The 71,510-nt window shown below is 42.8% G+C and overlaps 4 protein-coding genes across 5 annotated transcripts; 3 read left to right on the top strand and 1 right to left on the bottom strand.

Annotated features, from left to right (window-relative positions):
• Positions 1 to 1,678: 1,678 nt before the first annotated feature.
• Positions 1,679 to 13,084, top strand: LOC126041010 (arylamine N-acetyltransferase, liver isozyme-like). Of its 2 annotated transcripts, none has more exons than XM_049806192.1 (2): positions 1,679 to 1,771; positions 12,189 to 13,084. In XM_049806192.1, the coding sequence occupies exon 2, from the start codon at positions 12,194 to 12,196 to the stop codon at positions 13,082 to 13,084; it is 891 nt and encodes a 296-aa protein (XP_049662149.1). In that variant the 5' UTR covers positions 1,679 to 1,771; positions 12,189 to 12,193. The 2 variants fall into 2 exon arrangements, with proteins under 2 accessions (XP_049662149.1, XP_049662147.1); XM_049806190.1 differs by lacking the exon at positions 1,679 to 1,771 and adding an exon at positions 8,671 to 8,723.
• Positions 1,684 to 6,859, top strand: LOC126041009 (arylamine N-acetyltransferase, pineal gland isozyme NAT-3-like). Its single transcript, XM_049806189.1, has 2 exons — positions 1,684 to 1,771; positions 4,839 to 6,859. The coding sequence occupies exon 2, from the start codon at positions 4,846 to 4,848 to the stop codon at positions 5,728 to 5,730; it is 885 nt and encodes a 294-aa protein (XP_049662146.1). The 5' UTR covers positions 1,684 to 1,771; positions 4,839 to 4,845; the 3' UTR covers positions 5,731 to 6,859.
• Positions 13,085 to 14,930: 1,846 nt separating the features above from the next.
• Positions 14,931 to 19,801, top strand: LOC126041011 (arylamine N-acetyltransferase, pineal gland isozyme NAT-10). The gene is made up of 2 exons (XM_049806193.1): positions 14,931 to 15,011; positions 17,497 to 19,801. Exon 2 carries the CDS (start codon positions 17,502 to 17,504, stop codon positions 18,372 to 18,374), a length of 873 nt encoding a protein of 290 aa, XP_049662150.1. The 5' UTR covers positions 14,931 to 15,011; positions 17,497 to 17,501; the 3' UTR covers positions 18,375 to 19,801.
• Positions 19,802 to 23,796: 3,995 nt separating this feature from the next.
• MPHOSPH6 (M-phase phosphoprotein 6) lies at positions 23,797 to 32,735 on the bottom strand. Its single transcript, XM_049806253.1, has 5 exons — positions 32,576 to 32,735; positions 28,003 to 28,115; positions 26,338 to 26,428; positions 25,209 to 25,306; positions 23,797 to 24,753 (listed from the first exon to the last, which is right to left on the bottom strand). Exons 1-5 carry the CDS (start codon positions 32,624 to 32,626, stop codon positions 24,609 to 24,611), a joined length of 498 nt encoding a protein of 165 aa, XP_049662210.1. The 5' UTR covers positions 32,627 to 32,735; the 3' UTR covers positions 23,797 to 24,608.
• Positions 32,736 to 71,510: the final 38,775 nt, after the last annotated feature.

Raw genomic sequence — 71,510 nt, forward strand, 5'->3', positions numbered from 1 at the left:
CGGGAGAATGACACCTCATGGTTTTAATGGCTTGAGGAGGAAAACGTGCAGGATGGGAAGAAAAAGGAGAGTGATGCAGGAATGATGGCATAGGATAGTGAGTTGGGATGAGAGTTTGAAAGACACGGGAAGAAAATGTTCAATATCAGAGCTACGTTATAGGGAGAGGAGTTGAGAAAAGCTGAGTATCAAAGGAGCAGGAGAAATGGGTTTTGCTTCTACTTGGTTAGAAAACACTTGTGTCTTAACGGGACCCCAAAGTTAGCTGGAACAGATGCCCAACCACTTCACATGTTAGCCCCAGGGAGCATGGCCAGTGTCCACTTCTGGCACCATCTCTGGTTCCAATTGACTCTGGGCAAGGAGCAGGGCTGGGTCTGCTCACACATCGCACAGTGACGGGCCCTTGGGCTTCTTTTCAGTACAGTTCACACCAGGACTGTGGGTCTGCCTGCTCAGCTTTTGGCTTCTCTTTGTCAAAGAGAAAACACAGCTTCCCTGTGGGAAGAGAAGGGATTATTCCATGTAGAGCAAGATCCACCCAGGAATATGAGCTTTCTCTTTGTACCAAATTGGGTCTGCCCAGAGGAGCCTGATGAGGACAGGTAATCCATTCCAGCGCCTCTTGGCTTGGGCATCGGTTCTCACTTGTGGGGTCAAACATTGGCGACTGATGGGATGATAAAGAGCCAAATTTTGATACAGGAGTGGAGCTGTGTAATGGGCTGCCACAGACATCTCTGTCTGGTCTGATTTATTGTCTTTGCTAATTATTCCAATAAATCAGTGTTCGAATGAAACTTGCGGCTGACACTAAATGTGAAGGACTGGAACTACTCTTGGGGAACTAGCAGGAAAGAATCCAGCTGTATATATGAGAGAATTAATAAGACATAGCTTGGCAAAATGCAAGTGAAATTTGTATATAAAAAAGCAGTATGAAACACACTGGAAGCTCCCTATGTGTTAGCACTCCATAGTCATCACTTTGCCAATATCATCTTCACCACCAAAACATCCTCAGGTGATACTTGTAGGCAAAGACCAAAGAAGACACACTGCTGTCCTAGTGCTTTCTTACATTCTATGAAATTTACTGTAATAAAAAAAAAAGCACATAAATCAGAGAGAGCAAATTAAGCAAAGGCAGCACTGAAGTTCTTGTGTGCGCTGATTGTGGCAAGGGGTTGCAGGTGCAAATAACTGTGCCGAAATCTTGGTGCTTTTCAGAAACAGTGCAAAAACCTTCTCAGATTGAATGCATGCAAGACTTCTTCCACACATTTCCAAACAAATACTTACCTAATACCTAGGAAAAATAAATATATATTACCCGAGTGCATTCAGCTAGCTACAGAAATAAAAAAAATACCCTTTTTGTCAGAGCCCAAGCTAGCCCTTGCAAAAGGCATGAAACAAATGCAAATGAGAAGCAGCCTCTGCTCTAATAACGACCAGGTTTTGCATGCGTGTTGAATCAGTATTGTTGGATTTGCTTGCTCACTACAGCTCTCGTGCTCCACCCTTCTGGTTTATTTGTGTTGGTTTTTTTTTTTTTTTTTTTTTTTTCTTCCAGCTTTTGCAATCTGACAGACGCGGGTGAAAGCAAGTCAAGAGAAAAGACGTTCCCCTGAAAAGGAGCTGGAGAGCAGCCCTCAAGCCCTGTCTGCACTAGGTGAAGGAGAGCCAGCCAGCCACACCACTGGCTTTAGCCTAAACCCACCCCCACCCAAGACGCTGAGATATACTAGTGGTTGAACTGATTTTCCAGGTAAGCCTTTTTTTTTAAACCCTGAATCTTGGTGGCGGAGCGCACCCTAACCAGGAAGTTAAATCTCTTTGAACACAAAACACGGCAAAAAAATGGTGCAATGACAGAGAGGGGAATGAATGCTCAGCTGCTCAGTGTAATAGATACACTGGTTTATTTACTCAGCAGTCTCGAGCAGATGGGGCATTCATGCTGTCTGACTTATTTCAGATACCACACTTGAAAGAGCCTTATAAACTCCTGCAAGAGATGGACAGACAGACAGGAAAACCCCACACCAAGGTTTTCCCTTTAAGTAAAAGTTACTGTAAGTGTTTTGCCTGCTGTGATAAAGTGAAAGAAAGGGAGAAAGAAAGGGAAAACCAGCTGGTGACGCTGGTTTAAAGTTCACACGGCAAGAACTATGTTTCTGCCAAGTTTTCAAAAATGAATAGAGTTGTAGTTCTGGGGCTCTGGGGAAAAGCTTGGGAATGAGCCGAAAGCTGAACAAATAGAATCTCCCAAATAATCATCTGATGCTCTTAACCTGATGGTGGATCATTCAAGCCTGCTTGTTGGATGTCAGAGATGTGGCAGTGGCCATGATGCAATAGTTACAGATTTCTGTTACGCTTCTAACCTAGGAAATGTGAGTAGGCAAACCGGGTGTATCGGGCTTGTGTGGCAAGGTTTCGGGGCGGGGGCTACAGGGGTGGCTTCTGCAAGAAACTGCTAGAAGCTTCCCCTATATCCGACAGAGCCAATGCCAGCCGGCTCCAAGACGGTCCCACCGCTGGCCAAGGCTGAGCCCATCAGCGACGGTGGTAGCGCCTCTGTGAGAACAGATTTAAGAAGGGAAAAATGTTGCTGGGGCACAGAAACTGCAGCCAGAGAGAGGAGTGAGAAGATGTAAGAGAAACAACTTTGCAGGCTCCCAGGTCAGTGAAGAAGGAGGAGGAGGAGGTGCTCCAGGCGCCGGAGCAGAGATTCCCCTGCAACCCTTGGAGGTCCACGGTGGAGCAGATATCTACCTGCAGCCTGGGGAGGACCCCACAGTGGAGCGGGTGGATGTCCAAAGGAGGCTGTGACCCCGTGGGAAGCCCACGCTGGAGCTGGCTCTCGGCAGGACCTGCAGCCCCTATGGAGAGAGGAGCCCACGCTGGAGCAGGTTTTCTGGCAGGACTTGTGACCCCATGGAGGACCCACGCTGGAGCAGTGTGCTCCTGAAGGACTGCACCCTGTGGAAGGGACCCACGCTGGAGCAGTTGGATGCCCCCAAAGACGGCCGTGACTCCATGGGAATGCCTGCGCTGGAGCAGTCTGTTCCTGAATGACTGCAGCCCGTGGGAAGGACTCACGCTGGAGAAGTTCGTGGAGGACTGTCTCCCACGGGAGGGACCCCACGGTGGAGCAGGGGAAGAGTGAGGAGTCCTCTCCCTGAGGAGGAAGGAGCAGCAGAGACAACGTGTGATGAACTGATCGTAACCCCTATTCCCCGTCCCCCTGCGGTGCTGGAGGGGGAGGAGGGAGAGAAAATCGGGAGTAAAGTTGAACCCAGGAAGAAGGGAGGGGTGGAGGGAAGGTGTTTTAAGATTTGGTTTTATTTCTCATTACCCTGCTCTGGTCTGATTGGTAATAAAGTAAGTTAATCTTCCCCAAGTCGAGTCTGTTTTGCCCGTGACGGTAAATGGTTGAGTGATGTCTCCTTCTCCTTATCTCGGCCCACAAGGCTTTTGTTATATTTTCTCTCCCATGTCCAGTTGAGGAGGGGGAGTGACAGAGCGGCTGCGTGGTGCTTAGTTGCTAGCTGGGGTTAAACCATGACACTGGGTCACCCTCTGCTTCTGCCAGGATATTGTGCCAGATGGAAATTTTTCATTTTCATTCCTTTGTTTATATACTGAAAGTATCTTTCCAAAGTTCCCATACAATTGAGAATTTAACCCTGTACGAACAGTTAGGACTTTTCTTATGATTTTACCTTAAGAATCATATACAGGAACTTAGAACATTTTGGGATCTCTCTGGTCAGTAATCTGAACAACATTGCTCTGTACTCAAGAGATGTTTGAAATTCCACAGTGCCTGCGCAGGAATAACAAAAGTACTTGGCTACATCAAAATCCCTTTCTTGTTTCCTTACCATCAAGGGCTGGGAGGGCTCGAGCTGCTTTCCACCCCCGTGTTTGTGAAACACAGCCTCCAGCTGAGCCCTTCTGCCATGGATGGGGGGTGATGCCCGGTCCCTTACCCACGGGCAGGCACCCGCTGCTGGGGAGACTGAGTTGAAGAAGCAAATGCATCCCCCAAAATGATGCCAGAAAATGTGAAATCTCCTGAAACTTGTAGTTTTGGCCCAAACCTTAGTTTTCTCCTGCTGCTGGCGTAGGGCTGTGATCAGCAGAGCTGGAAAGCCAAGCTGTGCTGCGGGGAGGCAGCTCACAGCAGCTGCAGCAAAAAAACTCCCACGGCCTTTTCTGCCCTAAAAAAAAAAATCTTTCTGCGCTCCAGGTCACATCTGCTACTGCCAGCATGGAGAGCAGGAGCAGGTGAGGCCAGCTCGTGCCAGGCTGCCTAAATAATAGAGGAAATACCATGGCAGGGCATATTTATTTCAGATTTGGTTTCAGAGGAGGCTCTGGATTGCTCCGCAAGAGTGGGAGGTTTGTTTTCTGCTTCCGCTTTGCTGAGTCAAACCGCAAGTAATGTGGTTCAGATCTGGAGAGTCTCAGTTCCTATAATTTCTAACAGGGAAACAGCGCTGGTACTGTTTTTCTTCCTTCCTATGGAGATTTGTAGCTTTGCCGGGCAGGAACTCTCTACTGAAATGTGCTTAGCACGGCTGGAGCCTCTCATCACAGCTGTAAAGAAACAATTAAAAATAACATTTGTGCTCATCAGCAGTGTCCCATTGGCTTCCCTTGGTGCTAATACTCACGCTCAGCTGCCTTTGGTAGGGCCGTTAGTCAAATCCTGCTCCTCTTCTGAGCAGGCTGCCCATACTGATGAGCACCCTGTTATAAGGGATGGGGAAGATCCTTCTGTCACTTCTTACACAACCTATTATTTTTCTCCACCCTTCTCTCAGAGGCGGCATGGACATCAAGGAATATTTTGCCAGAACTTCTTACCAGGGCTCCTACGATAAGCTGGACCTGGCTACCTTGACGGATATATTGCAGCACCACATCCGAGCAGTCCCTTTCGAAAATCTCAGCATCCACTGCGGGGAGTGCGTTGAGCTAGACCTGGAAGCGGCTTACAACAAGATAGTGAGGAAGAAACGTGGGGGCTGGTGCATGGAAAACAACCAACTTTTATCTTGGGCCCTGAAAACTGTTGGCTACGATGTCACCCTTCTGGGAGCAAAAGTTTATGTCCCGGAGTATGACGTGTATGCACCTGAAATGGATCATCTGCTGCTGAAAGTGGTGCTTGGCGACAAATCCTACATCGTGGATGGCGCGTTTGGGATGGCCTACCAGATGTGGCAGCCGATGGAGCTGATTTCTGGGACAGACCAGCCGCAGGCTCCCGGGGTCTTTCGCTTCCTGGAGAAGAGCGGGGTCTGGTACCTCGAGAAGGTGAAAAGGAAGCAGTACACTCCTGACCAAAGCGTCTCCACTTCCCATAACTTGGAAGAAGAAGGTTGCCGTCCAGTTTATCTCTTTACCCTTCAGCCACGAGACATCGAAGAGTTCCGAGCCTGCAACGTGCGTCTGCAGACAAAGGAGGCCTCGCTCTTCGTGTCCAAGTCTATCTGCAGCCTGCAGACCACCAACGGCATCCGGGCTCTGGTGGGGTGGAAATTCACCGAGATGAAGTACAATTATAAGGATAATATGGATCTGGTGGAAATCAGAATCCTTGCAGATGAAGAAATAGAGAAAACACTGAGAGAGAAATTCAGTATAACACTAGACAACAAACTTGTACCCATCAATAGAAGCAGGCCGCATCCATCTGAACTCTTTGCCTGAATTATGTATAATTCAATCCAGTGCAATCCTTCCCCCTATTTCTGACAAGCACCTGAAGGTTAAGCTTTCTCTTGCCGTCTATACCAGTGTAAGGCAGAACATATTAGTATGAATCTGGAAAAAGAAATTGATTTTCACAACTGCCTCTGCATCTCTCTTTGGTTTGGGTACAAATAATTTCTTCCTAGCTCAATCAAATCACTACCCTTCTCTTTGTGCTTAGCTGGAAGCAGACTCTGCCCATTCCCTACTCCTATCATCTCTTAAAAGCTTTTCTAAATACACCCAGAGTAGCAGGGTAGAGCGATGGAGCTGTATGTCTCTTTATTACTTTGTGCTGCCACCTGGGGAAAATCGTACCCACCTCTTAAATGAATTCCGTATTATTTTTGGACTTTAATAGCCAGAAAAACAAAGACATCCATTGCTGAGTTTGCTCCAGTTAAGCCATAAGCCTGTCCTTTTTGCTCTTGCATTCACAAAACCCTCCGTGCAACAGTCGGACAGTCCCATGCCTATGCCGCACCGTGAGAATACTTATGGATGGGCTATTTATGGCCTAAAACTGATGATGAGAAATATTAGTGGACAATTCTTTCTTGGTCCAGAGTTTACATGACTCCTGTTCTCTCAGTGCCATAATCAAAAAGCAGGATTTCTTTGAACTGAAAGCATCTCCTGTGCATTTTGTTTGCTACCACCCAGAAGCAGACTGCTGGGAATACATGCTCCTCTCGTAAGACTCTACTCTGAGTGTTATTGCACATTAATTATTGTGGCTGAACTCAAACACATGCGCAGAATCATTTTTCTGAAACATTTCTGTTCTACTGAGGATGTGTTTGCAGTGATACTAATTATATTGATATAAGGAGAAACGATGAATCTTAATCAGATACCTAAAGGCTAAGAACCTTAGTATGAGAAATTACTCAAATGTGATCACTTTGCCCTCTGAGAAGATGCTTGATGTTCCTTTATGTACAAATCTTGGAAGCATTACAACTATGCACTCACAATTAAGTAAATTATATAAGTGAATAACAATTAAATAAAAAAAAATCAAGAATTGTGAAGTAAAACTATTCAGCTGTTTTTTTTCCCCCAATTACAATGTGTAACCCCAAAGTAAAACATTTCATTAATCACTGCAGTTGTCCTGATTATTTATATGTGCTAGCATTTTGCAGCTAAGGCTTTTAAAAATACAGTAACTCACTGACCCCTTTTTATTTGTTATGTGATATGTGCAGCTTTCTATAACTAGAAGTTTAGAGTTAATAAAAGCTATTCTGCACACTCACAACGTATTTCATAAAGACACTGAGTTCCCCAAATGCCCATCTTCCCATTGTCAAATGCATCCATATGTGCTCGGCTGCATGTGTGTAATAGTCCCTTCTAGCGCATGAGGCTCCCCCACCCTATAGAGAAGTGAAATGTTAATCACTGACCCTGTAGTGGATTGCAGAAGGAAAAGGGGCTTCTTCCAGCATGGACCAGCAGCTTGCAACACAGATTGTCAGAAGAAACTGTCCCAGGATCTGGCTCGTTTGCAAGCTGTATCCTTCTTTCGTTCCCCACGTTAGTGAAAGAGCTAAAGGAGCAAAACTCGGTGGGTTTATCCTTGCAGCAGCCTGGCAGCTGGGGCAAAGCATTGGGATGGAGGTAAAAGCCCAGCCAGATCTCACAGAGGTGTGGGGCAGGACAAGGTCCATGCAGAGCCAAGAAGCTCCATCATTTGTGGGAAGAGAAATGGGAAACACCTAGAAAAGTCTGCGCCCGTTCCTCTCCCCGAGCATGAATGTTTCTTGTGCTTTGGGCTGTTTCATAGGCTCAGGGGAAGGAGTAGGGTGCTACGTCCATTGCCCCACAGATTCAGCATGTGAAGGGCAAACAATAATAGGAAAAGCCACTTTCCTTTCAGCTGATTCATCTCCTCGAGCGTGTGCCCCGTCCGTCGCTCTGGCTGCTGCCCGCTTTGTGGCACAGCTCAGCGCTTCTGGACCTCCCGCTCAGCCCACCCACGAAAGCAGGTTTTATTGCTGAGCAATCGAATGAAGCTCTCTGTTGGAAGGGGGGAAAAAAAAAAAAAAAAAAAAAAAAAAGAGGCTCTTCATCTCAGCTTGCACTAGTTTGCTTTTTCCTTATCACTAACTTTGGAGGCAAATCCTTAAAGGCATAGCAGGCTCGGGGAGCGCAGCTCTCTCTGGGAGCAGCAACCTCACTGCCAAAGGACAGGGCTTCTTTTTGAACCTAAGGGGATTTAAACAGCTAAATGACTTGGCAAATCTGACCTTGTTGCTTTGGGGGTCTGGTATCAGCCACAAAGAATAGCTCAGCGCAGTGTGATTCATTCAACAGTTGTCATCCCCCACCAATAAATCAGTGGCTTCTTGGCTTGGATTACTATCTACCATAAGTCACTTCCTACAGGGATCCAGGCCACACGAGTGTCAAGAATGTAAAATCTGTATCAAAATTTGCACTATTGCTTTGCTGCTTCAGCATGGGTGCAGCCGTGAAGGTGTTCCAGAGACTGAAGCGCCTGGGTGACCTGCGAGGTTGAGGATGGGGTTATAACCACTTATAAAAGTTGCTCAAGATACCCGTACTGTATTTCTCCTTTGCACTCCTGGAGGGCTTCAGTTCTCAATCAGTAACGCAGGAGGTTAAAATCTACTCAATATGGTAAGAAATTTGAGGAACTGGAACATTTTCAGGCTCTCTGTACAGCACCTAACACAATGAATTGCATGAAAGGGCTTTCTATGCATATGTCAGTACAAATAAAGCAATAAAACCATCAGAATATAAAATATTATAAAAGAAGAAATCCTCTCCCCTCTTTTCCTGTTCTGCTGGAGGATAACACTGTCCCTGCCAGGCAGTAAAGGCAGCCTGGACCTTTAAGAGCAGCAGTTCCCAGTACAACGCTTGCTGGGAACTTGGGAGCGAACTAGGGCGGAAAGCCTGAGCTCGCTGGCTGAGAGGTAAGCAAGCACCCAAGTGTCTGACCTTTAAATTCATCCTGCAGCTGTGGGCCAGCCTATTTGGAAAAGCCCACCCCTGTGGGTCCGCATACCATGTGCTTAGCACTGTAGGCATATTAGCAAAGTATAAATTACAGCGACCCTGGGGCCAACAGCACACGTTGCATTGCAAGGACGTTGTCCAAGTACAAAGATCAAGCGCTCGAGATTTAAACTAACCCTTTTATGCTGAGCCAGAGTGTATGAAAACCCCAGCTACTGACTCACAGTGTAGCTTAAAATCAAATGGTGTAGGCACGTGCAAGAGGATCCAACCTTGGAAGCCTCTCATGAATTTTAGCAGAGAAGAACGGTTCCTAATATTCAGCCTAATTATGAAAGGACACAGTGATCCCCAGGGATGCTTGCAGACAGGCAGAACCAACATCTGAATTTCACTACTGTCCTTGTTTCAGCTGGGATAGAGTTAATCTTCTTTCTAGTAGCTGGTATACTGTTATGGTTTGGATTCAGTATGAGAAGAATGTTGACAACAGACTGATGTTTTCAGTTGTTGCCAAGTAGTGTTTATACTAAGTCAAGGATTTTTCAGCTTCTCATGCCCAGCCAGCAAGAAGGCTGGAGGGGCACAAGAAGCTGGGAGGGGACACAGCCGGGACAGCTGACCCAAACTGGCCGAAGGGGTATTCCATACCGTGTGATGTCATGCCCAGTATATTATTGCGGGGGAGTTGGTCTGGGGGGATTGCTGCTCGGGAGCTAACTGGGCATCGGTCGGTGAGTGGTGAGCAATTGGATTGTGCATCACTTGTTTTGTATATTCCAATCCTTTTATTATTATTGTCATTTTATTATTGTTATTACTATTATTATTAACTTCTTCCTTTCTGTTCTGCTAAACTGTTCTGACCTCAACCCATGAGTTTTACCTTTTCCCTTCCAATTCTCTCTCCCATCCCACTGGATGGGGGGGAGTGTGGTGCCTAGCTGCTGGCTGGGGTTAAACCACGACAACTACCCACCAAGCTGCATGAATGCTGAATGAAGCTCGGCTGCTGCAGGAGCAAAAGTAAACAAGGCTGAGATCCCGACTGAGGCTTGAGATACTTGGCAACTCAGTTTTAGAATGCAAACTGTCCCCTGGGGTGAGGGCTTGCTTGCTGCTGCAGCCCTGTCGCTAGCATGGTGGGAATGGTTGTGCCAAGAAGCAAAGCTGCCTCTGGGAAGGCGAGGGAGTAAACACCGGTTTACATGAACGCTCCCTAACGCCAATGATTTTGTACCGCAGCTTTGTTATACTTAAACCTCTCTAAGTATTCATTGAGATCAGAGCACATTTTGTCAGCCACCACGAGGCTGTCTTTACTATACAGATTTTAAATTGATGAGGGCAGAGAACGCGCAGCTGGGGAAACTGAGGCACGGGCTTCGAATTTCCAAAAACATGTTTTCCTGAAGCCTCCTTGCCAGCATCCCATGGAAGCTCTCGATGGGGAGGTTGCTCATGGCTGGAAGAGGGGAGCTGGGTATATGCTGCAGTCTTGCCAGGGCGAAGGGGACACCCAGACCCAGGAGACAGGTTACAGGGAGGGCATCAGGCCTTCTGCTGCTGACCCAGAGCAGGGAATGATTATTTTTTTTTCTTGAAAGCAAATTTCAAGCATATCAGATCCACCAGGCTAATTAATGGACTCACTTGGGCCTCTCCTGGTCACAGAGATTCAGCTTGACACCGTCACAGGGAAAAGGTGCTGCTTTGATCTGGCTACGCAAAATGGCTAAAAGTGGGAATAGAAAGAAAAAATGAGGCAGAAGACCACAGGATGAGCTTGCCAGTGTACACGCGTGCTGTCTGTTGGGTAGGGAATGGCTTTCTACAACCAGTGTTTCCAAGGAGATCCTGCCAGACATGAGTGCCCTTGTCTTAAAAAAGGGATGGAAAAAAACCATAAAATGCAGTATCAAAGACACATTACTGTTTTTTTCATGTAGCCTCTTTGGGTCCTTTTGAAGTGAAAATGTTTATTTCTTATTCCCTTATTGTGATAGCCCTCTATTTTATTATATTTTCCTGTGTTTTTGCATCAGCCAGTCTGAATCCTGGTACCAGTGCAGATCAGGAGCAACACAACTAAGTCAAGTGAGTTGTGGGGCTGGCATCAAAATTGGGGATAAAGGCTAGAGATTGGGTCATCTGATGTGCTCACCTGCTGGGGTGGGGCTATTTCCATCTATGTATTTTAGGTGGGATTTTCAAAAGCTCCCAGCATTCACTTGAGTGCTGCCATGGATATCGGGTCAAACTGCTGGTTGCTCCTAGGGGAGCAGTTGGACCAAAGCTGAGAATAGTCACGGGAAGGTAATGTCTCCCATCTCATCTACAACAAATTATTTTTGGAAAAATCCTCCCAGGGAATGTGGGACTGATTTCAAGGAGCAAGAAATCCTGAGACCTTTTGGAAATTAATACAGTCCTTAGCAGATTGTGAATTGTTCTGGAAAACAAACATCCTTGGAAAAAAGCCAAATTAAATCTAAATTAAAGGCAAAAGAAATCCTTGCAGATACCAGATGAGTCAGTGGATTAGAAGTGTTACAGGGAACCTTTTGCATCTTGGCCACACAGCCAGTACCAATGACGGTCTCTTTCAGCTAATGAAAGGAAAAGGGATCAGAGACATGAAAACACGAAATATATCCAATAATTTGAGCTGAAACTAAGGCCTTTGTTTTGTAAAAGATGGTAAAAGAAACCAAAAGCCGCTGAATATGCCGTGAATGTATCCTTAGTAATTATCAATTTCTCTGACCTTTAGGTTAGAAAAATTAAGTTCCTTCCTTTTAACAGCCAGGGTCAAAGCTCTGTCTGAAGTCCACAGGGAAACTAAAGTGATGAAGAAAACAACAATCTACTTCACGTAGATGCTTGTCTAAAATGGTGACACACTGGGATGTTAATCCCAGTTAACTAAAGCCATGAATGTAAAACCTTCCAGTTAAATTACCCGTGGGATAAATAAAGAATTGCTTACCTGTTACGGTAAAAGAAACAGTAAGAAATTGCTTTGAATTTTATGCCGGTGTAGTGTAGCAGCTTTTCTGCAAACCTGTTTGTCAGTTTTATAATTTTTTTGTCATGTGGGACCCTCATCCAGGGCCAGAGACTGTTGTGCCACGTGCCGTGTCTTCCCATAGGAAAGACATCCACCTGGCTTGAAGGCAACATCTGAGAGAGAGAAAGCATTACTGTCACCTGCTCCTATCCTCATCTCTTTTTTAAGAAATAGAGATGACACAGGCAGGTCTAGCCTGCATTCATCTCCTATCAAGGGCACAGGTTTCTTTCAAATCCTCAATGAAATGGCCTAGGCTACATTTGCAGGCTGGTTAACCTGTGCTACAGAAATAGGAGTAAACCCCTTGAGAGCCGCACAACAGTAACTGGCTATTCTTCTGCTCACACAGGCAAAATGAACATTCAAGAGTATTTAGCAAGAATTTCTTACAATGAGTCCCATCAGGATGCAGACTTGCAAACCTTAACAGTCATCTTCCAGCATCACATCCAGACAATTCCTTTTGAAAACCTCAGCATGCATTGTGGGGAGACCATCGAACTGGATTTACAATCTATTTACAATAAGATTGTGAGAAAGAAACGTGGTGGATGGTGCCTGGAAAGCAACTACCTTCTGTTTTGGGCCTTGCAAGAATTAGGGTATGACATCTGTATTCTTGGAGGAAACAGCTATGAACCTGCCACGAAGACATACACTTCTGAGATAAATCATATCCTACTGAAGGTGGTGATCAAGGGAAATTCCTACATAGTAGATGCGGCTTTTGGCGGTGCCTACCAGGCGTGGCAGCCATTGATGTTGATTTCTGGGAAGGATCAAGCCCAGACCCCTGGCATCTTCCGCTTCATGGAAGACAATGGCACCTGGTACTTTGAGAAAGTGAAAAGGAAGCATTATATTCCCGAGCAGCAAAGTGTCCCTTTCACTGATACTCCAGAACTGGGGAATATCAGAAAAATATATACGTTCACTCTCAAGCCGCGACATATAAATGACTTCCAGGAGCTAAACGCATACCTACAACTGTCTCCAGATAACATACTTAGGAAGAAGTCGATCTGCACTCTCCAAACCACTGAAGGGCTTTATGCCTTAGTTGGATGGACCTTCACTGAGATGAAGTATAACTACATGGAGGACATGGACCTGGTGCAGATCACAACTCTTACAGATGAAGAGGTTGAGAAAACACTGAAAGACAGATTCAATATAGTGCTGGAGAACAAACTCGTACCAGTAAACGTTCGTGGCTTGCCACCTAATTTAGTGGATACAATCTAATTCTAACGCTGTGCTAGATGGTCTTTAAATATCCAATATAAAAAGTTCTAAGATTAACATTAATAACCTTAATCTGATTCTAAAGCTGAGCTAGTCAGATGAACTAAGCTTGGTAAATTCAGGTTCATTGCCAATTAACTGCACATATCAATTGCATATTTTTTCTTGAGCTTCTCCTTCTTTAGATACTGAGACATCTTACTACCTCTAATTTGCTCATATGGAAATTGCTTTTTGACTCCATAACATTTTGTTCCACCTCTCTGGATCTGATTTTATTTCAGATGTATTTTGTGGCAAAGGAGACCAAAATGATACAGAAGGAGAAGCTGTGTTACCATTTTACCCAAAAGACCCCTAACCTTTTTAGGTATTATTTTCAGCCTTCTCAACAGAGTTTGAAAAATTATTCACTTCCTTTAACAGTCTGAAATAGAAAGTTGAGCTGAATTTGGCTTTCAAAGACCTCATAAAAAAAGAGAAAGGTTAAGGCTTTCTCAAATCAAGCCACTGTTAGGTGCTGATTAGCTTATGATAAAATAAGTTGAAAGACTTGAGTCCGATTTCCTTACCAGAAATTGACTTAAAGTGAGCTCTTTATGCAAGGGCACTTAAAAAGCCCAAAAGCTCTCTAATTTTGAGTGTCCAATTTTTCTGAGTCTGATTTTTCTGTGTCTTTGAAATCAAACAAAATCAATAGAAGCTGAGACAATTCAACAGTTCTTAAAAATCTGGCTTTTGGTATTAAAAAATGGAAACAATCAAAGTTAGATCAACCTTTGCAAACTGTAATCTAAACTTCTGGGACCTAACCTTCCCATGATGTCAAGTGGACACGACAGTATTATAGATAAAACTCTTCATATTAATTACAAACAGTATTCTGCACAACAGCTACCTTAAATAAGTAAAACTGCAGATGCGAAAGAAAACGCTGGGAAGTTGGGACATGCCACTGGTGTGGTTTCACATCGTTACACGTAACTCAACAGCCTTTTCACTTTATGATACCCGTGGCAGGTACTGTACAGGGTGTGTCATGAAGGAGGGTGACAGGAGAGCACCCGTCCTCGCCCAAGGAAAAGACTTTGACCCTTGTATTCGTCAACCACAGACTCACTGGGTACCTGAAGTGCTTAAAACTCATGTGCTTTCCCAGATGCAGTCTAATGGCTCTTTGCCTTCTCGAAAGGGACCTCCAAGTTTTCACCTCTGTCAAATGAAGAGGAGACATGCTCGACAGGGACAGAATTTAATAAACAGCCCTGCAACACTGTGAAGATGCAGAAGGCCAAGTTTTAGAGAGGAAATGCATTACTTTGTTCTCACACACAACATTGTGCCAATAAATATTTGTCATTGTATTCGTTAGGTGTGGCACCTCCAGAATAACTACCTGCTGCAGTCGAAGCCTCAAACAGATTGAAAAAGTTACTCTGTGGGCAAAGAAAGGTCATTTTGTGCTTCTGTGGAGCACGGGAACACGCAGCCTGCAATACCTTGGCAATTTGATGTACCCACAAGGAAACAGATGACTATCCTCCATCGCAAAGTGCTGGCTTGCAAGATAACAATAATTTCATTTTAAAAAAGTTACGGAGCTGTTTGCAACTGTCTACTGTAATTATTTGACATGGAAAACAAGTTCAGTCTGGTCTTAACCAGGGGAAAACATAAACATCTACTAATAGAGAAGAAACAAAGTTTAATTTGCTCATGGATCAGTGAAGTCCAAAAATGTGCATTCATTTTGAGTGGACTCTGCCCTTTCTTGGCATTTAAGATTCAGGAGTGAGGGCCAGTGGAGCTTAGAGAGGAAGACAGCCCTCACAATTTGTATCCACTCCTGGCTTTACTGACTGCTGCCCCAGTAATAAAAAACCCAGAAGCTGAATACATCAATAAATAAATAAGGCTTTTTTAAGAGGTAAGTCTATTTTCTCAAAACCCCCCTCCAAACAAAGAAACAAAACCCCTGGTTTCTTTATGATGGTAAAGGTCATGGCAATAACATAAGGAATATTCTCTTTAAGAAAGATGTTATAAAAATGTATGGATATAGAGCTAAAATATCACCTGCTAAATATGGGCTCTTAAAGAGGGCAAAACAGTGATAATGCTATTTCAATTCTTCTATCTTTAGCTCTTCAGGAGAAGATCCACTTGACTATGAGAGAGATGCTTTTGTTTAGATACAATAGTAGATAAAAATTTAGAACTACAACCTTGCGTTGGAAGTTATTCTGTTAGATTTTTAACTTTATTTAAATATATTGCTGTCGTGGTTTAGCAAATGTAAAGGAAGCAAAAGAGCAATCTAATAATCAATAGATTCTGCTTTATGGGAATAAAATTACAGTCCTTTAAAAAAAAAAAAAATAAAAAATTACAAACTGTGGTTTGCATATCTCAGAAAGTCCGTGTGCTGATGTATTAAGATAAAGGTAGACAGATAATGTATTTTAACAGTGGAATTTCTGGTAGTGTGTATAGTCCTGATAAAGAATATTTTTTGTATGAGCACCTTCATTTGTGCATTTAGAAATAGTTCTTTAAAGTTCTTCTGCTGATATTTTTCTCTGCATAAATCATAGCCACATTCATGGGACTACCTGTTCAGTATCTAGCTTTTCATCTCATCTGCTTACAATTCAAAAGAACGGTAGCTTTCATCTCCTACAGTCGAGATGTAACGCTGATCAATCATATTATGGAGCTGCAGAGAGAAACTACAAATAATATAAACTCGAGAACCAGCTTTATGCTGGTGTGATCTATTTAGCATTTACAATTTGAGTGGGTAGGATCGGATTCTGCAAATCAAAAGTCCCATAAGTCTTATGTTATACTTAACAAATATTACATTGAGAATATCCTCCAACAATACGCCTAGATATCACTGGAAGTTAAATTTCTTTCTGTATAAGATAACACGCAGTTTTTGACGGGGCTCTCTATTCACTTTGGACAGCTGCTTCTATACCATGCATATGCACATCACGAATCTGTCACTGAAAATCATCCTGAGAAATTCTAGTTTGCAGTAAACATTCAACGGTTCACCACTGAATTTATCTGAATGCAATAGTCTTCCTGAGTCGCTAATATTAAGTGTCTAAACCTCAGCTTACTGTATGCACAAAAGATTTCCGAGTAGCTTTGTGGGTTGTCAAGAAGCTAAATATTTGTAGTAACTCTAGACTGCTCAAACCCTTAATGCTTTCTTTGCAAAGGTTCAAGCCTTCAAAACATTTTGTGCCCAGCTCCATACCCAAGCAGATGATCTACAGTGTATTTTACAAACAGTATCTATTGGATACCTATGAGCATCCAGCTCGTAACGGTGGCCAGCAGACTGTGATGGGCCATTGCGAAAGCCAGATGACTGTGCGTGGCTTTCCACGGTATTAGAAGGCAGAAAATAAGTCGAGTAGTTCCTCATCCAGCAATCTTGTTCATGAGAAGTCCTACCAAGGCGGGCCAGGAGGTGGGCACTGTTGGCAGCCAGACAGACCAAGGATGCATTGCCGGAGGCTTCAGTAATTCTCAGTTATGCCTCCTCTGGAAGGAATAAAGTGAGTTTTGAGAAAGGCCAGGACTAGAGAGATGTAAAGCAGCCCCTGTCCATTTTCAGGGCACCCTGCGAGATGCAGGGTACAGCAGGGAGTAGAGATCTGCTCTTTGTCTTTTAGGTCACTCGCCTCCATTCAGATTCATTATTCCAACACCAAAATGAGTTTGTGCAACACTCAGAGCAGACAAGAGACTCAGTGGTCTGCAACTCTTGCAAAGGTCAGAGGGTTTTTTCAGTCATAATTATCTGAATAAAACTTGACACTTAACAAAATGTGCAGGGAGTATCATTTTCACTTTTTCTAAGTGGCGAAAGAGCGACATGTACTGCATGAGCAATTCATTTACCGTCACGTAGATCGGTGGCAGACTCATGAAAAGAACATGTGAATCCTGGCTCAAATTATCCTCCTTCCAACTGGCAGATGACATTGCTTCCCCCACTGACACTCCTTTCGCTGAACAGTGGATTTAGACTGGTTTTCACGAATGCTCCTGAACACTCCCTAGCGTGATCTTACATTTCTACTTAACCCCACTGTTACAATGCAAATACAGCAAATCCCCGTTTCCCAGCCACCGCATATCAAGCTGAAATTGCATCAGCTGTTTGCCATAGGGATCACTCTAAGACAAAAAGCAAACCCTCACGTGCACTGCTCTTCTTTGCTCGGGGAACCATTTGATATTAATACTTGTTACCTTCAAAAACTGTTCTGATGAGGTTCAGTAGATTAAAGCATCTTTGCTAGCAGCAGCCTGGGCAGTTTTTCACAGCATCATAAATCATTGATGTAAAGAAACAAAACAAAACCCAAATGCAATTCCTTCCTTTACAGGTGACATGAACCTTGAAGAGTATTTTGCAAGAACTGGCTATAAAGGTTCCCTTGAAAAACAAGATCTGGAAACCTTAACCGATATATTCCAGCACCACATCCGCGCTGTTCCCTTCGAAAACCTCAGCATCCATTGTGGGGAGAAAATTACTTTGGAGTTTGAGCACGTTTACAACAAAATCGTGCGGAGGAAGCGGGGTGGCTGGTGCATGGAAAACAACCAGCTGTTGGGTTGGGTCCTGAAACGCCTGGGGTATGACACCAGCTTTCTGGGAGCGTATGTGTTCAATCCACATCAAAACGCGTATGCTACCATCATGACCCACCTCCTTGTAAAGGTAGTTATTGATGGCAAAGCCTATATTGTTGATGGAGGCTTTGGTGTATCCTATCAGATGTGGCAACCGATGGAGCTTGTGTCGGGGAAAGACCAGCCCCAGGCTCCCGGTGTCTTTCGCTTCACGGAAAAAAATGCCATCTGGTACCTTGAGAAAATGAGACGGAAACAATACATTCCCAATCAAAATTTCTCTAATTCTGATCTTCTGGAGAAAAAAGAGTGTCGGAAAGTTTATATGTTCAATCTTGAGCCACGGACAGTGGAAGAGTTCCGTTTCCAGTGCACGTACCTTCAGACATCTCCAGATTCCCTCTTTACAAAGAAGTCCATCTGTACCCTCCAGACCACCGATGGCTTTCGAGCGCTAATTGGGTGGACACTCACTGAGACCACATACAACTACAAGGAAAATATGGATTTGGTGGAATTCATAACTCTCGAAGATGAAGAGGTAGAAAAAACACTCAAAGAGAAATTCAACGTAACCCTAGATAGAAAACTTGTCCCAATTAACGTCAAAGGATTTTATACAATCTAGATGACCAGAAAAACCTACAATAATGTACAGTACCTTCCACTGTCTGCACAATCACTACTGTAAGATTATGGGATTCTCTTGCAGGCGATTGAAGGAAAAGTACATTAATACCAGATTAAAGTGAAATTCACTCTGGGAAAATTCAGGAATTTAAGACTCTTCTGTCAGGTAGAATTATTTGCTGTGAGATGACTGCAGTTCAATTTTTGGCACAAATGTAGGATCTGATTTGAATCTGGTTATAAACTTGGGTAATAAATATGTCTGGGAAATTTTGGAGTGCCTATTGCACATAAATAGGAGTATGGATTATTAATTGTGATATGCTGCCAACACATTTTCTATGGTTATTATAGGGAGAAAAGTCACATATGAGCATTTAGACAATGAAGTGAACATTTAGAACTTCATTTTTCACAAGATCTAGCCACTTGCAGCTCATCTCATTTCTCTACCTTTAATGTAAGTAAAACAATGTCACCTTTGAAAGGAGCATTAGGAGGCATAATTCTCCCACTGTCATCCTTAGACAAAACATAGTACAAAATGAAAATGATCATCATGTGCATCCCTTTTGTCATTGCTGCAGTAAACTGCCCAAAGTAATTTTTGGTATGTACGTTATTTTCTGGTGAAGCAAGTTGTATATATTGCAGCATTACTGTGGCTGATGGGCTTTAAGGAGATACCTATAAGCTTTGCTTCTGATAAGTAATCATCCCATAAAGGGTGAATGGTGCTTAAATGTCACAACTGGCTTAGATTTACTTCTCTCTCAAAAGGGGTGGAAATTTTATATTTTTAGCATTGCAAGTATAACAAAGGTAGAACAATGAAGCTAATCCCACTATACCCTTAATATTGCCCTCTTTGTATATAGCAAATACGGGAGTCCATATGGCTGTCCTGAACGAGTACCACTTAGTACAGGAGCTTTAGTGTCACAAGTGAGTTCATTCATCTGTATCAAAGTGAAAAAAATCAAGTAGCCAGTCAAATCTGAAGGAAACCCTTTCTTTAGAATTATTTCGCTATCACATTTCCCCATATTTTTATTTTTTTTTCCCAAAAAGCCCAGACAAGGAAACTACTGAGAAAGGGGAAACATTCTCAAATGCATTGAAAAAATAGCAGTAACACTGAAAAACACCCTTTCTCCCCAATCCTGAGTATTGGGGAAATGTTGATTCCTCTCACTGATAGTGTGTCTTTTTGCTCAGAGACATCATCTGACCATAAATCTCATAAATGCTGTAAATGTATACCTGAAAATAAATAAAGGAAAATAAAAACATAAAGAGTTGCTGTAAATACAGCCTCCACCCCAAATGCATGACTCTTGCACGCACCATTTGCAAGGTAAATGAGGTCTGTTCAATCATGCTATCGATCTGCTGGCCAACCCTCCCCACCACAAACATTTTGAACGAAACCGGGCAATATCGAACAAATTCGACAGCAGCGTTGGAGACGGTAAGTTCCTACAGGTTCCTGGACAAAGAGCTTGTAGGCTGAGGAAGAAGACGATCACCAAAGAGGAGGCCCAGTAGTCACCTCCTCTGCTGGGCTCAGCAGCCAACAGCTCTAGGCTGGCCACGGTGCGAGCCGGCTCTTCCCTGCCAACCAGCTGTGGTGGCAGCTGGTGACTGGGATGCAGGTGTACCTGCACAGGGACAAGGAAGCAAGGGCCAAGCAGGAGGCTTGAAAGATCTTACTGAGGTGGGAACAGTTTTTTTCTATAAATAATGGAACTAAGGACTATTGTTCTCTAATTTGTGTTCATATTATTCACTCACACTAAGGTCCCATTAAGGTTTTTTACTCCTTTCTAAATGATTGATCAAACTAGAGGTGTTCCCCGAGACCCCAAGGAACATTATGAGCTTTAAAACGCCCGCCACCTCCATTCTAGCTGACAGAAATTCCCATCTGCATTCACCCAGGTCACCAAACCATATTTCTCTATGCAATGAACTAGTTGTTTTCTGGTGCTGCTGCCTCTTGTCTAGAGGACAGCTATTAACAGACTGGTGATTTTGCCTCCATACTTCTCTAGAGATGTTCCTGCTGTTGCTCCCAGGTAATTACTCAGGTTATGGTATGCAAGGGTTTCTTGGGCAGAAGTCTACAGACTCATATTGGTATTTTTAACTGTGCCTGCAATGATGGGACCCAACCCAGATACCCCCTTCCAGTTCTTACTAAAGATCTATGGGGCTGCCAATGACTAAAGCTTCAACCCTCTCTCTGACTCCATCTGCTGATAACCACTCTCTGAGTGGGACTTTTCCTCTCAATGTGACAATTATAACCAGGTCCTCACTGTGCAACATCAGATCACGCGAAGAAATGTCAACACGTACAGCTGAGGAACAGTTTCACAGTTTAGCTGAAGCTCCCCAAAAGCTGACGAGAGCAGGTTATTGAGGTGTGAATGCCAGACCCAAAACGTCTCAAAGGTTTGAGGCGAGAATGGTGTAAAAACAAACAAACAAACCCAGAGGTCTCATGCTGGGGTTCCATTAGCAAGGCATTATTGTACCAGGCAGATGCTCTCCCAGACGCAAAAGAAAAGAAAACTGAGTCCTTAAAGCATCAGCTCTCAGAGAAAACTGGATTCACATGCAGAAGAGAAACGGGATGTTTGACATCCTTCACCCACCACTATGCTTTATTAACACTCTCTCAGAAAAGTTTAATGAGAGCCTAAGCTGTTGTGCAGCTTTCGTTGTTGACTGTTGTTGAAATGAAGCAGAAAAAATGCATATAACCCCCCACCCAGGACTTGTCTAATTCCATATACAATTTAGAAGTATGGTATTCCAATTAACAGAAAGACGAGAGAATTTCTTTTTAAGTCTGAATGCTGGATTAAGTCCCAGAATCCCAGCCCAGCTGCCCATTATACACACACTCAATGCCCAATGGCAACGACAGCCATCCGCGACTGTAGAATTGTATAATGGAGTGTCTTATTAGAAAACAAGACACATAACAGAAGAAACACAGTTCAAACTCCATGGCACCACTGAACATCCTCCGCCCTCCCCAAAGAATCAAAGTTTAATCAGCTCATGCATTACTAAAGAGAGGATACGGGATGGCTCACTTCAGTTGGACTCTGGTCCTGGACATTTTAAGATCCAATACTAAGCAGAATAAAAATAACAAAACAAGAAACATCAGCAAGAAAGATATTAAATACTTACATGTTTCCAACATCAGCAGTTATTACAGAAATAAACAGCCTGTCAAAGGGAGGGACAAAACTTCACCTGACAAGGGACTTGCTTAAACTTAACACTGTGAGCTGTCAGTGAGCACAAACTACAACGTACACTTTGCTTTGTTCGCTTTAATAGGTACCTTAGCATAACAGGCACAAACACTTCTGGTGTCTGGTAACTCTTTACCAATCACATTCTGCAAGTAGCCATTTTCTTGAACAGAAATGCTTACTATCTATCCCAACTTGCTTTTGTTCTCAAAGAAATGCTTTTAATTTAGAAACGCGACCACGTGGGAAAGTTCTACAGCTTAGGAAGTTGCACATGAAAATGTATCTGCATTTGAGACTGTCAGAGCCAAGAAAACTTGAATTAATATAGGTTCACATTATGAATATTTCACTGCTACACTTGCATCTCTGTCAAAGAGTAGTTCAAGCACAGATTTTTTATACAGCAGAATGTTTCTACCCTGGCTAGGAAGCTAGAGCCAGACTTAAAATACATACATGCATCTCTCTCTCTCTCTTTTATATATATACATATGTATTTATAAGGCTGGAAATATAGATCCTATCATAAAATGCCTGCTTGTAATTCTGGGCACTTAAAGTGCATTTAAAAAGTCATGTAGGGCTAATTTTTAGTTTTGTCTTGCTCATGATAATGCACTACAAATGGTGCTTTTAAAAGTGCATTTTACAAACTCCCCATGAATAAGAGATTGTGCCAAAATTTAGTAGCTGGTCTTACTACAGCATTTCAATAGCTCACCTAGCCACCACCTAACATGAACAGCAGAGCCACCAGCTTTGAAGATAATAAACCAAAATCTATCATTTCTTCACAGGTGGTGTTGGGCATGTATAGCAAATAGAAGAACCACCCCTTCCCCTCTCCTCCCCCCTCCCAGATTCCAGAATCATGGATTTTCTAGGAAGGTGTTAGAGTTCACTCACGCTCTTACCCACATTTCCAGCCATCCATGAGGAAATGACATAAAATTAAGGACCAGTGTATGGCAGAACACCCTTTAACTACCCAAAATTACCCCCCATTGGACTGAAGAGAACTCTGCAATGCAAGAGAGCTCTCTGCATAGAGCATTGGCAAAGAAAGACTTCACGCAGAGTTCATCTGAGCCACTAACTGTTATTAAAATTACCCAAAAGCTCCTTTACATGACACCACCGGAACCTTCTCCAATTTACCGTCTCTCAGGGTATGCAATTGCAGTGACATCTCCTGGTTGCTGGTGGTTCACTAGAACACACTTTCCCCCCTCAACTATCCAGCATAGCCATGCAGAAATTCTCTCTCCATTGACAAAATGTGTTCAGATAGAGGAGAATCATTTTCCTACTAATAAGCAAGAAAGAATAATGGGATATATTCTGAGTTTTTCTTGTGATGACCAACAATAAATCATTTCTTAACTCAGGTCACATCTTCCATGGGAAGAAAAATGTCTTGCCATCATTAACTTCTTTTCAGCTAGCAATAATATGTGATCAGGTTTTAAGTAATTGAACCAGTAGCATTTAATTAGCTCTGAAAAACTATCTCAGATCATGAATCACTGACTTTCCACCTGTATGAGGTCCCCTTACTAGCTTAGAAGTATATTTCTCTTTCCATGTGTGATCCATCTTGAATATCTAATGAGGTGCTCTTGATATATGGATTATAGTTCATATATCACACGCAAAATACAGCAGACGCACAGTCTCTTTCTTTATATAATTGAGTTTCATGTCTTGCTTCACCCAGTTGTTAAAGAAAAAAAATAATAAAGCCTCTTGTGTCCATGACAGAGCGGCCACTACTTGCTTAAATTTAACAAATTCCTCTTTCTCCAGAAAGTCAGCATTAAGGATGAATAACTTAGACATCTAGCTGGGGTCATGAAGTAATAGAAAGAAATATTTCTTGTTGAAAGACAGGATACAGAGAACTGCTACGGTTTTAGACATGACAACTGACATTTTTCAATGGGCCCAGAGCAATGACTGACCAAAGAGCATGTGTCTGTCCTAACATTACTTCAGATGCCTTCACTGCACACTGCACAGAAAAAAATCAGTGCAGTCAACTAATATCTGGGGACATCTGTGGCCAGCACAAACCAGGATCACTTCTTGTATCACATTGTAGTAAGCAACATTTTTTACATCAAATTAGCTAAACCGCAATCATTAACCACACAAGAAAATCAGTTTTTATTCAGTGTTCAAATAGGTTTCTGAAGCCGTTATTATACTTCTATGACAAGACCTAGATAACTGTAAGATTGGATTGGGGTTTTTTTCTGAAAAAGAGGCAAGATTAGCAAACTTCTTTCAGAAGACAGAAATTAAGACTCACAATCTGCTCAAGTGTCAAACTGTAAACGTTGCCAAATATTTGGCTTGCTCTATAAAAAAAAAAGTTTTACTACAAACCCCTCTATTTTTAAATGAGCTTTATAAAAAATAAAATTCAACAAAATAGATTTTATCTATTCTTTTCCCATCTTATTTTTAGCACAGTAAAAAAAATACCCGAAGAACCCCAAACATGTTTCTGCCGACTTTTTTCAATTTGAAGATAGTAAAGGTTTTCACTTTCATAATAAAAAAAAATCAGTGAAAGTGGAACTGCCTTACTGGATTGGACAAAGTTCGTTTCTACTCCAAATACTTTTTTCAGATGTTATCATAAATTGTAAACAATGTTGCTCTCAATTGCATATGACAATCTATTTATGCACAACATTTAAAAAGACTGATGGGATTAGTGCCCCACACATTAAAAGCTGCTGAGAGGGGAAAGGATGTATGACATCCATTATATACACATCCACTTTGAAAAATGTTTGTCACGTGGATGGTAGAAATTTCAGTGAGAACAGACTCAGATTTACAAATCTGTTCTTTGCATTAAACAGCAAGAACTCCAAACAATCTCCAGTTCATGATACTATATTTGGTAGATAACATTTCTATTAGCTCCAGTTGTATAGCTGACATTAATCCTGAGGTTTTAAGAACTTTTTCTTAGCTTTTTTGCTAGGTCTTGTGTTACTATTCCCATCTTCATCTTCATCCTGGAGTACACGCTGGTCTCTCTTTCTCAAGAATTTCTTCCCTATTGTTCCCACTAATGTTTCATATCTGTAAAGACAGCAAAAAATTTACAGCTTTTACTAAAATCAGAGAAAACTTCAATGGAGCAAATCATAAATCTAATTAACAACTTAAGTGGTGTAAAAAAGCTGGTCATCAGAAGCTTAAGAAGCACAAGTACTACATGATCACTCATTACAATATTATTTATTCTGATAGTTTGGGTTTGTCAGCAATCTGGAACAAGGAGGGAATTAGCATGGAATACTGGGATATCAAAGGGCAGAAAACCCTTAAAGATATTTTATGTCAAAAAGTGATGGAGATTCCACTGAATACACACCAGAATTCCTGGAAAATCAGTTCAGTAAAGTACCGTATCTGTTGGGGTTTTTTCTTCATTTATTTTGTTTGTTTGCTTTTTGTGTTTACTTTCCCACACATAATGCAGTAACATACCATATTGCTAGCTAATATTGATCATGTTGTAAAATATAACTCACCTTCTGGCCATTTCTTCATCTGACACATCAGCCTCCATTTTATCATCCACTTCAATTTCTTCTTCCTTGCACCTAGAGTTCATTTGGATCATTAACTTCTGAAAATGAAATAAGAAGTAGCTTAAACATGTAAACCTGCCACAATGGCAACTATGCTGAAATTCACTGGTAGGAGAAACACATAAAAGGTAAGAACCAAATTTAATAATTATTTGCTGTTCCTGGTCAGGCTAGAGTATATTGTCACAAAAACTCATGAAGAAAAGGCAACATGCCTGCCTGTTGCTAAGCTGAGCTTAGAGATTGCCTTTGGGAAAAGGGGCAACACAGAGACAGGGTTTTCAGTGAATTGTACTATTCAAACATCCTCAAGAGCACGCCAGACATCTTCAGGAGATGAGAGAATTAGATCATAATTAATTTTTCATTGTGATGTTAGCACATAGTCCTTGAAATGGTTTTGTTAAGAAGGAAAAGTATCTGCAAGGATTTACAATAAACTACTAGCAAAAAACATGAAGGAATAATATGCCAAGTCACAGTGAGAGCAAGTTCAAAATAACTAGAAGAATCCCCTAGTAAATCACCTTGCATAGCCTTTTGCATATCTCTTAGTCTTTACACCTTCATCCTCCTGCTTCAGTTCAGTGGTAACATTTGTATTACTATCTCAGTGTAGTTCTATCAGCATGAAACATGCCAGAAGGAAATTAGACTCTCTTGCCCAGAATTTTTACTTTGGAACTTGAAGCCCTTACTTACCCAAGTAAGTGTTGAATAAATAGGGTTGAATGTTTATAGGATTGGACTCTAAATTAAATGGCAGGAGGAAAAGTGAGCTATCATTTTGGTGAGCAGCATGTGGGACAGTTTCCGCACTTCAGCAAGGGACAACCTGCAGGAGTTGTGCAATTACTGACCATCAACACAACATGATGAAAAACTTCTATTGACCAGATGCTGCACTGACCAACATTTTGGTTTGAATCACAGACTTCCTATACACGGGAGGATTTATGGAAGGTGCTGCAAAGGCCAAACAGCATACAGTGTCAACACTCAAATCCCCATCCTCAAGGGCTTCAATCCTAATGTGAGACCACCTCGAAACAGAACATTTAAACGGTACCTCAATTTCTGGATTGAATCCTTTGAAGGACATTCTGCCATACAGTAGATCCTCACATGGCATAAAGCTCCTCTCTTCTATTATAAAGCTCCTGCATGAGACCCAAACCCAGCATTTTGTCAAACAGTGCACTATAAAATAATCAAATTAAACAAATGCAAAAAGCATCTGCTGCCTTCCCCCCACACAAATAAACAAAACCACAGTGTATTTTAAACCATCAACTACTTTCTGAAGCTTAATTGCTCTGATAAATCTTTCAATACAAGGAGCTTGGAGTGCAAAGGAATACTTTTTGCCAGTAAAGCTGTGCCAGTTCCACAAGCAAAATTAACTCTCCTGACAAAAAGCCCTCTTTACTGGTATGATTCCACCTACATTAATGCTTTTGCCAGAATAAAAATACCACATAAATATCACTCTCCAGGTGGCATTACTATACCAGCAAAAACTTCTAATTAATTTTTCATTGTGATGTTACACCTGGCATTAGTTGAGTCTGTCAGGATACAAAACACTGCCTAATTCTCTGTTCAGCAGAGAAAGATTTCCACCTTCTCCCTCCTTTTTTCCTCTTTTAATGAGCATGGAGCGAGAAAAGAAACATGACCCTGAGGTGTTCATAAGACACGCGTTAGATAAAAGTACTTCCGCGAATTGTTCCATCTTTTTCCTCACACACATATGCACCTCTTCCCTCATCCTCTTCATCTTCCACATAAAACAAACTCCTACAGTCATAGGAAGTCAGTCTGAAGAGATCAGGCTCATTTTCCTACCTCAAGGCAGGATCAATTAAGCATGTACCATGAACAGCAGCGGTCCATCTAACCTGTCCTGAAAAGACTTCCAATGATGAAGAATCTAGTGTCTCCTTAGGCAATCTATTCCAGTGCTTCAATAGCCTTATTGTTAGAAAAATTCTCCTAATGTCCACCTTGAACCTTCCTTGCTGCAACTGAAGCTCAAATACCTTTTTGTCATACCCAACAACAGTAATGGAAAATAGTTTATCAATGACTTTATTCGACTACAGCTAATTCCTTGGATCCCAGCTTTTTAAAAACTATGTATGTTCTCCCTCAATGAAATTTTCATCCTCTTTTGAAAGGACAAAAATAAAAAAATTTTAAAAGTAGTTCTCCTGCTATTTAAAGCACCTTTCTAAATAGCAGGAACGGACATTTTATTTCTTATTAGCTAAGCCTTCCTTTATTTTTGCCGTTCTCTCTCCTACTTCAAAAACAGGATTTGAAGCGAACTGGACTAAAAAAGACAGAGCTGTCCTGAGTGGACCTAACTGTGTGACTGAAGGTGAATTTACCAACACAAGGTTTCAAACTTCTTTTTTCAAATGAAGGGAAAAACCAGCAATGAATGAACTGGTCCCTGCCTGAAAAACTAATTACATGCATCTAGAAGAATGTGTGAGTGAAAGAAAACAACACACACAAGAAATGAAAGTAGGTTAAACTGCACTAGGCACCCTTGACAATGTCCCTGAAAATAAAAAATAAAAAAGCTGTAATGCCACTCTGTCATTATTTTTGCGTCTGTTAATTGGTTATTAGTAATACTTCTTCTATAGGAAAAAAATACGTACATTCTATTCCCACTCCGCAACAATCCACTGATGATAAAAAGTACAAAAGGGTACAAGCTTACTCTTTCTCCTTTAGATCTGGTAAATCAAGATACCAGTGTTCTTCACTAATTATCTTCTTTTCCTCCTCTTCTAGCTGTTTTTTAGTTTGTGAATCCAAACCCCTTTGCATGAACTAAAAAGAAAGACACATAAACACACAACTTTAGTTTTTTGCATCATGAGTACGTTCTGAACATGCAGTAACTGCATGATGACAATTACCCATTACCTAACATTTAGCAGTTGATAAAAAGTAAATGCTCTTTATGATTTTTCTCTGGGTTTGGTCTAAGTTTGGGCAAACAGGTAACAGAAAAGTAAATAACTGCTGATCACAGCTATCTACTGGAAGTCAACAGCCAGCCACATCTGTACTTACACACAAAGAAACAGACCTTTCCTGGTTAGTTTTGATGGACCTGAGATGTTACAACTCCATAACTTTGCTAAGATTTTTCTAATGTTTCAACAAAGGCCAGAGAGAACATAATGGTGTTAGAGTTATTGCTGCGTATCAGAAACCACCACCACCCATACAAACAGCATTGGAGCTCATACCACGTTGGCCATTTTTTGAAACATCTATACTTTCAACCATCCTCTTCTTTTCTCAGATTTAATTTAATGAACTGGCTTGCGTTTGTAGCTCTGAAGGCTGGAACCTGCCTTTGGAAGTAGAAAAAAGTAACTGAGGCTACAAAAAGAAGTCTTCTGTGTCCAGCCATGCTAAAGAAGATGTTCCCAGCTCTTAACTTCTCATTGATGACCCACCAAAGTACCAGTCAAGCAGCATGGGTAAGGACCTGTTAACTCACTGCAGGAACAGTCTGCCAAATTAGTTAAGACCAATAACCTAGTTTAGGGTAAGACTGCTATTTTGCCTAATACAAGGACATTCCTGTAAATTGCTTCCTTTGTTGTGATAATCTTTGGCAGAGGACAGGAACAGCCAGATAGAAAGAGTAACCTCTCTCACAGCTGGGAGTAAAAGGGGACATCTGTCAGGGTCTATGAAAAATTGCTGACAGTGCAAAACTACAGACCTGAGATATGTGAAACATCCCTTTTATATCCATTTGTCTCAAGTCAGGTGCCTGAACTGAGTGACAATTTAAGTATCAACAATGTTAAAGAAACAAGCTGGAAAAAACAACTCTTTACAACTTTACGGTAATAATCATAATATTCTCATATCCCTAGGAGCTGGGACCTCTCTTAGGGTCTACAGAAAGTGTTTGAATAACTGTATCTGTCAGAGGTGTACATTTATACCAATGTAATTCCCAGCTACAGACAAGTCTACCAGTACAGTTTATATGCACTCCAGTACAAAATCTGCTTTGTGGCTATCAAAGCATACCTGTATGTGTGTTGTGGTTTAACCCCAGCCAGCAACTAAGCACCACGCAGCCGCTCACTCACACCCTCCCACCCAGTGGGATGGGGGAGAAAATCAGGAAAAGAAGTAAAACTCATGGGTTGAGATAAGAATTGTTTAATAGAACAGAAAAGAGGAAACTAATAATGATAACACTAATAAAATGACAACAGTAATAATAAAAGGATTGGAATGTACAAATGATGCACAGTGCAATTGCTCACCACCTGCCAATCGACACCAGTTAGTCCCTGAGCAGCAATCCCCTGCCCCCACTCCCCCCAGTTCATATACTTATATTTTTTATACTTTATATATACTATATTTTTATAAAGTATATACTTTGTATACTTATATATTTATCCCCCCAGTGATGTCCCATGGTCTGGAATACCCTTTTGGCCAGTTTGGGTCAGCTGCCCTGGCTCTGTCCTGTGCCAACTTCTTGTGCCCCTCCAGCTTTCTCACTGGCTGGGCATGAGAAGCTGAAAAATCCTTGACTTGAGACTAAACACTACTTAGCAACAACTGAAAACATCAGTCTGTTGTCAACATTCTTCTCATACTGAACTCAAAACACAGCACTGTACCAGCTACTAGGAAGACAATCAACTCTATCCCAGATGAAACCAGGATAGTGTGCAATGCTGCAGAGGAATTTTGTATCAACTAATTTTACCCCTCTCATTTAGAGCAACATCATTTATGTGTTTAGATAAGCCTGCAGGCTGACAGGTAACGTGCCAGTGGGGAACACTAAACCTGGACATAGTTTAGGTCCCAGCTAAAATGGGCTTGGTTGGGATAAAGCCCAAGAAGGCATCACAAAATGCTTCCCTCCAACAAAAAAAACCTGCATTACTGAGCTTATTTAAAACATACAGGTAACACAGATGTGTACTACGTGTATTACATACATCCCTCCCAGCTCTTCAGTCTTTACAAAATGCCCAAGCAAACCAAACCAAACTCTGAAGTAAAAGCCAATATAGTGCTAGTGTCTCATTTTCCATTTATACTTCTATTTGCATCCATTGTACAAGATCTTTAATGAAAGAAAAATTGACTTTTTGTTTTCTGAGTCGCTCCAAAATATGTCAAAGCTTTCCAATTAAAATTACAGTATCTTCTACAGGAAAATAAGTGAATCTATCATGTGGAAAACCATATTGCTCAAGGAAATTGGTTAGCCAGTCAGAAATCTCAACAGGAGAAATTCTGCTACAAGCATCCAATTAAATAATCATTTCACATTACATTTTAAAGATTTTTGTTCCTGAAGATGACTACAGGAATAACTAGATAAAAAAATATGTGATCACATTTATCTAAAATGTAAACACACATGGATGAATTAAAAATATACCCATTGTAATAGACACAGAGTATGTAAGTCAGTAGCTGAGTGGATTAGTTTCCCCAAGCAATGGGACCTGGATCAAATGATGCAAGATCTAAAAGCATGAGCCATCCTTCGACATCAAGCGGTGAGCACACGTGGCTCAGTACTTGGCGCAAATGGTCTTCAAAACGCTACCACTGACCCCGTGTCACCTTTGGGTGCCACTTCACCCACCTGCTGAATTGTGATAATGCATCTTATCAGTACCTGCGGAGGCAGCTGCTGAAGGATTAATTAAAACATTTATAAACAAGATGATCTGCAGAAGGAAAGTGCTATATTCAAGATCTGTGTATGACCTTTTCAAAACCTACTCATCTCTTCAAAGCTGGTTGGTTACTACTGCCCAGAGTGTTAATCTGCAAATGTCAAGGCAGCACATTCATAGGCTGGTTCTCCACAGCCTTCCAAGAAAGAAAATGTAAAAACTGGCTTTTGAAATCTCCAGGGGGTTAATAAACTGGCAAACAACAGGAGCAGAAATTTCACTGTAAAAGAGAGTATTACATAAAAATAAGAAAAAATAACGATGTTGCAATGCAGGTTATGGGAGTCTTACTCTGTCATACACTGCTGGCTAACTAAGCTCAACATCTACTCCCTTTTGAGAGTGAGGCAAGATGTGTTCCATTCCCTCTATCCATGAGTTTCAGTCTTTCGTTAGCAACATCTGTTAACTGGGGTAAATATTCCACCATCTTACTGTAGCAGAGTACGCTTTGCATGAAAGATTGACCTGAAGTCAGCTAAACTCCTTTCAGCCAGTGTCTGAAATATAGTCCCATATAAATATGTGGGGAAAAAAATGGTTAAATAAAACACCACAAGCAAGAAGCCACAAAGGCCCCGTCATAATCAGGTATAAAAATTTAATGGATATTAACATTTTAAAAAAAAAGTAATGGGAACTCAACTTGTACTGGTTGTTTTCCAGCAATAAAGAACCATCAATCACAGGAGAATGTACTCTACCAAATTAGGTGTTGTAGTACCCGACGTGAAGCAGAAACCATTAGCCAGTAAGCTGAGACTAATTTCACATGGGTCTTGACATAAGATTCACAATTCCAAGGTAACAGGCACGTCATGATGTTACTAACAGCCAAGTTACAAATGCAAGCCTTTATGAGTTGGGAAAGGCGGTTAGCACTGCCGTTCAGGTAGGGTATTTTATTAGCCATTAATGTAAACAGACAAAGAAATGGACACCGTAAAGAAAAGAAAGAAACCTGGATCGCACCCTCCAGTTTATAACCCCTCTGAGACCTCTCGCTAGCGTTTAAGCAGCCCGGTATTGGGTGGCAGCTCTCCGAAATCGCCTCTTGCCGGCCGAGTTGGAGGGGAGCAGCCCAGAGAGCTGCAGGCCTGAGTGAAAGGGCAAGCGACGCTGCAGATACACAAATACCTATTTTAAAACGAGCCTCACGGGACGCAGGAGACGGGTCACTCACGGCCGTGTGCCAGACGAGGGCGGACACGCAAAACGCCCCCAGGCCAGGCCAGGGGCTCCCGCCGTGGCCCGCTTCACTCGGCAGCCGCCCCGCCGCTCCACAGCGCGGCTCGGTCCCTCCCCGGACGCTCCACACGCGTCGGGGGGCCGGCGTGGCCCAAAGGCCACGCCGGCGACCCCATCCTCCCTCCCCCGGGGCCGCCTCACGGCTCCGGGCTCCGCGGCGGGCAGCTGTCCGGCAGCAGCGGGGCCACCGCTCCCGGGCCGGGCCGGGCCGGGCCGGGCCGCCCTCTCCTCACCCCACCGCGGACCGGGCCTCAGGCAACCCTCTCCGCTCCTTCCCACCGCCGCTCCCCGCCTCACCTTCATGCGCAGCAGGTTCTTGGACAGCTTCGTCTTCACATCCCCGGCCATGGCGGCCGGCGCTGCCCGCAGGCCGCGCTCGATCCCCGCGCTCGCGTAGCAGCCCAGGCCGCACAACGCCGGAGGAGGAGCGGGAGGAGGCGGCGGCGGCGGCGCGGCTCCACCCTCCGCGTCCGGGGCGCGGCCGCAGGGACAGGCCCCTGCCCACAGCCCGGAGTAACGGCGGGGGGTGGGTGCGGAAACAACGTTAAAAACAACTTTCCTCGACAGAGCCGAGGGGTGAGGGAGGTGGGTAGGAGAGAAATCCGACTGGGTATGAAGTGGTAAATTAGTAGGGGAACGGGAGATTTCTTATCAGCGCTTGGGTGTTCTGTAGTGCTGCCGGCTTACGGTTTCATCTGTAGTTTTCTGATCTTTCAAAGGGGGAAGGAAAGGGAGCGTAAAATCTATCTCGTATTGGCATTTGGAGACTGCTTGACTTGTTTAGCTTTCATTTTTTAAAATCAGCACTGACTTGCAAAAAAAGCCCCAACCACAAAACGGTCAAATGTGATTAAAACTGGAAAGCACATAAATTCAGATATTACAAAAAGCTTCAACGCTTTGTTAGCCCCGAATCACGATCTTTGAATTCAATCTTGGCAGCGCTGTCTTTGGGCTGCTGGGCTGGGCCCTGGTAGCCGAGGAGGAAATCCTGATGTGAAGTTGTCAGCTGACTCTCAGTCACAAGCAGGTACCACAATTTCTGTATATATCCTCATAAATCAGATTTCTGACACCTGTTTCAACATTGGGCACATAAACCAGGCAATAAAGCAATAAGAGTGAGAGTTCAGTGTTCAAAACTTTAATGAACTGGTGTGCTCCAAAAGACAATCTAGGGAGAAAAGTTCCCGTATATGCAAGATGTAGGTCAAAGCGTGAAGAACTCTGTAAAGATTTATGCTCTAATAGAGTCCACAAAAATGTATAATGAAGGGCACCTGATTGCAGTGGGAAAGAATTTTCCACATCTAGGCATCCTTATTACACAGTTAAGCTCAGTGAGTTAAAATGGCCACAAACATGAATGAGACACGGAGCCACAACCACTTTAGGGCAAAGTCATAACACTGCATGGAAATATTTTCTTTTTCATATAGGCAAGGCACCTTCATTTCCAGGCTCTGTAAATGAATTGAAGCTGCTCTGAAATTCAAGGCCCCAGTGAGAAGGTCTCTTTGTAGAGTGTGGGAGCTATCCCACTTCGTTTGGCCCCGTCGTGTTTAGCTCCTTCTCTGTTCACTTTCTCATTAACAGCTATCAACCCTTCCCAAAAACAGAAGGCTGGGAAGAAATTTGCAGTTTTGTGAATATGAATGTTCATCAGAGAATGAATATGTTTGAATCCTAGTGAAGAAACCAATCGGGGAAAGCTGTTACTTAATATGATGCAGCCATAATGTCACCATTTTTGGTGTTATTATCTATTTGCTGTGCATCCTAATAATGTGTTTGCCTTTTGTTGATCATTGCAATTCAAAGCCCTGAGCTTAATTGCATGGCCTTCAATGTCACTCAGGGCTTTTTCTGAGCAGTTTCCGTTAATTTACAGTCCAGGAACGTACTTCGAATGATTCCTTCTAAATACATTCCTGCGCGCCCATCAGCACTTCTCCGGCCGCTGAGCTATGGCAGTGCCTGGGTTTGCTTGGTGCCCTTTGCGAGAGCTGTTTCCGTCCCCCCTGGCCTGCCCGTGGAGCAACCTGGCTCATCAATTTCTGCAGCCCCCTCCTTCAGCAGACTGTGCTTGCAGCCTTTTTTGCATACAGTCCCTGCACATACCAGCTGCCTGACACCTTTGATGTAAAGGAGCATTGATGCCGCCAACCCTTTAATCTTTGGGAACTGACTCTAATAATTTACAACGCCATGCGGTGTCTAACTGGGAGGGGGACAGCGCAAGGGGTTTTCAACTCATCTAACCACGAGGATTATTCCTGTTGCTCCCTGGTAAGCGAGAACTCAGGATCCTCAGCCTGAGCCCCATTGCACCCCATGTCTTGGTGCTGCACCATGGGCTTGCATGGAGCTGCTGCAACTGTTTGTCTTGTGTGTCGGCACATCAGCTAACAACCCGCTTTGATAGAGGCAGGGAGAAGTGTTTTGCAGTAAAGGCACTACAGGCTCTGTGATGTTTATTTAGAAAAGTGGAGATTGTAAAAAGGCTGCCACAGAATTTGATCTATTTTGGCAGTAAAAAAGTCCGAAGGAAATTTTTGGATTACATCTCCCATTGCTTGAATTGGATGGGGAAGTTATAGATAACAATCAGCTGTCTCGTGGACCAGATTATACTGTCTGGTAAATCTGAAGACACTCCATTGATTACAGGAGAAATTTTTATGATTTACTGGTGGTGGTGGAGGTAGCTCAGAGAAGAATACAGCCCTGTGAATATGCCCGCTTCTGAGGTGGAGCGAGGGTGAGGAGACGAGGTAGGAGAGATGCTCTGTTTAGAGAAGAATGAAGGGTCATTGTAAATGACAATTAAACACCTCTCCCACAGCTCCAACAGCTGCACGGCAGCTTCGCTTTCAACCTGGAAATCCATTTCTTTTTCAAAACAAAAATGCTCAGGGAAATAACTCAGGGGAAAGGAGCTCCATCTCATCAAAGATTGTACATTAAACAAGCAGATAAAAGATTTTTCTTCCTACGAAATGCAGTCCCTTCTCCCTCTTGTAATTACAGCAGTCAAATCAAAGTTGTCATTAACATTATTTAAGAAGTAGTCTCTCTTGGAGCAACACAAGTGACAGCTGTGAACTAATTTCATGCCAATGGGATCTAATTTGAGGGAACTCGTGGGTTACTTTTTCCCTAACCTTTTATTTATTCATATTCTCGTAGTATTGTGATTTTAGCACAAAAGGGGTATCTCAAACCTTACACCAACCTATCAGTTGACTTGATTTTTTGTGAGCTGTCTTTGAATTCTGAAGCAGTTTTTTACAGCTCTCAAAATACCTGAAGCCTTTTTTTTTCCCCTGCAAATATCAAAATTCTTATAGTATGACAGGTGAGTCATTAATTTGTGTCAAACTCCTCCACTATGTTTTAAGTGAGGATATTATGTGTTTTTCTCTATGAATGAGGAGAAGAAAATGAGAAGTAGAGCTGCCGGAGGTCTGTTTGCAAACCTTAAGGGAAGGTGTGAAGTGCTGTGTATGACTGGGTGGGATCAGAAAGGCAGTTTTGTACCCTATGCTCCATACAGAAATAGTGTGAAATTCTCTAAGTGGTAGAAAGGCGCGGTTTTGAAGTGGAGAACTCCGGTTTTTATTTCCCTTGCTTCCACCAAGGTCTGAGCCACTAATGCATGCAGTGTATTGACAACTGCTAAGGTCCTAGGTGACGGGGGATTTGTTACAATATTCATTACCCTTTGATGCATGCATGTATAACCCGCTGGCCCGTGTGCGTTGCTCAGCCTGCTTTGTACCTAATCCACGGAGGATATGGGCGAGCTACAGCTCTTGGCTTCAGCATGTGGCATGTCAGCTCAGACTGCACTGACTCATCCTCTTAGCTTTTGAAGTCCCCTTTTCTGGCATTGGCACTGGTTTAGCTGGCAGCTGACACATGCAGAGTATTTTAAATCCCTGCCCCGTGTTCCTCGGTTGAGCCCAAGGTTTCCTGTGGTCGGGAATGACATAGAAAGAACGAAGCAGAAGCCAAACTCTTATAATTTGGGGTAACAGATCCATATGCACAGTTCACGTTGCTGATGCTTTCCTTTTAACAGCCCTGTGTGGTTCACAATTTATACAGCGTGAAAAGGTGCGCCTTAAAAATGTGTTTGTAGAAAAACAGAGTTACAAAATCTCCAGAAGAACCAAGGTGTGTCTTTGGAGAAAGTGCCTGTTGTCAGTTTTGGAGAAGACAATTCATTCTGAGTGCTTTTGGCTGTCCCGGTGGCAGGGTGACCTTTATGTGAATAAATACAGTAATTCCTTTTTGATTACAGAAAGAACCAACTTCATAATGGTAGCTCCCTATCTTCTGCCGTCACCTAAAGTGGCGGGGGGAACACACACCGGTCTGTCATTCTGCTGGCATGCAGATAAGCCTAAAAATTTGATCCTGTGTTGCAATGATTTGATATATCCCAGTGCTAGGAGTCAGAGCAAGAGAATTACTGAAGAACGGTGTGGATCATCCTTCTCTTTGCTTTCCTTTAAAAATCAAGAGGCTTTTAACTTTTTGGATTTGATGGAATCACAATTAAAAGAGAAAAGGAAAATATCACCTTCCGTTTGTTAACTATAAAAATGCAATCCAGCAGTGCTGCTGGTGCTTTGCTATTTCCCAGGTCAATAAATGGCTCCCCTGACTTTAATAAACATTGATGCTGCAGGCTTGTTCTACAGTGATTGAACCTTTTTATAGTTTCAACCACTCACATTGCATGAAAGCTTGAAGATTTTTTTTTCTTTTTTTTTTTTTTTTTCTTTTTCAGGAGGGTTGGTTCTGATTGATTAAATTGTCATTTTCTGAGTTAGTTGCTGAATTATAACTTGGCATTTTTAACCGTGTGATTTGTTTAAAGAGACAGCTTTTTGATATAGCAAACCAGCTGAGAATTTTTAAGCAGTAAAAGGAGATTTTACTCACTTTGTTCTCAGCCTTTCATCACTGCCTGACAAAAATGCTCCTGAAAACAATGTAGAGGCTATGATATGAGGAGAAGGTACTTAGATTCACACTCACTTCTTCTTTATTCCATCATGGAGCTGATCTGTGCAGTATTATATTGCTTTTGATTAGTAGTCGGACACCTCATTGTTGTTAACATGTTTATCTTTCCAAGGAGAAGGGAAGGGAGGGGGAATTAGAAACATAAATGTGAGTGCTACTCAAGGTGATATTAAGAATAAGTGGCAGAACTGTACTTCAGATCAAGTGACTTATTCCTTAATATGCACAATGGATTTCTTTGCACCCAAATGATGGGCTCTGAACACACCTAAGTCAATAACTGCAAATTTTCACCTAAATCCATACTGGGCCTGGTTAAAAGGGACAAAGACCTGGTCATTCTTTGGAAACTGAGAAAATCATGTCCATGTGATGATGCATTTTTTTATTTAACCAGCTGCCACATTCCTTCTGTGAGGATAGCTGCTTGGTTTCAAGGTCTGATTTTTTTTTCTTTCCTTCTCCCCCAATTTAAATCTGTTTTCGAGACAGTAAAGCTAAAGTGAACGAGACTCACATAAAAAAACATGTGTGTTCAGAATGTGTTTGGAAAGAAAGGCCAACAAAACTGTCTTGTAGCACATAACAGGGTGTCTTTTGCTTTTGATTTACTGCGCCTGCAGGGGAAATGGAATAATCTAATGGTCTGAATATGGGAGATCTTACGTTTGTTCACTGCAGTGTTACCCTGGTCAGAGTCTGAAACAGTGCTTAGCAGTGGGAGTCTCAGAGTATCAATATGAAATACTAAGTCCAATTATACTTCTGCTTGTACACTTCCCCCTCTCTGGCCATTTCAGCTTCTGCTCTGATATAATAACTTATGACAGCACAAAGCTGAATTTCAGCAGTGAATTATATCCCTGGCCTCTAAATTTAATTGCATGATAGTGCAACTAACCCGCTATCCATCTTGGTCCCTTGAATTCTTTTTGCCTCTTTTCCTCTGTTTCTATACCATTCATTCAAGACCTTCAAAAAGTGCAAAATAGGTGCCAGGGAAGAAGGCAAATTGTGAAACGAACATTTAAACTTCTTACCTGCCACCAATTCCTGAAGGTCTTTCAATAAAAAGATGGGGGTAGAGTTCACCAACACTGGGGTCAGGATGAAGTGCTGCAGGCTCTGGCTGTTTTCTTGCAGTGCTGCTAGTGCTGATTACCTGAAAGAGGGGTCAGGAGGACCCGTTGCAAGGACCAGTTTAGATAAAATCCATCCGGCCAGGTGCTTTATAAGGATGTCCATTCCCCCCACCCCCCCATAGTGCCACACGAAAGGTGACTGCTGGAAATGGAGCCAGAGTAGATGACAGATTAGTGCTCTGATTCAGCATGGCAAATCTGGTGTTCCTAACACTGCTGTTTTAATCAGCTGAAGATTTCACAGCAAGATGTTGATGCATGAGCAAACTTTTAATGACAAAAGCAAAAAATAAGGTATTCTTTTGCAATTATTGTAAATACAATATGATAACATTTTTAGGAGAGTTGCTCGTGTTCATTTCAAAATCATCTTGAGGCCATTTTATAGGGTGGGAAATAAGCTGTAACATGAAAAAGAGCAAAATATTCATTAAAGCTGTAATGATTTATATCATAACATTATGAGGTAGCACACTTTACCTCAGCACAGTTCCTCAATGAATGTTTTTCTAATTTCCATAAGTAATTGACCTCTCATTAGCAACTCATTAGAAAAATTGAGGTGATGTGAAAAACGCAAACCCACTGCGACAGAAACTCTGCATGTGAATGAATTATTGAAAACTCTAATGGATTCAAAATGAAGGACCACAAGAACCTTGCTTTCTCTGACTGAAAAAGTATTTTGTTTACATGTGTAAAACAAAATGCTTTTCTCTGAATACGTATAGCTGCACACTCAACAGTCCTTAAATTCATACTTTGACTCATGTCTGGTTTTCAAACACAGTGAACATTCACTTCTTCTTGCAAGTAACTGCGTAGGAAAAAGAATTAGCCAAATAATTCAGACACATATGCAAGATCCTTGTACGACTATAGACACCAAAGTTGGAAAAACTGAGTACAAATTTTGGAATGTGGACTTTTTGAAGGAACTAAACATCAAATGATGCTTCTCAGTGACTCCAGCCTGGATGTGGATACTTACCAGAAGAGGCATAGTGCTGAATTCTTGTCCATGAACAGTTGTTTCAGAAGGGAGGTGTCTGCCTTGTCCTTTTTATAGCCACTGTTAACCAACACATGAATGTTAACAAGATCAAATAATAGATTTTGCACATATTGAAGTGTTAACTTTAATAACCTTATATATCTGTCTTTTTAGGGATCAATAAATCAATTTCGAGCTAGTTCTTCATCACTGCAATATTGTGGAAAGTGAGGCTGATATTTAACATAAAGTTTTATTAGTCCTAGATGCTCCTGGACAAACCCAGAAAAAAAACCCCATTTCTTTTTTAATATGTCCCTTAAAGTCCCGATGCCTATCTGCAACATATTTGAAAGTAACTGGAGTTATGGGTTCCAAGTTAGCGTTTCATTACAAAGCTACATGAGGATGAGAAAGGGAAAAAAATCCCGGTCTGAAAGTCTTGTACAACAGAGGAGAGATGAGTGGATGAACCTCCTTGACCTTTTGCAGTACGAGCTAAGAAACTGCAGGGTCTAAAAGGAGTATAAAAGCAATGGAGTAATAATGTAAAACAATAGGAAAAGCTGTAGGCTTAGGGCTGCCCTGGGAAAAAGGCCAGTGAGAATCTCACTTTTCCTTTTTCACATTTGGGAAGCGTATCTCTTATCTGGTTACCCTTCTCACAAGTTTTTTTTCTAATTTTCTTCCTGAATTCTCCTGTGATGGGCCATTGCATAGCACTGTTTTAATATAGGTGAATATCTGTTTTGCCAACTAAACAGTAGAAGAAAGGAAGCACAGAAGTGATCATGAGGAATTTCCTATTAGGGAAGAAAAATGTATTTTTAAAAGCTTGCTCAGAAAAATCAGACTGCTTAGCTTTCCATGACATTTAAAAAGAAAAGATTGAAAAGAGGTGGTAGATAAACAGTGAAGTTTCATGGTATATCGATTGCATCATGCCATGGGACTATACCAAGTGATTAGTTTGGTGGCATTGCTCCCGTGTCTTTTTTTCTGCATGGTTGCAGAAACCATGGTTGCACGGTAAAGCCCTGATGGTTTCAGTCCAAATTTACAGTAAAATCTGCTCTCTAGTGGCTTTTAGTACCAGAGAGCACGTCTTCCTAGAGCCATGACTGAACTGAGTTGCAAGGCTAGTTAGGAAACCAAACACTGTACAAAACCAGAAAGCTGAGACTATATTAGTCAAACATCTGTCTTATGTTCAACATCTCCTCCAGGATTTTCAGGACTGCTATAGAAATGAAGCTTTTAAAGTCCTGGGCAACCATTAGATTGGTGTAAACCATCATAATCAAGTTTATTACCAAGTCTCTCTGCATAGCACTATATGCTCTTCATTAGAGCCCACCCTTTCCCACACGGTTACACACTCCTACACTGCACTACCAGGATGACTCACAGGCAGAATTTCTCTAGGATTTAGGAATACATTTGGATTTCAGCCAGTTGTGGAAAATATACCTACTTCCTCTTATGCCCACGCACGTACTCGATATATTTTCTTTACATATGGGATCTGGATCAGTAATACTAAAAGCCTGAAGTTGAAGAAAGAACAAAATGCATTTATAACTGTGTTCCTTGATAAGAGTTTGTTTAAAAATCATTTATTTAATCACTTTGTGAGAGTGAAATACCTGATACATTGCAAGGTGGAAATAACACACCCCAAAAGAGGTAATTCTCCTTATATAGGTTGACTTTAAAGAAGACATAGTGCTAGACATAAAATTAATAATTTAACTGAATTAATTAAAAATACTTCCCCTCCTTCCCTTGAAATGGAAGGGAGAGGCTCACCTGTGGCAAATGTGTATTTCTGCAAGACTTTGCGGGTACACCTGTACTGCCCGTTAGTGGGCCCTAAGGTTACCCTAAGGCTAGCTACGTCTTCCTTCTTTATGCCGAAAGCTGCTAATGGGAAAAATAGAGTGTTACAATTATGGGCCCAAACTTAGTTTCCAAACCTGCAATATCATATCAGTATGCCATGGGGCTAGCAAAACTGTAGGTATTCAGGAACCCACCAAAATCGGTAGGAAGGGCATCCTTAATGACACCAACAAAAGAGCTAGGTTTTTTGTTGCAGCATGCTTTTGGTTGTTGTATGCAAAATGGTTTAATATCACCTTAATCCCAGCTTGCCATGTGAAAAATGACCCTGTCAATTTGATACAGAAGTAGAATATTGAGAAGTGGAACATTTTGTCTAATAGGGAAGAGCTGACAAAGACAGACTGAATAATACTTAATTGGATAAAACTGACTTGATTGTGAATTCCAAATGAAATTAAAAATATTGCACTAAGATTTATAGGGTTTGTTTTCTGTCCTTTTTTTCTGCCTCTGTTTGCTGGGCTTTGCTTGTGTCATCAATATTTCAGTTTAGCAGCAGCATTATTTTCTTTATTGATAAAAGCCAAAGGCTAAATATTGCAAGACATTTGGCAATGCCAATATAAATGGGAACTCTCAGTTGTGTGCGGTCCAGTTATTGATGTTTTTATTAGCAATCCATATAAGGGCATATTCTGTCTTCCTTCTCACTGCCATAATGTGGAAATGAGGAAAAAGGGAAAATGCCTGTTGCACTTGGCTAACTGTAAGACAGTTTTGACTTAACACACCTCTGTCCTGTGACTAGCACAAGTATAATGTACATATGTTTGAGCACAGTGGCAGGGTGCCTCAGCAATGTGGCTTTTTGCATCTTTGCCCATTGACGACTCTTCTGTCCTGGCTACGGGGATGGAGCAGACTAATCTTCACTGAAGCAGCCTCAGTGAACAAAATCTGATGTAGAAGCTACCATCCCTTATTTCTCCAGCTGCTTAAAATAGCTCTCCAGTTCAAGTATATGAACCAGAACCCCACTGAGTTCCTGCAATATGCATTATCATATCTATTCAGGGCAAGGCTTATGTGTGAGGACACTGTAGGGAAATTCTTTGAGCAAATTATTTTCTTAGAATTTTCAGTAGCCACTATGAAAAGTCTGAACTTTTATCTGTGTTATTTTTTCTCCCGCTCTGCTTTATAAACAAACATGACACTTTATTCTAGAAAGTGATTTCTTTCTGTTATACAACCACAGAAAAAGCATATAAAACTCACAAACCTTATTATTTTTGGATTCTTGAAACTCAAAGTTGATTTAAACCAAGTTCAGCCAGCAATATTTCCTCCCCGTCTGAGAAACTATATCCTGGGTTTCAGACTAAAGTAAATTTTTATAGGCATGTTGTAATTATAAACCCTTGAGAAACGGATTTTGTAACGGGGACACTGGCACAAAGCTTCGCTGTAGTTACTCTGCCAAGCGCTGATGCGAAGAGGCTGAAAATCCATTCTCCCAAGAAGGAGCTTATTAAAAGACTGCAGTAGTTTTAATGACATTTCTTGTGACATCAAAATTATGGAATCACAGAGCATCTGCTTCTGCATTTTTGAAGGTCCAAGGAGAAAATACTGCTGCAGCCTCACAGCTCTGAGCAGTGACTGAGGGAAGCAATCCAGAGAGATAAATCTGTGCTGGTACTCGTATCCTCTCATGATGGGAGATGTAAATTAATCTGTTTAATTAGAACAGCATATAATAATCATCACCAGGAAGGCAGGAGAAGCATTTGGAAATACCATACAGGTTTTGCAAATGATCTGGGTTCAGCTTTTCCTCCTAAATTGATGAATAATAGCTGAAATGTCAGCGATAACTGAACTCAAGATGAGGGGGTTTGGCTCCTATCAGATGTGTTTGGTGACTTATGTTCTTATTCAGTTCTGCGGAGGTCCTGGATTGATTTTCTTGCAATATTTCAAGCCAAATGAGTATTTTCAAGCAATATCCATTTCTGATTGGACTGATCTTTGTCCTATTTATCTCATGTCATTTGTACACATGAATTCAAATTAGATGATGGCAAGGTGCTTGGCCCAGATATATTGCACCATAATAGATTAAGTCCTGCTCACTTGATCAACCTTAAATTACACTTCTCAGCTATACAGGTATGCAGATACTTTACGAAGATGGATAAATAGCTCTATCATCATTTTAGAGGTGTTCAAAGACAACAGTTAGCCCCAAAGCACATACTAGCTCAGAGGCAGAGGTCGAAACTGCAGCCTTCCTCCACCGTAACGCGTAGCCTCATCCCACACCTACTGAAGCCAACAGCAAAATTTTTACCTACGTCAAAGCAGAATATCCAGCCTCTGGCAGCAAGCTTGCTTGGCTTCTCATCTCCCCGGGTTTACCCACAGGAGGATGGGGCTAAAATCTAACACGGTCTCAAGTGAGATGTGTAAGACAAGTGGTGACAACAGCATACAGGGAAGGGAGGAGAGTTTGGTAAAACAGACAGACCGTTGCAGGCTGTTGAATGTGAAATGGCGCAGTTTGTATTACAGCCCTTGATTTTTTAGGGATTTTTGGCATTGGTTATTTAATCAGTCAGACAATGAAGTGGGAAATGGAAAACCGCAGAAAACTCAACCTCTCCTGCAGGGCATGTGGGTAGACAAAAATAGCTGCATGAATTGAATAGTGGGGCTGGGGAAGTTTTCCAAAGTTTTTCAGAATCTCCGAGGAATTTTTGGCCCAGATTCTGAGAAAAATCATGTTAGTCTCCCTTTCTCTGAGCCAGTTCACTCATACATGCACAGCTAACACAGGCAACTGGGACTGAACCCAGCTCCTTCTGAAGTCAATGGCAAAGCTTCTACTGGCTTCAGTGGAAGCAGGATTCATCCCTTTGTGAGATGATCATATTTATATTCAATACCCTGCAACTTAAAGTGAGGATTAGCAGAATTAAACTCTCCTAATTTGTATATCTCAGACTGCCAAACCGCAATTAACTTTTGTGCGTTTGAATTAACAGGGAAAATTATTAACCACCCTTTCCTCATGCAATTATCATTTTACACTTCGGGAAAATTTCTCCTAAATATGAAAAGTAGCCCGCACCCCTGTGAACCTGTGCCTCTTAATATCCTTTAGTTATTAGAGCAGGAAACAATTTTTCACCCCATTGCTTCCATATGCAAGCGATGCTTGCCCAACGCCACTGCTGTGCTGCGCACACCACCGATTCGCTTTGCTTTGTGTTAGCCTAAGGCTGGCCACTTCTCACAGGGGGAATGGACTCAAAGCTTTAAATTCATCCAAGGATAACACCTGTGTGCGTAGCCCTTGGCAAATGTTACAACCAGCTGCTATTTTGTGCTGGTTTTAACCATGCGATGTGCAGGCTCAAAATCATCCCCTTTTCCTTCTCCCATGCAAATCTAAGGAGGACGCTCCGGTTTTCCCTGGGCACAGAGCTACAGGTTGGTACGACAGAATAAAGGCAGCATAAAACAATCAGAGTTTTCTGCCTTATTTTCTGCTCTTCTTTTGCATGTGCTGGCCAGACTCTGCCCTTGCATAGGGCTAGCAAAGGTCCAGTCGATGCCAAAACCTCACAGACCACGCCCTCTCTACTGTATGAAGAATGGTGGTAATTCTTTCTTAAAACTTTAGTTTCCTGGGAAAAGTGCAATCTTAAGCTTTTTTTGTTGTTGCTGGGGGGAGATACGCAAGAACAGATAGCTTTTGATTCATATATCACCCTTTTATAATAAATACATTTGTAACAACATAATGAAATTGTCGAACAAAAGTTCTGTTCTGGAAGAATAATCTTTAACTGGTGCAAAATGCCTCACTGGGATTTTGTCAGGTTTTAATTTCAGTTTGAACAAATAGTGAGAGACACCAGGCTAGGGAAGATAAAGGTGAATTTCATCTGCTTCCAGCTTGTCATAATGGAAATAATAACTATTTTAGCCAAAAACAAGTTTCCAATTAGTTTCTCTAAAATAATATTATCCCCTTTTTTTATAGATACTGCAGCTCATTTTGGAACCTAATTTTGATAATATGCAAACATTTCTAAAACAGCTATTCCCACCGAAAGAATGACAAGTACAGACTTTTGCAGCACATGTTGGGAGCCTGTCTGTACTGAAAAGCAGTCTTTGCTTTTCTTGAACTGAATCTTAAACAATGAAAAACAGAAAAATCAATTTAAAATCTTCTTTAGGATGAAGACATCTTTCCTGAAATACTTTATTTTAAATGGCTAGGTAATGATCATTAAACAAGACATACTGAAATTATAAAATACACTTCTTGTGGAAAACAGATAGGCTTTATTTTATTATTTTAAGAAAAATTAGTGTGCTTTATGGGGGGCTTCAAGACACAGGAAAAGTGAGAGAGCGCTGGCTTTTAAATGCAGCAGAAATTGGCTGATTTATATATCACAATAAATTCAGAAACCAACACTAATGTGCTTCAGAAAAAAATAATCCTGAGACTAGGTTAATGTGTTTGAAAGGATCCTTTGAAGTGTTGTAACAGGACTATATTTTCTATTCGGTCCCACCCAGTGATCTCCTCTATGGCAACTGTCATCTAATATGCCTGTACAGCATTAAAAAAAATGGACTTTTACAATTTAGGAAGGTGTTTTTTTACACAAGAAGAAAGAGCCAAGCTCTGGTATCCTACGCAACACACAATACTCACTGAAATAACGTTCATGCAGTGGCACTATTTGTTTCAGGTCTGATCTGGCACTCTGGAAAGCCCCTCTGGAACCTCCAGCCGATGAGTTAGCTGCTCAGACATGTCCCTGCAAAGACCAATTTGATGCTGAGCAAAGCTCCAGGGTTTGTCCTGGATCTTACCTGGCTGCACATTTTCCCCCAACCATCCCATGCCCCTGACCTGCTGCCCTCCACACTGCAACTGCATTTCATTAGAGCAAAGCTCACCACTAAGGCAAGTTTTTAAAGACCCTGAAAAGAAGAGCAGTTTAGTCAAAAGCACAGCAGCTGTGGGGCTCACCAAGGGCTTTCAGCTGCTTAAAGCCATGGGGCCTGAGGCACATGCCATGGCATTAACTATTTAAATGAGCATAGCTTCATAGCACAGCATTACTTCATTAGCTGTTCTGGCTAATGCAAAGTCAGCGTGGTTGTTTCTGCTCCCACAATGGTTAATAATAGCAACAGCACTTAGGGTATCATGGGCATGGCTTGAGCTCTGACCCTCTGTCAAGGAAGCTGAGATATGTGGCTCTGTTGCTTTATTCATCCCTGCCTAAGCAAAAAAAAAAAAAAAATTTCAAAGACTCGGTTCAACAAGACAGCATGAAGTAAAACAGATGTGTTAAAACCCCCACATTTAATTTAAAAACTGTATTTGGTAATGTATAAACCTCTTATCATCACATGTACATGTGTGTGCAGAACTATGGGGGAACAGATCTTCTGGGAGACACTGATCGTTCCAGTGATGTTTTTCTAAATTTTGACATTTACAGTGTACTCTAGTTGTAATTACAGAGCTACATGTAGAGAATAATGGAAAATTATCTCATGATGAAAGACTGGACAAATAGCTGGTATCTATTTTTTATGAATGTGGGTCAGTTGGCTGTCATGCTGGATTGGATGTGGGGTCCTTCTAATCCAGTATGTTGCCTCTGCCAGCAGCCAACATGAAATACTGCAGATGAAAGTGTAAAGATCATGCAGGAAGCAATTGTAAAATAATTCACCGTTCACACTAGGTCTCAGTTTTCCTTTTTTTTTTTTTTTTCAAATTCTTGCTACCCAAGTTTTATACGAGTAAATGATTACAGCAAGTAAACCTCAGGCTTCTGGTGTGACATGGTGTTAACAAGAGACTCTTTCAACTTTTGTGATGATACAAAAAAAGTCTGTCACAAACTGCTACAAAATTGCTGCTTGTCAACAACCAGGCTGGCGTTTGCCCATAAAGCCGTTCAAACAATTCTGAAATAAAACATTTGCAAACATCATGTGCTGTTTGCAGATATAGATCTCTGAAAAAACTCTCACCCCCACACAAATTACAGTAAATAATTAGACCAGTGCAGGTAGTTTTTCGTGAAAAGAGAATAAGAAAACAATAGCAAAGCAGAGCAGAAGTTGGAAGTAGCAGTTGCTCTTTGTATAACATGCAAAGTGTACCGGTTAACCTAGAGCAAAAACCACATTTGCATTTGCTTCATCCGCTGTTGTAAAGGATATTATATGCGTGATTTACAGAAGTATGGTTTTACACAAATGAAAATATGGCACTGATTTGGCAAACCTAAGCATGGTAATTTTTGCAATAAAGAAGAAAAGGTGGAGAAGACCATACTTACAGTGCGTAAGTTTTTGTGAAGCCTCCTCTGCGCACCCAATCATTCATAGGTAAGCCAGAAGTTGACCTTATTGTAGCTGTTTTGACTTTTACTACCTGAGTAAATGGACATTATAGGGTAATTATAAAATGCAGTTAGCAGAAGGTGATGTGAAGTGGTGTTGCAAGGGACATGCAGGGGGACTGTATGGAGGCTTTTGACACCTAATCAGCTCTTTAATCACAGACCTGAACTTCTTCCCTGGAAATACAGTGAGACTGAACTCAGCAAGAGCAGCAGCATTCCTCAGATGGGATAAGCTCATAGATGTAGTATTGAAATCTCACCTTGCCCAGCAGAAAAAGAAGATATTTTTTTACAGACCTGTGTGTTACTCGGTGGAAGGTAAAAAATCCTTTACTCCAGAGCTGGAATATGAAGTTTATATTCCATGAAAACTGTCTCATGAAACTGTGCATTAAATGGGTTCTTGGAAATGTGCAGCCCAATAAATAAAACTGGTAATTCTACCCATACAATAAGGAAATGAGTCAGTGATGATGTGAAAAAATAAAGGAATGACAGGGAAGCTTCCTCACGGGTATGCTGAAGGTCTTACCCACTTTGGGCAGGGAAGGGGACTCGTCATTTTGTCAAGCTTGCAGGTAGAAATCATCAGCTGGAGAAACACTAAAACTTATGCTTGATGAAATGGAAACTTAAAACCAGCATAAACAGAGACACTCAAAAATAATGAAATGAACTTTTAAAAGGCTTTATCGCATTCCAGGTTCAGCACCAGCAGCTGAATTTACATACTGCAGAAAAACAGCCGCAGAGGTGGAAACTCAGAAAATGCTGTTAGAGATGGGAGTGCAGAGCCAAAGGGGTCCCAGGAGAGTGATAGCAAATTCAGAGTTGCTGAATGTTTCAGGATAATCCTTGAGGACTTTGAGTTTCTCTCAGTCCCTTCCATGCAGAAAGAAAAGAGTTAATAAATATTGTTAATGCCTGGGGAGTTGTTCACAAGGGATCTTTTGGAAGAGTAATCTTCATATTTAGAAGTATTTTCTCATTACGGGTAATAGGATGATGAACTGAGAAATGATCTCAGCCACTTATGATTCTAAAAGCCCCTAGCCTGAATAATCTATGCTGATTTAGAGATAATAGCATCAAAGACATAACTCATTTAGCACAATGTCCATTTACTTACTCTGAAGACTTTTACTATCCTGCACCTATTTTATAGACACTTATAAAAAGTTGATAATGATATAAAAAGAATAACGTAATAATAATAAAAAAAAGACAAGTATGCAGTGAGAACTACTCTGTCCAGGACTACTACAGACATACCAAACCTGCTCCTAATGAAGTGCAACACAAATGCTAGGAGAGAAAAAAAATAGAGAGCATTCCCACTGTGGTGGGTTGACCCTGGCTGGATGCCAGGTGCCCACCAAAGCTGCTCTATCACTCCCTTCCTCAGCTGGACAGGGGAGAGAAAAATATAACGAAAGGCTCGTGGGTCGAGATAAGGGCAGGGAGAGATCATTCACCAATTACCATCACGGGCAAAACAGGCTCAACTTGGGGAAATTAGTTTAATTTATTACTAATCAAATCAGAGTAGGATAATGAGAAATAAAAACTAAATCTTAAAACACCTTCCCCCCACCCCTCCCTTCTTCCCAGGCACAGCTTCACTCCAGGTTTTCTCTCCCTCCTCCCCCCCCCCAGCAGGGCAAGGGGTCGAGGAATGGGGTTTGGGGTCAGTTCATCACACCTTGTCTCTGCTGCTCCTTCCTCCTCAGGGGAAGGACTCCTCACACTCTTCCCCTGCTCCAATGTGGGGTCCCTCCCACGGGAGACAGTCCTCCACCAACTTCTCCAACGTGGGTCCTTCCCTGGGCTGCAGTCCTTCAGGCACAGACTGCTCCAGTGTGGGGGTCCCCGGTGGGGTCACAAGTTCTGCCAGGAGCCTGCTCCAGCGCAGGCTTCCCACGGGGTCACAGCCTCCTTCAGCCATCCCCCTGCTCCGGTGTGGGGTCCTCTCTCCCTGGGCTGCAGGTGGAGATCTGCTCCACCGTGGACCTCCACGGGCTGCAGGGGGACAGCCTGCCTCACCATGGTCTTCCCCATGGGTTGCAGGGGAATCTCTGCTCCGTCGGCTGAAGCACCTCCTGCCCCTCCTTCTTCACTGACCTGGGGGTCTGCAGGGCTTTCTCTCACATGTTCTCACTCCTCTCTCTGGCTGCAGTTTCTGTGCCCCAACAACATTTTTTCCCCCTTCTTAAACCTGTTATCTCAGAGGTGCTACCACTGTTGCTGATGGGCTTGGCCTTGGCCAGCGGTGGGTCCATCTTGGAGCCGGCTGGCAGTGGCTCTCTTGGACACAGGGGAAGCTTCTAGCAGCTTCTTACCGAAGCCACCCCTGTGGCATCCCCCCCATTACCAAAACCTTGCCATGCCAATCCAATACACCCATTCTGCACTCATTAAAGTAAAACAAACTGAGAGAGAGGATGGGTTTGTAGAAGATGAGAGTTGCACACTCCCTGTGCCAACGAGAGCGCTTGCTGCTTCACTGCTGGGTTTCTTTTTGGTAAGGAAGTGATGCTAAGCCTTGATTTCACTGCTGCACCTGCTTAGACTCTATACTTTTGAAGGCAGGAGTCATATTTCGTCACATCTCTGTGCAGGGTCCAGAAGAACTGCGTCTCTGCTGTGGGCTGGATGTTCTCCTATGACACACGTGCTAGCACACAGGCAGAGGCAGCTGTCCCTAATTGTCAGGATCACAGCCAACAGTTTCCCCATTTTGCTTCCAATTCCTCATGACTGTAAAACCTTATTTTCAGCAAAAGTGTTTTCCCACGCATGGGACAACAAATGTCAGGCTGACCTGAGGAGCACTCTTTTTCTACATTTCCCTTGGTTTGTCTCCTCTTCAAAAGGTTTCGATGAGCTCTTTCAAATACCAATTAGATCATCATAAATCATCTATAATTTTTTTTTCATGTCATAGAGGCTATGCTTCTGTGTGTCCCATTGGTTTTAGGCAGTTTTTGTATCTCCTGAGATGATCACTGCAGGGGTTATTCATAAACTGCGTCATCCTGGGTTACCTGGGTTCAGCCATACGGACAATGGAGTCAACACTTGTGGCATTGCGGTAACGAAGGACAAATGTTTGACTTAAGACGGTAGGGATATTAAGAAAGGAGACTGTGATTTATGTCTCTGCATTTTTAAGACAGAGCTGATGATACACCTGAGCCGTTACAATGCTGGTTTCCTCTCAAAAGGGGCACTCCTCATCCCTTCTCTCCTCCACTCCCAGATGCACACTCCCAGTGGAAATACTAAATTTTGACATCACGCTTGAAAAATGTCAGTCTCCCTTCTAACTGCTTCTTTCAATGTGGATTTTTGGCATATTTGTTTCCTCTAACTAACTCTTCTGTCTCACAAACACAGCCTTACCCTCGCAGATCAGAGGGGAATAGCAGACTGGTGGCACGATGGGCGTATGAGCTGCTGTCGATCTCACTCATCACTTAATACCCCGAGGTTTTGCATTCTTCCACTTCGTTTCTTCCTGTGCTGTTTCCTCTTGTGCTGAGGCCTTCTGCAGTTAGATTCCTGTTTGATTATGTAATAAACCCGTGAATTATTAACAGTATATAAAATATTGACAAACTGTTCTCTGAGATAGAACAGCTTTAAAGTATTGATTATGAATCCAGAGAATTATAATTAGTTTCTGCATATGAGATAATTAAGTTATTATTGTTTCTCTTTCTTCTAATATGGTGATGGATAGAAGGTATTTATGTTGAACTCTATGAAATCTTATTAAAATTATGGCAATAGGTTTATGAACAGTCAGGATAATGGTAATATAAAGCATGATGGGGAAGTATCTGCATTTTCAAAGAGCTCAGCTGGCAACATCCCCTTGTTGGAAAGAAATAATTTCAGGTTTGCTCTGAGGAAACTCCTGGAAACAGAGACATGATTGACTTCAGCAGAGTCAGAATCTTATTTCAGTTTGGTCTTACCAGAAATCAAACCAACACCACTGTGCTTTGTGTACTTGTGCACATTTTGAACCTAGGGGCTAACTTCAGTCAAATTAGGCTGGGGGGGGGGGGGGGACAGTCTTAGAGGTATTTAGTTTCTGCAGATTTTATACAAGCCTGCTGGCAAAACCATTGCAGTGTTAGTTTAGCTCTCATTAGGCATCAGAAAATTCATGCCAGGGCTCAATTTGAAGACAGCATGACATTGGTAACTAGTTTTTACGAGTTCTGCTGCTCCAAAGTGGTTTGAGCATCCTTAAAGTTAGATGGTTTTGCCATGAGTCTATGCCTTACGAAAACCTAATTTTATTCAGTGGAACTTACCATGCAGGCAGAGTGTTCCCAGGCAGAACCGGGCAGCAGGGACTCATCCTGCCTGACTTAGTGTGTCTTCCAGTGCTTTATCGTGGAGTCCTTGGCTATAGTCCCTCCACAGTTAACAGAGAGAATGGTTTTCTTCTAAGGTATAACTCATCTGAGCAACTTCGGGTAGAGACAAATCACTGTAGGCATTTAAAGTTAGGAATGGTCAATATCATCCTTGGAGTGCGGTGTTGCAGTGGAACCAATATAAATGTGGGGTACGAGAAGCAGCGGGCTCTGCCGGAGGAGTGTCTGCCTCTCAGTTGATCCAATTCTGCTCCCCCGCCTGCCGCTACTCTCTCTGCCTTTTCCTCTGCTGTTTGTAAGGAAAGAACAACCTCCAATGACATGCGGTAGGTCAAATCCAAGAATTGGATGAGAAAAATATAACGGCTCCTGGGACAGATTCTCTTTACTGAGAATCTCCTGGTGCTCTTTAAATACATATTACGTATTCCCGGAAAGTCCCATCTCAGGCTGGTGCATGGTTGGCCACTGAGAAAAATAGGGTAAAAAAAGAATTCAAGATGATGACTCCTCCGCCCCTGTGCACCAGGGCAGGATCAGCGATGCTGAAAACCTTCCTCATCAGTCCCTCAGAAATGGAGGTTCCGCAACCTCCCCTAAATTGTGAATTTCATGAGTTATCCTTATGATTACATTTCCTAACGTATAACCTTTTACAGCCAGGAACCTGAAGCAAAGAGAAATTAAGGACAAGTTAAATTCACAGGGTGAATTAATGCTATAATTTATCTTGTGAGGAAACACAGAGGATTGTATAACGTACCGGGATACCTGCCGCTTCACTTGGGACACCACTTGCAAATTCTGCAAGTTTCAATTGCTTTTCATCATTGGAGGTTATGAGCTACTTGTCATTTCCATATTTTTGCATAACACAGTTGGACCGTTCCCATTACCCAAGAAGGCCTAAAGGCAGAGCTGATGTGACTTCCTTCAAGGCAAAGCTTTTTCTCCAGAAAAAAGAAAGAAATCTCAGATAGGAACAGGCAGACAGTGCTGCCCTGACCCCGCCACGGCGCTGGGTGCAGAGACTGGAACTGGGGCTTGGTTTTGCTGAACGGACACTTCCCAGTGCCTGTCACTCCGCCAGCCCTTCCAGCTCCCTCCAGCAGCTGCCTGACCTTCTCCCCTGCTGGGTTGGAGCTCTAAACCGTGCCCAAATAGCTGCTTTTAACAGTTCCTCATCCTGAAGCCTTTCCTCGTGGCATCTGGTGGGGGTAAATTGCTCTATTAGACCTCTGTGATCCAGAAGGAGATGCGCTGCCAAAGCAATGTGAGTGACAAAGCCCATAGTATATCCCAACAAACGGTTCAACCACAGTGTCCGTGGACATCCTGTGGTAGAAATTTAATCCAAAGAAATACTGTTTTAAAGAAACTGGGAATAGAAGCACATAAGGAATAAATTTGGACGTCTCAAGAGCTGTCTTCCACAACTCAGGAAATACACGAAGTCTATGAGGGAACGTGCTATTAGGATTCCTACCGAGTTTGTAAGAACAGACTCTTAAATCCCACCCTCTAGGCCAAATCCACTCTAAATCTCTGAAAACTACCTGCTAATGGCAAACAAGCCTCGGATCCAGGTCTTGCTAATATAAGAGGAGTCCGGGGGAACGGCTGAGCCACGCACGTGATGAATATCTCCTGTATTGTGAAACGAAGTTGAAAGTGCAGCTATCTGTCAGTAAAGCAGATGTGACGGTGCTCCATCAGCCGTTAATAGGCATGTGTGGCTGCTTTCATTATTTAACGTTTGTTTGAAAGTACCTCTCTCTTTCAATCTCATGCAGAGATATGAGCATCCTCACAGAAGGCGCTGGTCCTGTGCAATCACCGTCTGCCTACAAAACAGTTCAGATTAAAATGTCTCCCCACCCCTGTGAACAAAATAGGGCACCTAATTGAAAGCCACACTACGAGTGCTTCTCCATCCCCCTCCCTCCCCAGCACTACATCTTCATCGCATCTTTTGTCGGCTCTACATCAGTTGCACCTTTCTTTCTTGCTCTGAATAAAAACAATCCCCGCATCCCCGCAGCGAGCATGAAAACCTCTTCACAGAGCATGAGCACTAAATGAGAGCTGTGCTCACTCTGTGTACTTTGGGAGGCAGGGATATTTCGAGGGACTAAATTAATCCCTCACATTTTCAAAGTGCATGGAACAGATTTGAACTTCAGCTCCCACAGCAGTTAAAGCAAGGGAGAGGAGATGGAGTCCGCCGGGTTGAATTCCCACCGAGCCCCGGCATGGCTCGGCTCTGCCATGTTCAGTGCCACGGGCCAGGGGTGGCAGACGGCCATCCTGCGGGATCCATCCTCCTGCTATCGCTTTGGGGAAAGTTTTTTTTTTCCAATCCCCCAACTGGAAATGTCCAAGCTGTTGTGATAAAGGGTTACGGGTGGGGGGGAAAAAATCTGCACTATGTGATGTTTTGGGAGTACACACCGCCTCTCGCTCCTCCAGAATGTGTCGCGTGGGCAAAGAGCGCAGCTGTGCTGGGTTGAAATTTGCCTCTCGGTGCTCTTGCCTTTGAGCCAGCGGCATTTATGGGCTCAAAGGACTGACGAGGCAGGGTCTGCCGTGGCTCTGGGAGAGCGGCGGCCAAGAGATAGAGACATGACTGCAAAAAGCAGCTGCATCCCGGCTCTGCCAGGCGGTAGGTGCCCTTGCGGAGGACGGGAGCGAGCTGGAAAGCCAGGGATTCAGTGGAGCAGGGCTTGCCAGGCTGCCTCTTACGCCGACGCCGTTTGCAGGTGTGCCAGCCTGGCTCCCACCCTCCTGGCCTCGAGTGGAGCCAGCAGCCCTCACCCATGGTTCGGTGACATCTGAGTCTGCCTGGTGACCGACTGCAGTGCCCAGCTCGAACACACAGCCCCAAGGAGAACCTGTGTTTCAAGCTTCTCCCTGGCTTTGCTTTCTCTGGCAACTTTTTCTTACGTGATATTCCCTGCCCCTTCTTTCACGGCAATGTCAAACATCTGTAATTAGACCAAGAAATTCCAGCTCCCCACTCCCAAACAGGTTGAGGGTAATGAATCCGTTGAAAATCAATGCCCCCTATCAGCAGCAAAATTGTTGTTGCAAGAAGACAGTCACTCACAGCTACTGGGGTTTGATGAGTCCCTCTTTCCTGGCCGTTCACCTGCAGGGCTTAGTTTCTCACTAAGGGGGAACGGTTTTATCCGAAATGGAGGTGAGAGCACAAAGTGACAGTTCAGAGAAGGTTACCTTGAAAAAGAGAGGGAGAACCTTCTTCTCCAAAGACAAAGAGGGTTTTTGATCCGATGTAGACTTCTCCCTGGGCTGTCACAACAAGCTGCTTCTAATCGAGGTTGCCCTCTCAGAGTGCAATGTCTCTTGATAGCAAAAAGGCAGAGAGATGCGCTGCTTCAGAACAGCTGTTATTTGAAGGCAACAAGTAACTCTATGTCTTGCTGCATATTTCCCAGTTTGGATACAAGTACAGTATCTTCTGTGTCTGTAGGCAGAGGACACACTTGAACAGAAAACCTTGCATCCCACAGTGCTGCACGATACACTTTACATCATCATTAAGCCCCTCAGCTCTCATACTAATTGCAATTGTCTGTCTGGGTGTTAATGATGAAGATGGGATCAGCAAACATCCATCAGTAGTGTTTTCGGAAGGCTACAATGTGCGAGTGGAGGGGTACATGTACTCACTTTAATTTCAGAATTGAAATTCCAGTTTGCCACTCGCCCCTTGGACCAGAAAAAAATGTCATTCCTATTGTGGAGGGGGTGGACTTTGCTACGTTGGTATAAACAAGGTTTTGGCCACACTTCTTTCAGACACATTATGGAAATTAATTTCTTCCTATCTTCCCCTTCCTTCTTGAAGATACACACATGCATTTGTCTTGACGCTGTAAAGCAAAAGCTCAATTAATCATTGTGCCTAACATATCATGCATTTTTGATGGGCTGATTTTTACTAGATTACTCACCTTGTAGAGCTTCACCATGTATAAATTCTTAAAAAAATCCCTCCTGTACTCTTCCTTAAAGCAGGATTCAACAGCAACAGTTGCCACCTGCTTTTTACCATGCTTTTTTTTTTCCTCTCTTCTTTTCAAATGCGTGACACAACTGGGCAGAGTCGACTTTCCATTTTCTCCATGTGTGACATTGCACAGTGGCAGCTGCTAAAAGAGAAGCCCCATCATAATCAGTGTGTTTTGCCTGTAGCATAAGGCATTTCAGAAACATTGAAAAGCTGAAAGGAAATAGAAGATAAGTTAGAAATCATGAGCTGAAATGTGCACTTCCATTTTAGAGATTAAATTAGAAAAATGTATTATCGTGAATTTAAAACAGTATCATCAGCCAGCTTGACAGCTCATCTGGGCTCATGCTGGGCTGTTATTGAGGGAACTTGGGCTAGCATCCAGCCTTAGGATTCTCATATCTCTGATATTCAAAGGCTGGATCAAGCTTTGGGCAGTGCTGCTCGGTGGGGAGCAGAAGAGGTTTCTGCTGGAGCAACCTGCTGACTGCAGCACTTTGTAAACTCGGTGACAGGCCAGCATTACCATGTTGAAGTGCTGCTGCCCCATCAGAAGTGAGGAAGAAAAGGAGCATAATGGTGAAAAATTTGCACAGCTGGAATAACTGAGGTAAAATAAACCAGTCCCATGGAAAATATAACAGGCAGGTAGGTGTAAAGGAGCAACCATTTCCTGGTCATCAGGAGCACTTCAGTCCCATTGCGTAGGTGACACAGCTGCAGCTTCATGGTTTTAGATGACATTCAGACAATCCCCAAGTGACAGCATACAGGAAGAAAACTGGAGAGTGTCTTAGTTATCTCTGCTGATGTATCCTCAGAATTAAACCAGGGATCAAACCCAAGACTCCGTGGGGAACATGGGTTTGGACCTCTCTGGTCTGTGGCTTCTGGCTTTGTTCCTTCGGTGGCCCCATGGAGGGCAGGGACTCTCAAAACAGCTTTGCAGAAAAGATAACAAAATTTGGGAAACTTTCTGTGTTCCCTCCTGCTAGTGGTAAAGATGAGGAACGAAACTGTTTCTTGTTGTCACTGTAAGCTATTCCACTGCCTATGCTAGAGCAGAAATTCCTCCATGGATTATCTTTTCTATGTTTTCCCCCTTTTGACCATTTTCTCCACATAGACAATGGAATAGGTGAATAGACTGCTGTGTGATACCAAGCTCAACCCTTCTCTTTGGTGAAAGCAGGAGAAAATGGAAGCAGAACATCTCTTTTATGAGCCAAATTAAGGAGATGCCTTCATTTCATCATCCCTAGAATGTGGAAAGGGGCCTGGCCTTGACTGATAGGGCATCTCGTCTATGCATAGCTGTTTCACTGTGACTTTCGAGATGCCCAGTGTTCATGTGGAGAGCTGAAAGTCCTCAGGAAAAGTTCACTTACACATTGATGAAACAAGATACAAGGCTATGCAAAGAAGGAAGACTGCACCTTCAAAGGCAGTTGAAGCACCAGATTGAGCAGTTAGAAACACAATTAATTTACCATGGCTCAACAGGTTGCTACTGTACACCAGCAGAAGGAGCTGGCCAACCATCCTTTTTGGGTACTGTATATGTAAGGTAAAATATATAAGCCTAAACCTCTTCATTTATCAGTCTTTTCCTCCAAGTGGAGAATTAGCACATGCAGGATATCAAAATAACTTCTAGAAGTTGAGCCAGACCAAAGAAGTGTTACCCAGGGAAGAGTCTGCTTCACAGCTTTCTTGGAATGAGACAGATGCTGTTCAAGATGGTTTAACAAAGAGAAAAAAAGAGAGGAGGTGTCAGCAGGCAGTGCATATGGAATAGGGTTAGTTGTATTGGGAAAAATTAAAAATAGGTAGCTTATTGTGCCAAATTTGCCTAGTTTCTATCATAAATGGTCTCAATATCTAGCTAGGAGACCACTGGGAAGATACACAAACCAGAGGAGCAAAGTAGCACAAACCATACAAACAGGATCACTGAGTGAAGGCCATATTAAAGATCTCAACCTGTGACTACTGGTAGGGACCAGAGCGTGGTCAGAGAACAGCCAGGGCTCAGACTTCATTTCTTGCTTCAAACATAGCTGAAGGAAATCCTTACTCCTTTAGTAGGAGGAGATTTGGCACTGGCTCCAGGGTACGAAACCATGAGAGAGATGATGTTCCCATCCCAGCAGGACTGCAGGGGTGGTGGTACCCGGGGCCAGCATTCTTGGGAACGGTGACATGTCACAGAGGGACCTTGGCATCTGCAACTTGTGCAATACTGAAACAGGTACCAATGCTAAAGTGAGGGGTCTGCGTGCAGGCTGTGGGCTCAGATACCAGCTCCTGGATAATAAATTGAGGTTCGGCTCTCACAGAAGAAGCAAGAATGTGAGATTCATGTGTCGTGTGAAAAAAGAGGTGCTCTGCCTGAATGGCAATCTGCAGCGCTATAAGGTCATTGCTATAGCCAGAGAGGGAAATGCATTCCTACAGACTTACCCTTCAAGAGTTCATTCCATTTTTATTTTTATCGAGCTCACCAAAACCAGTGTCAAGGTTTTCTATGATGACAGTTGCCAAAGAAGCTGTGATGCCATATTAGCACAAACAGCTGAATTTTGGCTTTTCACAACCAGTAGGAAAACTCACTGAAGGTCTTTCCTCATCAAGAGAAAATGTGGAAAGTGCAGAGAACACTCAATCAGTAAGCAAGACCCACAGAAAGAAAACCCTAAGAGAAGACTCTGAGCTTGCCAGCCTTTCAGTCGAGAGCCTGTGTCGACTGGCTCCATCCCTAAACGTGATGACAGACCGCTGGGGATCGTGAGTTTACATCTGGAAAACATCACCAATTCTTGCCCGTTTGCACTCTGTCTGGGACACAGGCTTTTGGGCACAGGTAGAACCAAGATGACGGGGAAGTGGAGCTTAGATGAACTTTCTTCCTATGTCAGAATAAAGGCACGGTTTGCATTAATATGTGCTGATCTCTGCATGTCTCCATTATATGGTTGTATACATCTGTAATTATTTCCTATATAAATGAATGAAGGGATGTATATTTCAGAATTGCATATTGCTTGCCATCAAGATGAGCTTGCCGGGAACACCCACAGAGCCTAGAAATGAAGTGTTTTCTCCTGTCACCTGTCTCCTAAGTAAAACTAAACCAATGTCTTTGATTGTACTGATCCAAGTTTGAGGTCTGTCATTCAAAAGAGAGAAGATTAAAGCAAAGGATTGGCTATAGGCTTCATTGCACCAATTCTATTCCTCTAGAACAAGAAAGCCAGTCCCTGTGGTCCTCTCTGATGGGCTGCCGAGTGAGGCAGCACGAGGAAAGCGAGCAGAGCTGGCACCAGCTCAGTACTGTGTACACCAAGCGTACAGCATGGTCCTTCTTGCAAGGAGCTCACATGGTCTACTTACAGCTTTCATCTGATTGATTTTTTCTTTGTCCATTTCATATTATTCCAGTAGTGCTTTTAATATTAGAACGCCCCCCGGCTCTTTGACTTTCCCATTTCAGATACATCCTGGGCTCCATTCAAAATTATGATACAATCCCCAAACCTTGAACGTAAGCCAGGCTCTCTTTCCCAAACTGGCAGGCTGCATGGGAAGCAATGAACATATTTTTCACAGTTATGCATCTTGCATCTGACTCAGGTTGTTGTTATTATGCAGTAAGTGTTTCAGTCTGAACATTAAAGAAAAGAAAAAATGTTCAGGTCCTAAGGGGGGAATAAAATCCACTAATCCAACATAGGCTTTATTTGCTTGTTGACTACCAACTGGTGTTGAGAACGGCAGGACTCCCAGAGCTTCAAACAAGATTAGAGAGTAAGAAATAGGACATTTATTTCAACTCAGATTCTTATTTAAGTCTTCATTCTAGCTACACAGCTAGGTATTTGGACATCTGCCGAAAACTCTTGGCCATACACAAGCTCTGAATAATGTTGCTAATCTTTAAAATCAATATTGCATTTAGGAAATTGCTCACCTACCTGTATGTTTGTGACTGCTAATTCATCCATATGCCATGTCACGACTCATTAACTATGTAGGAAAAGGCATTACTTTCTCTTTATCACTCTTGGACAACTTATACCATCCCTATATTAATTAATGTAAAAAAAAAAAAAACATTATTACTACTTAGTCATATTAATTGAAAGATTCAAAAAAAAGTTTTGTAAGTTATTTCCATAACTAGGATCCAAGTGCTGATTAAAGAGTACTTGAAGACACCTAACTGATTATGTGAGAGTATGCTGGGCATCAACAAGCCGCAGCGTAGTCCCTCTGACCTCAAAAGACCAGTTGTCCCACCCGTAACTGGTGCTCTGAATCTCATACTGTTAAAGTACTAAGCTGAATCTTGCTTTGCTTAAGAATCGGAAGGCTTGAAATAGAGACTGTGGAAGTCAAACAATGGGGCGGTTGCTGTAATTTACTAAAGCTGCTGTATTTGATTTGCCTTTAACTCAGTTAAGTATCTTGGCAAACCTTTAATTTGAAATCTGTAGAGGCTGAGCATCACACCCTGCTAGGCCTATCAACAGATGGAAGAATTACTGGAGGCAAAATGTATATCTTTATGCTACTTCTTTTTCTCCCCATCATTATACTAATCATGTATTGAAATTATTAGTAACCTCAGAGACTGACAGATTTATTTGCAGCAGAGGGTGCCCCTGGAAAAGCGTGGGACTAACAGAGGTAGAGGTTTTCCCAGCATGGGCTGACTTTTGTTGCGGGAAACTTAAAAGCTGATGGTAAACAAGGAAATCAGGTTTGCACCCCAAATTGCAGAGAGTTGGGAAAATACGAAGGTGTTTGGATTGCAAATATGCGGTTGCGCACGTAGCGCGAGATGCAGCCTGAGCTCTCCCCTGTCTCTTGAGTTCAGACGAGAGCAGTCAGCCCCACGTGCTGGGTGGGGAGGACGAGGCGTGGAAATTGCAGGGACGTCACGCACAGTCCGTGCCCTTTCTGGAGGACATGAAGCCTGTTGTTATCCTCGTGATGCTCTGACGCTGAGCCCTCCAAGCCTGGACCACTGCAGCAGCCCTTCTCATTCACGCTATTGCACTTAGTTCTTAAAGGAGATCTTGAATACACCAGATTCAATTGAAGGTCTGGCAAAGCCAAAGGAAAAAAAACAACCTTAAATTCAGTCTGCTTGCCTCCAGTGTGCATATACTGCCCAAACGAAGTGGAAGGAAATTGAATAAAGAAGTCCGTGCATTTTCTTTCTACTTAGTTTGTTAACCTTTTCTTCATCAATCATTAATCTTGGAGCTAACTAAGTTACCGTGGGAGTGAGCTTGTATTATTCTTTATCCCCCCAAATAATGCTGTTTTGTGCAGGTGCCCACACATTGCTGGAGTATCCAGTGATGGCACTAGCTGAAGCTCCCTCCTGCACCCTCAGGTAAGCTGTCAGGATTGCAGACCACTTACATTCCTCAGCAAACTTCTCTGGCTTCCCTCTCACACAGTGCATTTCAGCCAAAAGGACAATTCTCTTCACAAGCAAAGCTCGTTAACAGGAGGCACATCCCAGAGAACTATTTGCTCCAGTTGCTGTCTGTGCTGATACTGTTTTATTTTAAAAAAACGCAAGACTTTCCAAAATAGTCTGTGGACTAAAAAAAAAAAAATAAAAAATTCAAGTGCAGGTGAACCTTAATATACAACATAGATGTGAAATGAAATTCAATCATGCAGAAAGCGCCAACAACTTATTATAGATGAATGGGATGGGAAGTACATTTTGTCTAATCCCAAGGCATTTTAAAATAACTATTCAGCATCTTCTCACCTGAAATGTATCATCTTATTGATTTTGAGCTGACTTTTGCAGATTGACTCCGTCTGCCTATTTGGCTTTCATGCTTTCGAGTCCTCAACTGCCCAGAAAATGGTGCCACTGCTGTTCTCGAAGATGTTTTTAGTGTAACTGGTTTAAGGTGAACTAGAACTATTGCCCGGAATGAGAACAGCTGAATAATAACGCCAGCCAGCTGGGAATAACGAGCACACAGCTACAGCTGAGCTCTTCTGCTATGGGATGGAAAATCTGAGTCTTTTAAAGGATTAACCAGCTACACAACCAGGAGAAAATATTTTCAATTGGAATAGGATTTTGTCAATTTTCACTGTGCAACATGGTCAAACACGAAAGAAATGTCAGGTCACTTCTTATTACAACAATTTATCTGCCAGCTAAATTGTTCCTCCTCAGGCCTTCTGGCAACATTCAGGACTTCCTAAGATATCTTTCAGACTGCCCCCAGATTTTCTTTTATCAAGTATATAATTCTTTGCAATGAAGAACAAGCCCCATCAGGGCAAAACACCGGGGTAGAAAAAGAAAAAAAAAAAAAGAAGTAAAACTCTGCAGATGTGAGAGTAAAATGAGAGCATATCTCACTTTTGGGACTGGAATTGCATTTCAGGGTTGGTTCACTGAATCATGAACTTGGACTGAAAGGGTTCCTTGCACTTAGCAAGTCTATTCGAGTGTGCATGGGGGAGGGAAGGCTGGCTGCATGATTTCCCTGTGCGAGTTTATGTTTAATATAATCTTCAGTCCTGACAAATTTATGCAGAGTGAGAACATTTCAAACATAGCAAACTCGAATGCTATCCAAATACCTCGCTGTTCGACAAACATCATGGACAGAGTTCAAATGTATCTTGGAGAAACGTAGAAGTTTGAGCATCGCAGACACCTGAGCTCGTACCGCACGTCCCTGGTGCATGCCTGCACTGACGTGGGAAGCTTCTGCGACTGCCTGGAGTGTCCAGGTATCATGAAAATGTGGTTGAAGAGCAGGATCAAGAAGTTCATGCTCCTTCCAGCAACCCCCTTTGCTGAGGCACTTACTGGGGTACCCGCTGCCTGAGGGAAAGCACTCTCAGCAAAAGGCCAAATTTCACTTTCCGTCTGAAAGGTGCTAATTGCCCCCAAATGCTTGCTGATCTGGAAATATCCACGGCAGGATTTAACTGTCATAATCTAGGTTAGAGCAAGGTCTCTACAAAATCCAGTGTATCTGGAATTAGAATTGATATTCCAGCCTTATTGGCCAATTGTGCATTAGATACACAAGGGGTTCAGATTTGTGACTCCAATATGTTGTAAATGCTTGGGCATAAAACCACAAGAAATGGCAGTTTGGGTTTGTAAAAATGTGCTGACAGCCCCCCTGATTGTTTTGTAAGATTTTTTTTTTTTCTAATTAGGCAGAAAACCATCCAGAGATTTTTACAATTTTCCCTCCAATCAGCAAACACTTTCTGAATTTCCATGGGGGGCATTACAAACCACAGGTACGTGGGCTGGAAGGAGGATGCTTCTCAGCATAGCTGATTGTAGGGGTTTCAAAGCTGAATGAAGGACTCAATGCTCAGCTACTCAGGTTTGGGGTGTTTTTAGTTATTTCTTCTACTCTTATTCTAGAAGACATTATACCAGTGGAAATTTGCATCTCCCCATCCATCACAGGGATGCCTTCTTCATGCTGCTGTGCTATTACACTCATCTATTTCTGCGGGATGTGCTTGTGACCCGCATACAGGGTGTTGATGGAGCTCCTTGTTCGGAGCACAGACCTGTGTCAGCCCTCGGCCACCTTCCTGCTCAACAGCTTGATGGGTAGAGGGAAAAAAAGACAGGCTCAGCACCCTCTTAGGACAGGTCAGGGCTTGGGGCGACCGTGTGGGTAAACTGATTTTTGGCTGACCTGGCCATTCCTTCTCATCTGTAAGCTCTCAGCAAATACCTTTGCAATAGAGGATGAGGCAGAAATGATTCTAGTGCCTGGCAAAATGAAGCAAGTGACTCTGAGAGCTTTGGTGGCAAAATCTCAAGCACAGATTCCCCAATTCTAGCTCACCCGATACCTCCTTTCGTCTCTGTTGGAGAGCATCCAGCGCTGCCCAGCAGCTCCTGTAGCTCAGCAAAACAAGCAGAACAGCATGCCAGTAATTCTGACATAACAAGAATGACACATTAATTTCACAGCTGGACATAACTAGCGATGGCCAAAACTGTGCAGACAGAAATCAAAGGAGCGTTGCACCGTTTATAGGTCGTGCCGTTCAAGGGAACCCAGGGTACCAGTCCCCCAAAGGGGACCAGTGCTTTTGAACACAACATGGTTCATGTGATGCAGAGATAAAAACCGGAGCATTTCTTTAGTCTAAATTGTAGCTTTGGTTTTTGAAAATTAATCACAGCAGGTTCAAGGGCCCAACACATTTTTAGAAAGATACAAAAGCATGGTAATCTTTCTAAAAAAAAAAAAAACCCAAATAGCGTGTGGTAACAGTAACACTGCCAGCATTACGTCTAATGTGGAACAACAGGGGCTCTGCTAAGCAGGCATCACTTCACCTTAAGTATTAAGCTAATTTGCCCATACCATCAGGAGACAGCTTTCCTGTCAATCACTTCTGGGTGCATGACAGCTTATGACTTAACTGCTCCTATCTTGTATCATTTAACCAGATAGTATCTGTTTTGACATTCATGACTGAGATACTTGGCTTGTAATTGGGAATGAGTACAACAGAGCAGAACAGAGTGATTTCCTTTCCCAAGGATGGTTATTAGGGTGATGTGGCACTCTGGTGCTTAACTCACTGCATGATGGAAACCTTCCCAGTAAAGCCGCAGAATAGGGCAAGCAAAGACTCATGCGTGATTGTAAACTCCCTGGAAAAAAGGGGACATGCCCTGGAGGTCCACAAGCAAGGTAACACTGACCGGCTGCCAGCGGCCTCATCCATACTCATGAGTCGGGCTCGGCATCATCAAGATCCAGAAATTTGCACCGCCTTTGCACAAAGCCGGGGAACACGGGGCTGCTGGGGGGCAGGCAGGGAGCCCCGCTGTAGAGATAAAGCCCTAAGCATCAGCACAGGGTGGGCCTAAGCTGCATTCTCTGCTTGAACAGTGTGTTATTTGGTTTTGGTTTATAATATTTAGGAGAATTTCCAGACTATGGAAGTATGTTATGTCCTGCCTTGGTTGGTATTTGACCTCCTCCATTTACTTAATGGAGGGTAACGTGCAGACACCGTGATGAAATCTGCCGCGGTGGTTTCTGCTTTCATCTGAAGGGGAAAAGTGGCTGGGGTCCGAACAAGGTGAGTCAACACTGTCCTATTTCACACCAACCAGACCTCTGGATTTTTCCATGATTCAAATAAGCCAACTCAAAAACTGATGCAGAATATTTGATTATCACTTAGATCAGAACCAAGACGGAGAATGAAAGGATTTTACACTTGCATGTCAGAACAACACTATTATTCTTCCTGAATATGTATGATATAAGAAATCTGATAAAGCTATTGACAGCACAAACCAGGAAGAATTATGAGACCAGAGGAGGAGATTGAGTTCCTTGAGCTGTTTGATGTAACCATTACTGTCAGGTGAGCATCCTAATTAATGCAGGTATCTCATTCTAATTGCATGGATCAGGTGCTTTGTCTTTTCAATAATCTATAGAGCTGTACCTGGCATTAATCTTATTAATGGAACTATTACACTGCCTACAAATTAATTTCCACCATGAGATTACCTACTGGATGTGCTTGTGTGCAGAGGGATTTCTTTCCTCTGAACTGGAAGAATCCCCCCAAAGTTCTCCAGATTTGAAGATTTACACTTCCAAAGTTGACCCTGATGTTGAGGCTTTGAAGGTAGATTTTGAATGTCCAGATACAGGAATTATAGCCTTTCATTTCTGCTCTTTAAAACAGTGCTGCTGCTTGTATCACACAGCATGTTGTATTGGGAGCAATCCTGTTAATTACAGTGTGATTATTTCAGATTAAATGAAATAGTGCTGCTCGGTGGAAAGGTTTTATAGCCTGTTGTTTCTGAGAAGGGGAAAACAGCCTGTGGGACCATTCATTGAAGCCAAAAACGAGTTTTGGTTTTTAGTCCAAGAAAAGGAAGTCCAAATGGGAGCGAAAAGTTAGGCTTCCAACCCCGATTTAGCCACCACCATAAATGGGGTGCGCTGTAAGTCTCCATGAAGTCCCCAGTTGTCAAAATTGTTGCCCCGATGAAGTTTTCTCCCCTTCTCAAAAGGAAACTTTTGCAGCAAAAGTTGTAGGTGACTCTACTGAGGTGCCAGGAAGCAGAAGGACAAACAGCTCTGGAGTTGAATGTCACAGCCAGGAAGAAAAGGACACATGAAAATGAAATTAAGAGTATGAAGGAAAACTCAGTAAATGACTGATGATGCCTCTTTAGCATGTTCAGATGCAGACACCCAGTTAATCTTCTTTTTAAAACCAACCAACCAAACAAAAAGAGTAAATAGAGTTCTACTATGCATTTGTTATTGAAGAAGAAAAAAAACCCTGCAGCTGTCACGTACAGTCCTGTATTTTTGCAAGTACGTGTTTAGATAGGCTGTATCTTTTTTCAGGATTTAGTAAAAAATTTTCCATATGAATGTCATATGGAAGAAATTATTTTTCTGGAGGTGACGACACTTCAGGTGCTGGTTTTCTCTGTAGATACGTGTGTGTCTTGCACACTTGGTGGCACCCTGTTTCTGCAGAAGTGAAGCAGCCCAGGCAACCGCAAGGTTCTCACCTCCGTCTCCCGGTTGCCTGGAAATAAAGACTGCAATGGGCTCTCCTCCATGTAACTTGGGGGTTAAGTATGAGAAGCCCCTTTTCTTATAGATTCTGTACTCACAAGCCTGCAGGATGAGTAACAAAGCAGGCTTTAGGATGTAAACTCACTCAGAGGCACGCTTACAGCTTAGCCTTGCTGACAGCAATGGTCTTGGCTGGGATGCAAGGGCAAACAGCTACAGTGCTGCCACAAGCTGAGTATTCACCCCTAAACAAAATAATAATCCATCCTTCCCTCTCTGGAGGTAATCTGCCGAGTGAATGGGAGGCCCCTCTCAGCCAGGGAGGGACAAATAAAGTCGTATAACCCAACAGTTGAAAGAAAATCCCCTCTCGAAAAACACCATTTCCAGAGTGCTAGACCTTAATATAAGCAGTTGTATATTTTTCTGCCTCACGTTGATGGAGCATGAAAGTTAAACACCTAATCATTTAGATTTCTATTAGAAACACGAACAAAATTTGAAGTGACAATAATATAATAGTACTATATTTCAGCCACCATTGCCACTGATGTCTGAAGCTTGAAGCTGTCATGAAGTCTAATAAAATGAAATTGAAGTGACAAAAAGAAACAATTCCTTTTTAAAGCTTTAATTTCTGTACACCTCCTTGGCTGTAGCTGCTGTGTGTCAAAATGAGCGGAGATGGGAAATAGAGTGTCCTGGCTGTGCTGAGACCCTCGCGCTTGGGGCAACTCCTGCCTCCACTTGACCAAAAGATGTTGAGCCTGGCTGCAGTACAGCCCTCCGAGCAAATCCATATGTCTCCATGCCATGAAGCAGAGGTGGACGCAACCTGAGTAAGTGAAGGCACTTAATTTCAGCCTGAAAGTCACTGCGCGTTTAAGACATGTATTGATTTCCGTACTGTGCTAGTACTTTATGAGTGATTTCTTATGTAAGTGTCAGGTGAGAGACATGAATGGAGACCTAATTAAAGTGTATACAAAGTACATGCAGTAAATCTCTTTGGCAATGTCAGCCTGCTTTAGAGCAGCCCAGGAGAGCAAACAAGATGGCATAAATGAAAGATAAAGAAATACTAATAGTCTGCGACATTCCCAGAACAACAGCTTGGCTTGTGAGACACTACCGTGAAGCAGCTGGGGATACTGAAGGAGAAAAAGTGCTATTCCTGGAACATTTTCCACAGCCCTAAAACACAAAACAATGGGAATTTTGCTCTTAACTTAAATAACGGCCCTGTGTTTCTCCCTTGTGTTGGAGCCATTATTCCATCACTCTTTTAAATTAATGCTGTCTCTCCATCTGCGATCCATCCCAGTAGATTTTTATACCCGTGAGAACATCACAGAGACAAAGAGAGTGCAGAAAATACTAGGAAAGTAAAAAAAAAAAAATTACTATTTTAGTTTTAGAGGTCCGACAGTATTAGGACAATGAGCTATTGTTTGTTTTTATGACAGTCTCCAGCAAAGCTGGTGCTACTGTCCTTTGAGAGGGAGCAGACCCTGCTCACAATGGGCTGGGTAAGATACCAGGATCCTCACATTCAGCCTGCGGATGGGTTGAAAGGCTCACAGCTACAATGAATTAACAGCTTTATGGCAACATTTTCAAAAGCAAAATGATTTTGAATGTGTCTATCAGGATGGATGAAAACAGATGCAAGTTTTCTCTGCATTTGGTCACGGCTAGTTGGAAATTCTGGTGTGGAAGTTATACACAGCTGCTTTCTGCTTTTGGGAAATACTACGGCCAAGGTAATAAATAGTAGTGGAAATAAATACCATGGTATATTGTCTTGGGCATAGCACTGCACTAACTTATCTCTACTGCTGCTTGGACTGGAGCTGGCTTGTGTTTCTGCACAAAGGACCTAAGGTCCGGGTCAAGGTATTAAACACCTGACTCCCCAAAATGACTATCCGGAGCTGAATTACAGTGGGTTTGGGTTGCTGTTTTCCTTAGCTTCTCCTGAAGATGGGACTCGGGAGTTTTTCAAAATGGTACCGCTTCTCTCTTATAAAAGACTGGTCCAGAATCTGCACCGGATTCCCTCTAAACTCCCGCAGTGGTCCTTGGACAAGGAGAAAGCTATTCCCAACTTTTTACCTTGGCTGTGTGGCCTGGGACCTATTTAAATTTTATTCATCCATTCTCTTCATTAAGTCTGCATTGGGGTGAAAGTCTTCTCTTTTAACCTCTGTGTTTCCTTACATTGTGCCCACGTCCCTCCTGGATAACGTGATGGAGTGGTGCACGCTAAGAAAATCTGCTCATTTATAAAGCCAGTCATTAATAAGAAGCAAGATGGCTTTACCACAGGGATGCCAGCATTACTTGGCTGACAATGTCCCTTACGATCCTGGAGAGATTTTAATGGATTGAACAGGTTGATGTTGTCATTTTCAATTTCCCGAACCATCTGACAGTGTTCCCAACAATTAGCACGTACAAAATACGGAAATATGTTACCTTTTACGTTAAAAAAAGAATGTGAAGCTGCCTGGTCTCTGGAGTTGTATAACAACTTGTTATTCCGAAGTGCTCGCTTCGACTTTAAATAGATTTCAGTACAGCAGAGTCACCCTAACCTTGGGATAAATTTAGCTGTCGCCTGAGTCAGTAGAGGGGTTTGGGATCATTAAAAGCCGATCAGGAATTAGCACGTGCCTCCTGCGGTCGGGGCCGTGGGGTGCGGTGCTTGCGCTCACACAGCCCAGCGGTGGGCAGCCGTGGCAGACACGAGGGGACGGGAGGGACACGGGGGGATCGCTGCCGAGACCCCCGTGCACAGTGCCCATTGCTTCACCTCCTCCATCCCTGTGACTGCCACCCCAGCGTTACACAGCAAAGCATGGGAGGGAGCAAAGTGACTCCCCCAAGGTCACACAGAGGGATGGACCCAAGCTCCGGTCACCTTGTCCCCCGGTTCCTGCAGTGTAGCTGAGAGAGAAGAGGAAAACCAGGACAAATGAACACTCATGAATCAGGAGGTGCTGCAAGAGAGGTCATTCACCCTGGTTTTCTGGGATGAAAAGGTTGCTTTTGTTCCTAGAGTGGACATGAGACCATGAAATGCAGCTGTCAGCTAAGTAGAGACTGAAAGGAACATCTCATGTCAAAAACCCAAAGGCAGCAGACATATATTTTTTAATGCAACGGCAGCTGCAGTCATTTTAGACCCTCCACATCTTACATTAAAAAGAAATACATCTGCTGGCTCCCGACAGTGGGGCTGTTGCTTGCGCCGCATGTGACATGGGGTGACCTTCTCCGAGAGTGGGGCAGGTTGAGGAGGCATCCGAGCTCTCCGACAAGCCGAGGGTTTCGCACTCAATTTCTAGTGCAAAGCGGTAGGAGGTTCCACTTACGAGAGGCAGGGTTCAGCCCCAAGTTTTTCCTTCCTGACCCTCATGAGCATCTTGCGCAGCCGTGTGTTGGGATGCGCCTGTGATTTCAGGCACATCCTCTCCTTCCATTCTGCTCTTTTCTTTGCCACACCAGCTGAGGAGGAGAAGGGATTTGGGGAGCAACAGGAGACTCGTTCAGAGTGCACGTGGCTTTTGTGGGAACTGCAGACCAAAACCTTCCTTTAAATAAAGCAGCCAGGCCGGGCTCGGTGATGTGTCCTCACCTAGGATGAGGGCAAGAGTAAGACCTTCTCTCGCAAACCCCTGTCAGCAGGGAAGTGACCCCTATATTTTACTGTATAGCAACAGATAATGAATAATGGCTCAGGTTTTGCTACCTGTGGTAAAGCAGGTCCTGTAACCCGGGAGGTCGAAGCTGTGCTTGGCAGGCTGCATCCGTCTCGGCACCGAGAGCGGCACTCAGAAACCACGAGCCAAATACCTCTTCTCCTGGATATGCATAGCCGGCCTGGCTGTGGGGCAGAAAGGGCAGAGGGAAGCCCCCAAACTGGTCCATGACCTCCGTGGGTGGATTGAGCGATGCTGTGGTGGTTGCAGCTTTCCGTGCTTCAGATTTCTATATTTTTAACCCCTGGAGACTCCTCCAGGACTTTGGAGCAACCACCCATTGCTCATAGGAGAAGACAAGCATCGCCAGAAGAGCTGCGTTGCGGCAACCCACCGTTTGAGCCTTCGAGCATCAGCCTCCTGTGCATGTAGGAAATAAAAGTCTCCTCCTCAAGCATCCAAACCCTGAGCCAGAAGTGTAGGAAGCTTTTTGTTTCTTTGCAGGTTTTCATGCTGCTTTTCCTAGAGACAGTTTTGAGAAAGGCTGCAAGAATATCTTCAACAAAATACTAAAGAAACACACTGGGAACTGTGAAAGCTCAGATTTGAATATAAATATGAACTGACAAGCTGCTTCATGTGGTATCATTAAACTTCACAGTTAGACTTTTTTCGAAAACCAAATTATCATGTAAAAATATGCCTGTAATGTTAAACTTGAGATGAAAACTGCTTATTTTTGTGTTTAGTGTAATAGCTACTAGAAGGAAAAGTTTCTGTGATTTAATGTTTGATAGTTTTGATTTATTTTTACATTTATAGCGGCTTAATTATGAATAATATTAATGATGCTGCAAACACACGGGGGTTATAAAATTGAGGAAAACCAGGAAAATCATAAAATAATCTTTCTGCTCCGAGGTTTAAAACAAAAGTCGAAGGCACACTCTAATGTAGCTGTCACTCAGAAGGCAGCTGAGCCTGCATTAGGGCATCCCGAGCAAGAGGGAACAGCTCGCACCCAGGT

The sequence above is a fragment of the Accipiter gentilis genome, chromosome 7 (genome assembly GCF_929443795.1).
Source record: "Accipiter gentilis chromosome 7, bAccGen1.1, whole genome shotgun sequence".
Taxonomy (NCBI): domain Eukaryota; kingdom Metazoa; phylum Chordata; class Aves; order Accipitriformes; family Accipitridae; genus Astur; species Astur gentilis.

Coding starts and splice junctions, on each gene's coding strand:
- LOC126041011 (XM_049806193.1), top strand. CDS start 17,502: ATGAACCTTGAAGAGTATTTTGCAAGAACTGGCTATAAAGGTTCCCTT.
- MPHOSPH6 (XM_049806253.1), bottom strand. CDS start 32,626: ATGGCCGGGGATGTGAAGACGAAGCTGTCCAAGAACCTGCTGCGCATG. Junction 26,429..28,002: donor CCAGATCTAAAGGAGAAAGA/GTAAGCTTGTAC, acceptor GGTCTCATGCAG/GAGCTTTATAATAGAAGAGA. Junction 24,754..25,208: donor GATGAAGAAATGGCCAGAAG/GTGAGTTATATT, acceptor CTGTCTTTACAG/ATATGAAACATTAGTGGGAA.
- LOC126041010 (XM_049806192.1), top strand. CDS start 12,194: ATGAACATTCAAGAGTATTTAGCAAGAATTTCTTACAATGAGTCCCAT.
- LOC126041009 (XM_049806189.1), top strand. CDS start 4,846: ATGGACATCAAGGAATATTTTGCCAGAACTTCTTACCAGGGCTCCTAC.